This window comes from Prionailurus bengalensis, chromosome D1 (genome assembly GCF_016509475.1).
Source record: "Prionailurus bengalensis isolate Pbe53 chromosome D1, Fcat_Pben_1.1_paternal_pri, whole genome shotgun sequence".
Classification (NCBI taxonomy): Eukaryota; Metazoa; Chordata; class Mammalia; order Carnivora; family Felidae; genus Prionailurus; species Prionailurus bengalensis.
Genome location: NC_057346.1, coordinates 27,122,540 through 27,193,382, shown reverse-complemented (window position 1 = coordinate 27,193,382; position 70,843 = coordinate 27,122,540). Strand labels below are relative to the sequence as shown.

The 70,843-nt window shown below is 48.7% G+C and overlaps 2 protein-coding genes across 2 annotated transcripts in view; one reads left to right on the top strand and one right to left on the bottom strand.

The window, feature by feature from the left end:
- Positions 1-27,114, bottom strand: part of ADAMTS15 (ADAM metallopeptidase with thrombospondin type 1 motif 15) — a 27,495-nt gene extending 381 nt beyond the window's left edge. The window contains exons 1-8 of the mRNA XM_043579834.1: positions 25,787-27,114; positions 13,515-13,647; positions 12,830-12,997; positions 12,313-12,596; positions 6,659-6,836; positions 5,439-5,620; positions 5,158-5,333; positions 1-3,171 (exon numbers count right to left, since the gene is read on the bottom strand). The exon at positions 1-3,171 is cut by the window's left edge and continues 381 nt beyond it. Coding sequence (XP_043435769.1) covers positions 2,397-3,171; positions 5,158-5,333; positions 5,439-5,620; positions 6,659-6,836; positions 12,313-12,596; positions 12,830-12,997; positions 13,515-13,647; positions 25,787-26,743 — 2,853 coding nt within the window. The 5' untranslated portion in view covers positions 26,744-27,114 and the 3' untranslated portion in view covers positions 1-2,396. The remainder of the gene's footprint in view (positions 3,172-5,157; positions 5,334-5,438; positions 5,621-6,658; positions 6,837-12,312; positions 12,597-12,829; positions 12,998-13,514; positions 13,648-25,786) is intronic.
- A 16,931-nt stretch (positions 27,115-44,045) lies between these two features.
- ADAMTS8 (ADAM metallopeptidase with thrombospondin type 1 motif 8) lies at positions 44,046-65,275 on the top strand. Its single transcript, XM_043579833.1, has 9 exons — positions 44,046-45,343; positions 53,284-53,523; positions 54,331-54,466; positions 55,136-55,303; positions 56,280-56,581; positions 58,885-59,068; positions 61,480-61,652; positions 61,774-61,949; positions 64,070-65,275. Exons 1-9 carry the CDS (start codon positions 44,162-44,164, stop codon positions 64,638-64,640), a joined length of 3,132 nt encoding a protein of 1,043 aa, XP_043435768.1. The 5' UTR covers positions 44,046-44,161; the 3' UTR covers positions 64,641-65,275.
- The last annotated feature ends 5,568 nt before the right edge of the window (positions 65,276-70,843 follow it).

The following is a 70,843-nucleotide window of genomic DNA, read 5'->3' as shown; positions in this document are numbered from 1 at the left end:
CTTCCACAGACATGAGATACCACCTTAATTTTTTTTTTTTATCCCATCACCAGAAACCTATACCTTGAGGCTTGTCTCTGCTCAGCCTTGGAGAGCATGGTTGGATTAGCAAAATGGTCAAGGATAAGACAAACCTCCCAAGTTGTCTTGGTCATACTTATTTAAAAAAAAAAAAGAAAAAAGGAAGAAGAAAGACATCACAACAGAAAAAAGCACTGAGACCCAGCTTGTGTCAGGAACAAGATAGGTTGTCCCTCCTTGAAATAATTTGTAAAGCTGCTCTGCTAGGGGGCCAGTCACCCCCACTGATGGCAGCTCCCTTCCCTCCCACCCCATTACCCTGCCCATTCTGCACAGCCCCTGTGCCACCACCTCCTCACCAAGGATGGGTGCACCAAGCACAGGGTGCAGTGCTATCGTCGGCTAGTGGGGGTCCACATCTGCCCTAGAGCCCTGGGTTCCCTTTGATGCTGCAGCCCTACAGTGTTCACCCATGCAGGGGGGAAGATTCCTCCTCACTTCAGTCTTCAGAAGTGACTGCAGCCCTGCCTCAGAAATCCACATGCCCTCGGCCCCTCTGGGGGAGCGCTGTTCGAGGGCTCAGCCTGGGGTTAGGCTGGAATTTGGAAAAACATCCCAGAGGCTTGCCTGGATGGCTGGTTTGTGGGTTCTGGCTATTAGGGGATGCCAAATAAAAGGAATGAACCCCTTTCCCAGGGAAGATACTTGCTCTGATGTCACCTTGCTAAAGTCCAGTATATATTACCTGACTCAGAAGCAGAATCTCCCATGTACATGCTGGAGCAGCTGCACCTTCAAGAAATACCCTGCTTAACCAAAGACTGCTAACTCCAAAACATCTTCCCATGTGGAGCTATAGGAAACACCCTGGTATCTATATCCCCAACATGTTTCCAGGATAGACAAGAGTTCCCATTGTGGCTGCCAAGGGCTTCTGGGTCAGATTATTGATTCTTGGTGTCACCTGAAACCTGTCCCCAAGGCACTTGAGGAGAGAGATCCTGTATTCATATTTGGAACACCAGTGGGTGGTTGGCTGGGCTATGAGGAGCAGGACACAATGCACCACACAATCATCTTTGTGTCTGGGCAGCTCAATCTATGGAGGACAACAGCCAGGTCTGCTGGAAGCACCAGGGTCACCACTGCCCCTGGGGAGGGACAAATGTTGGTTCCCAGAGAGCATAGCCTGAGGTAGCAAACAGTGAACCCCACTATCCAACTGCAATGTCATGTGATGTGCCCAAAGCCAGACCATATGTAGCTGGCCAGATGAAAACCAACCTGCAGGCATGTGGATGTTCAGCACTTAGCCCTCTGTGCATTTCCCACGCCCTTCTTAGTGGGGACAAGACCATGGCCACTCTGAAGGTTCTCTGAGGCAACACAGAGCTAAGGTAGCAGCCCTATTTATACCTGCCTCTCTGGAGGAAGAAGCCATCTGAACTGGGGCCTCCTCCTCCCCATCCCAGGGTGTTGTGCACCATAAGTTCAAGCCCAGCCACCAGTGATACAGAACCCCCTACGTCACTCTTCAAACTCCGTGCTTTACCACAGAATCCATTATCCCTTGTATCTTATTTTAATGGTCATATCCCTCTTGAAGAAGGCAGTAGGCTCCCTATTGGCTTCCTATATCTATATGCAATGTGTCAGAGGGCATGTACTTGGAAGCCCTCCCACCAGCCTGATGTCATAGACAACACAGTGAGAAGAGGTGAGTGGCTCTTGAGGGAGGGCCAGGAGTAGAAAACCAATGAGAAACCTCCAGACTCCCCCTACACATATACCTCTTCCCAAACGGGGTGGTCCAGGCTCCAGTTATACCTAATCCCACTCTCCCACCAGTTTTTGCCCACCCCAGCCATTTTTCATTATTCAGTCCTTGTCAGTCAGAAAGAAAAGGTGGGCTGACAGCACCATAAAAACCTGCCTGTTCAGAAACGGCTTAGAGCCCCCCGGGGCCACCTGAGGGTGCCAAGCTGCTGGGCCATGGCTCTTCCAGCAGCCTGTGGCCTCCCTGATGGGGGCCAAGGTCCCTGAAGTTCTTCCTGGGAGGTGCCCATCCTCCAGGTCCCTTGGAAACCGGGCCCCAGCGCCTCTACCCAGTGCCCGCACCTCTCAGCCTCTCCCAGAGACTGGGCCCTGGAGGAGCCCGGCGTGAGGTAGACTGTGCATTAGTCACTTGGCTTCCCCCACCGAGGCCAGGGAGGAGGAAAGGACCTCTCACCCCTGTCCCTGGTCCTTGTCCCTGGAAGTGGGTGACGTCATGGCATGGACCCCCAGCCACTGCCCTCTGCCCACGGCTCCAGCTGGTCAGAACACAGGCAGCACCAATTGGGCAGAAAGTAAGAAGGAGAAAAGGACAGTCCTATTCAGCATGGCCTCAAGATACAGAAGTCCAGCTCCTGGGGCTTCCGGCGCAGGTTGCACTGGTCCCGAGCCAGCAGCCGCCCTCCAGGACCCAAACACTTGAGTGGACGCCTCTTAAATCCCCGGCCGCAGCTCTTGGAGCAAGGCGACCAGGCACCCAGCTCCCAGGTCGGGCAGGGCTCCCCACAGACTCTCGTTTCCACCGGCCGATAGGCTGCATCACAGGCAGACGCCACATGCAGCCCTGGGGGACCACGACAGTCGACCGCCCGCTTCTGCAGGCCACTGCCACAGCTTGCAGAGCAAGGCCCCCAGCTGCCTGCCACCCAGCGTGCAGGGGGCCTGTCGCCCTGCTGCTCCACCTGATTGGAGAGGCTGAGGACACTGTTGTGGAGCACAGAGGGGCCCCGGGGGTCCTTGGGGTGAGAGGCCTTGTCTTCCCGAGGCTCCTTGGGCAGATAGAAGGAGTAGCGGACCCGGGGTGGCGTCATCTTGCCCACAGAGAGGACCTCCACGGTCAGGGGCTCCAGGATGGGCCGGGAGGCCTGCAGGCTCTCCACCGCGGTCCCCGTGCCGCTATAGCGCAGTAGGCTGCCCTTCACCACCAGGTCCCGCTCCACGGCCGACACCACGAAGTGCCCATTGAGCAAGTACTTTCCCTGGCTATTCTTCAGGGCCAGGTAGTTGTCATCTCCAATCAGCCCCTTGTAGCCACGCTGGCGGATGTCGATACTCGAGGCACCCGCAGGGATGGCCACCACAAAATTGTAGCCATGCCTGTGGTGAGAAAGGGGATCATACATTAGACACCTGCCTGGACATAATGCCCTCATCCCCCTCTAAAGTCACAGCTGATGCCCCTTTCACAACCCCTGCAGGAGGTCACCAAGATGGCAGAGACTGCTCAACCACAGCACGGAAGGTCAGGGGGAGCACACAAACTGGAAGGCAGTACCTCAGATTGCCACCACATCATCTGAAGCTACATACACTGGCTGTACCACCCTGTGGCCTTTTTTATTCAGGATATTTATACTGTGGTGAATTCTTTTATTTTAATTTTTTTTTCATATGTCTTTATTTGGGGGGGGGGGCATAAAGAGAGAGAATCCCAAGCAGGCTCCAAACTGTCAGCACAAAGCCCAACGTGGGGCTCAATCTCACAAACCATGAGAGATCATGACCTGAGCTGAGATCAAGAGTCAGATGCTTCCCCGACTGAGCCACCCAGACACCCCTACATGGTGATGAATTCTAGGGCAGGAGTAAAGCACAGGTTTTGGAACCAGACCCATCCCTATCACTGGCTTAGCTGTTGGCCTGGGATAAGTCACTTAGCTTGTCAGTTGCCTCATCTGTGAAATGGAGATCATAATCACACATACCTCATTAAAGCACCTAGAGCCTATGGCACAGTGCCTGCCATCCAGTAAGCACTCAATATATACTGTGAGAAGGAGGAGGAGTTGGAGGAGGAACAGAAGACAAGGCTTCAGTCCCTGAGCCCAAGGCTGGGGCTAGACGTAATGAGACACACTGGCCCTGGAGTCGGGCACCCAGATGAATCCCTGGCTTGGACACCACCTCCTTGGTGGCTCAGACAAATCAGTCTCTCTGGGTTCCAGGGTCCTCACCCATACAGTGAGGGGGTCAAACTAGATGATATCTAAGGCTCCTTCCAGCTCCACTAGTCCATGAAAGGAGTGCCTGCCATTGAGCCAGTGAAGCAAGTCTGGGGGTGTTTACCTTTAATTCTCCACTTGGTCACCCCCTGCAGATCCCTGTGAACACCATCCACCTGCAGTGCCACCTGTTCCCAGAAAGCTTGCCCACCTACAGGCCCAGCAGAGGGCACTGTGTCCAGAAGAGGCAGCTGAGGCTCCTGGACAGCCATCTAGGCCTTTCTATCATAGCACCTGGCCTCCCAAGTTTTCAGAGCCAACCATAGCCTTGCTCAACTGAGACCTCAGGGACTCTGCTTGCTCCAGCTCCTTCCAGAACCTGAGGCAGGACTTTCCAAAGGAGCACATTCCCCTGAAAATAAAAGGGAACCTGCTGGACTTCAGAAAGCCGGGCTCTGGAGGTGGGAATAGAAGAGGCTTAGAGACATTTCTTCAGCTGACCCTGTACACATCTCCCAGGAAGAGGGAATCGATCAGTCCTAGCCACTCACTCTGCCGTTTATTGCCATTCTCACCTCAATCTCATCCCTGAGGCCAGGGCCTCAGGCTCCGGGAGATGGGCAGGCTGTCACATTTTGTCCCCAGGCATGTTTTGTGTTTTGTGATCATCATCATGAACATTTGGTGAGCATTTATTATGCACCAAGTACTACACTGAGCATTTTACTTAGAGTAACACCCTTAATCTTCACAATAGCACAATAGGAAATATATTCATGTCAGGCCCACTATACAAGTGAGGAAATCCAGAATTCCAGAGATGTTGTCACATGTTCAAGGTCATCCAGAAAATGGGTAACTGAGATCTGAACACTGGCCAGTCTTACTCTAGAACTCTAGATAGACTGTAATGTTTCTCTGCCATCTCCCTAAATATCATCTCCTTTTCAGTGGTGGACTCCTCAAGCATTCATCTCTGTCAATTGCCTGGCTGGCTGGCTGAATATCATACTCCCAGAAGAGTCTGAGTGGCCCCTACACCAAGGGCACAGCCCATTTACCCCAGTCTAACCCAAGTTTCCACCACCTGGGGGCAGCTCCACTCAGCCCTCCTCCCCCTGCTCCAGGACCCAGAACTCACATGGGCTTGGTGAAGAGGCCTGTCACCTTCTTACAGCTCTTATTGTCGCCCCCACACACCCCACACTTGTCGAATTTCTTCTTGGAGCCCAGGTTCCCATCACAGCCAGCCTTGATGCACTTGCCTTGGACACAGACCGAGGTGGAGTCAGGAGTACATGGTGTACCATCCACCACCTGCAGTGCCCCCAGGAAAGGGAGAAAAGGAAAGAAGGGCAGTTCAGCCAGATGCATCCCAAAGACTTTGTCTCTGCTTTGGTCTCCTGCCCCATGCTCACTCACCTTGGGTGCCAACACATAGAAGTAGCCGGTGCCATTGGCTCGGCAGATGAGCTTGCACTTGTCCCGGGGAGAAACACCTGAGTACTTGGGCACCCATGCCACGGCAAGAGTGAGCCGGTTGGTGCTATGGTTGTAGCCGTTGAAAGCCTCACACTGCTCCTCCCGGAAGCTCTTGCCAGAAGCTGAGGAGGGAGGAAGCACAGGCAGGAAGCTAAAGGGAGGAGTGATGGGGGAGAGAGAGCCCTCCTCCCCAGGGTGCTCAGCGCCTGTGGCCTTCAACACCTTTTACCCTCATCTGAGTTATCCTCATCCCTTCTCAAAGAACTAAAGCAGGCTAGGACCAAAGGATGCAGGTCACAGCCAATCACACAACCCCCAAGCAATGGGCCGCCTTCAATTCCCTCCATAACAGACACCCTAAACAGTTTGGGGCTACACAATCCTTCAGGAGTCTTCTGAAACTATTTTCAGAATGTTATGACATGAATAAAATAAATTACATCAACGACAAATAATACTAATTATACTGATATACAACTATCAATATATATCAAAACATATTTGTGATATGTGTGCTCCTTGTTAGCCCAATACATAACAAGATTCAATAATGAGTCTAATAACCACCATCATTTTCAAGTAGTGATGAGAAGAAATGGCATTCTGAGAAATGGCAATAACTGAAATGTCATATGAACATATCCAAGATCTCTACTGCGGACAAAGTCGCGTGTAGTGCCACTAGCATTGCAGTTTGCTAATTAAAAGAAATAATAATTTTAGATAGAAATATTAGTAAAAACTATACTAAACTCACTGAAGGGAATGATAAATTTTAAATTTAAAAAGGCTAGTAAAAATAGAGATGTAATTTTCTCCCCTCCAAGCTCATGGACCCTGGATAAAAAGTCCCTGCTTATGAGTGATGGGCTTGCAAGACTTAATTAACTAAGAGGACATCTAGTGTGTCACTCTCTTGGGCCACTTAGCCCCCCAGCCTAAGTAGGGGGAAGAAAACACCCCCGCCCAAGGGGAGTGGGGAAGAAATGATCCCAAGAGGAATCTGCTCCTCTGCACTTCCAGACTTTGTCCTAGGGGATAGAATCTTGACTGCTGTCAATCTGCAGCCATGAAGTATCCAGAGTGTGGAGGATGAAGGAGGGGTGCTCTCCAGCCTCGATGTCCCCGGGCACAGGCCAACACTGCCCTCCCCTCCTCACCTGAGCTGGGGCAGGGCTCCAGGTTGCAGGATCGGTATTTCACCCTCACCCCCTCGCAGTATTTGCCCCCATTGGCAGGGGTGGGGTTGCTGCACTGCCTCCGGGCCAGCTGCACGCCCCCCCCGCAGGTGCGTGAGCAGGGGCCGTAGGGCTCCCATTTGGCCCAGGAACCGTCCACCTATGAGAAAGAGTCCGTCATACTCCTGCAGCGGCCGGATGCACACCGGGAGCCTGCAGAACAGCTACACGGGTACAGCCCCCACCATTCCATCCCGTCCCACTGGAATGAAGTCCACTGTGGATCACAAGGGGAAAATGACAAGCAAATGGTCAGGGTCCACACAGCGCCCACAGAACACTTCAATCTGGTCAGTAGCAAATGCCAACTGCACCCAGTTATAAATGAGGCCACTCCGAAGACAAGCCCCTTTGGGCTATGGGGTCAGATAGCCAAGTTCTGTCATCATCTCTGCCCTCACCACATGGGTGGTCTTGAGCAAGGGGTGAAACCTCCTTAAATTTAAGGTGCTTCATTAGCAAAAATGGGACCAGTAATACTCAGGTATGAGATCAGACAGATTTAAATGATACATCGTGTGTGAAAATTCCTAGCACTGTGTTTGCCACCGAGCAAGATGGGTTTCTCCTTACCTACTCTTAGCGTATTGACAAGAGTCTCTAAATCTAAGGCAGGGGCGGGCCCCCAGTCTTTCCAGAAAACCTTGTTGCCATAGATACTTGAATATTTTTATTTATAAATGATCCATAATCCAGACTCCTCTCCAAACCAGACTTAAGCAGATCTTAAGCTCAATCGGGCTGAAATTGAGAAAGTTTCACTGCAAGAGGTTCTAACATTTGTGCTCAGAGGAAATGAAGATAGGAGACTACAAAGCAATCCCAAAACTTTGTTTGGCTTCAGGGTGAACTATGCAGTGTTGTTTCATTTTTCAAGAGGGTGGAGAGGGGAGAGAAACGGTATAGTCTTCATTATTGTTTTTCTTAGGATGCCAGTAAAGCGAGTTTTCATCCCCTGAACACACATCAGTTGGGCAACAAAGGAAGCGGCCTAGTTGTACAAGCCTGGGATTAAAATGCTCTCATACATCATCCAAAGTGACTAACCCGCATGGAGCTAATCAGGAACTGGCTGCATGTAATCTAAATACTTTAACTTAGGCATACATGCAGCATAGTTATTCTATCTGCCCTTCTGTCCGATAGCTTTTGCTTCACTGAGTCAACATGTCTCTCATCCAGTGAAAGAATTACTTGCTGTTAGCCCCACTTCCTCCTGCAACTAGCACCCCACCTCCTCCTGGCCTTTCACTTCCTAAGAGTCTCTACATTCGCTCCTTCCACCTCCTCCCTCCTCGGTGCCTTGTAATATGGGTTTTGTCCCCATCACACCTGGGAAGCTGCTCTCTCAAAGGCCTGACATGAGCACTAATAAACTGAAGAGTCTGTGTATACACCTCATTTTCTCCAGTTTTCCTTCAGTACTTAATCCTTCAGTACATTCATCTCACAGGAAAGACTCCTGCCATGTGCCATTCATTCACCAAATACCTATTGAGTTCTTACTCCATGTCAACGCTGTGTGCATCAAATCCCTGCCCTGAAAATGACTGCATCCCAGCAGGGGAAGATAGACAATAAAAACAGGCCTGGGCATATAGTATCAGAAGCGGTTAAATGCAGGCACTGGGGAGAGAGCGGTGGAGAGGGCCTTGGTGAGGTGGACTGCTCTCCATTACAGGGGGTCATGGAGACTTCACTGCAGAGGTGACAGTGGTGCAGATGCCTGAAGGAAGTACAGGAGGGAGTTGTGCAGATAGGAGGGAAAGAGCATTCTAGGCAGAGGGAGCAATGCAAAGACCCTAAGGAGGGACGGGCCTGGAGTGCTCCAGCATCACATGAGCAAGAGAAACAGGAGATGAAGGCAGATAGAGGACTCACTTGTCCAGAGCACGCGGAGTAAAGTCCCTGAAGGGTTCTGAGCATGTGGCATGACCTGACTTACATTTTAAAGGATCCCTCTGGCCGCTATGTTGGGAACAGTCTGTGAGGTGTAAGACCAGCAGCAAGGAGATCAGCTAGGGTGCCAAGAGCAAGAATCCAAGAGGGAGTTGACAGTAGCTTGGCACAGGGTGGAAGCAGATAAGGTGGGAAAAATAGTTCAATTCTGCATCTATTTTGAAGATAGAATCAACAGGAACTGCTGAAATAGTAGATGGGCGGGTGTGAGAGAACAGAGGGTTGGCATGAGCAACGGGAAGATGGAGTTGCCAAAGCAAGTTCAGGACAGATGATCAGGAGCTTGGTTTTACAGATGTTATGTTTAGGATGCTTATCTGAATGGAGAAATCAAGATTCAGTGAGGCATGTGAGTCTGTAGTTCAGGACAGAGGTCTGAGCTGGAGATACACATCTGGGAGTCTTCAATGTATCAGTGTAAATGGTACTTAAAGCCATTGGCCTAAATGAATCACCTAAGAAGTCAGTGTGGATAGTGAGGAGAGCTAAGGACTGAAAGCTGGAATGCCCAACATGGAAAAACAAGAATATGAGGAAGAGCCAGTGAAGGGGACCAGAAGGGGCAGCCAGTAGAGAGAAGGGAAACCAAGACACGAGCCTGTGTTCCCAGGGGAGAGAGTGATCCGCTGTGTCAAATGTTGCTAACAGGTCAGACAATATGAGGATGGTAATCAATCACTGCCTTAAGCAGTGTAGAGGCCATTTGGCGACCTTAGTTAGAGTTATTTTTAGAGGAATAGTGGGACTGAAAGCCAGATTGGAATGGACTCCAGAGTAAAATGGCAAGACAGGAACCGGAGAGAGAAATTTCATACCACTCTTTCCAGGAACTTTGTGGTAAAGGGAGTCAGAGAGATAGATTTTGATTTATGGAGAGGAAGTAGGATCAGGAGAAGTTTTATTTAAGATGGGAGGAACTATAGCAAGTTTGTATCCTGATAGAAATGATTCAACTCAAGAGAGGGGAAATCTGACACTGCAGGAGAGAGATGGAAGAATTTATGGAGCATTTTCCTTGAATAGAGGGGATACTATCCTAAGCACAAAGCACTGCACCGCCAGGCCCCATATGAGAATGTGGGCAGCTCATCCATAGCAAAGCAGGAAAGGTAGAGATTACAAGCACAGAAGCAGGACAGACAGTGGATGTGGTGGTGGGAGTTGGTGGAAGTTCTCTTCTGATTACTTGATTGCTTGTTTTTTTATTAATGGGATGGGAAGAAAGGCTACTGGCAAAAGTGGAAATGAAGAGAAAGGGTTGGTAATAGCAGAGAGAGGCGAAGGTGTGATATAATCGTGTAGGATGTTGGGAGGACGAATGCAGTAAAGGAAATAAAATACCATATGACTCCTAAGCAGCATTGCAGGCCCCCCTAAGTTGTCAGGCCATTAGTTTAAGCTGAACCCACTGAGCATGGTTCCATGTCTTTCTCCAGCCGCACTCACCTCCACCTGCACAGTTGAGTGACAGTTGGATTCCACCAGGACAGTGGTTTATCCTAGCGAGTACGACAGAGAGAGGCAGGGGCATGGGAGCCACGAGTGTACATGAAGGAGTGATTTTAACAATGGACCACGGAATTGCAGCTCAAGAAGGAGGCTGGTGAGGGCACAGGAAGAGCAGGTGGGACTGAAGAATTGCTGGAGTCCAAAACTAGAGGGCTGGACAACAGGGCCTTGGTAGTCAGAGTGTGATTCTTGCAAATGAGATCCCAGGGCAGCACAGGGGCTGTGTGATCAGTAAGATAAGCTTTGTGCTTTGACCTCGGCTGATTAGGGCAGTGTCCTTTGTGAAGGGCCAGGGTGGTGAAGGGAATGTCCAGAAAAGAGACTGAGGATATGGTGGATGTTGCTGTTGATGGACTGAGAATTCCAGAAAGCATGTGGAAATACTGTCTTCTCAGATCACATTTCCTATATCCAGTATCCTCTTGGGCAACATCTTTATTCTCCAGACTCCTCTTCCCAAGAGAAGGAGCTGGCCATGGCTGGCCTGTCCTCGGGACCTTCTGGTGGTCAAGGCAACCCCAGACTAGCCCCAAACCACACCCCCAAAGATGTTTCCCATATAGCTCTGGCCTGTCCACCCCTCCAGCTTGCCCCACCTCCCTGACTTTGCTCCATCTCTGCCTGTTGAGACCCTACTCATTCCTCAAGTCCCTCTCCAAATCCAACCTCCTTGTCAAAGTTTTTTCAGACCCCCCCCCCCAGTCATCATTAATCTCTCATCCCATGACACGTTTTCACACTTCTATCTTAACACTGAATACATGCCTCTTTGGGTCTTGGATTACAGTGACATTTCTAGCTTCGCCACTAGACTGTGAGCCCACTGAGACACAACCCATGTTTTATTTCTTTCACTGACCACCACACAGTACCTCACATAGTTCTCTGAATACAGTGGGATGATGCCTAATAAATGGCCAAAGGCTTAATTAAATATATGTTCCCAAAACATAGAACAAGATTTTACATAATTGTGTACCAAACCCAGCTCAGGGCAACTGATAAAGTGCTGGCAAATGCTTTTGTATTATATTGCCCCCTTGTACATAAAACCCCAAGGCAAGGCCCTCTGCATCCAAGACAAGGATGGGGAAGGGACCATCATCTCCAGGATCCAGAAAGAGGATGGACTGCTTATTCCTGTCCGACAAAGTCCCAATCCCTTTGTGACCCCGCCCCCAGACCAGAAGAATATAAAGTTTTTATTATATTCAGAGAATATGTGGGGTTTAAAATTTGTTCTTATTCAACTGTTATTCTTTTTTACCATGAAAAAAATAACTTTTGCTCAGTTATGTCTTAGCTTCAAAAAACAATCACGACAGAAACTAGGTTTGGAATGTAGCAAATTACTGAAGCTTGCCCAAAGGTCTGTTTCCTTTCAGTTCTGAGCCTGGTTCACCTCTGGCCCAGAGCTCCCTGGAAACAGAACACACTCAGAAATAGATGATAGGGGCACCTGGGTGGCTCAGTCAGTTGAGTGTCTGACTTCGGCTCAGGTCATGATCTTGCAGTTCACAGGTTCGAGCCCTGTGTTGGGCTCTGTGCTGACAGCCCAGAGCCTGGAGCCTGCTTCAGATTCTGTGTTTCCCTCTCTTTCTGCCCCTCCCCCACCCACAGTCTGTCTGTCTGTCTGTCTCTCTCCCTCTCACTCTCTCTCTCTCAAAAATAAAATAAACATTAAAAAGTTTAAATAAAGAATTTAGAGTGAGTGCTCAATAAATTTAGTCATCATTATCATAAGAAAAAGAAATAGCTGATAAGGGGAGGCTGGAAGGAGCCAACAAGTGAGGAATGCCAAATATCTAGTGATTGGCTTTGGGTTCAGTGCTCACTCCTCCCCAGGTAGGATGAGGCACAGAACTCAGGGCTGGGCCCCCTTATTCCACATGAAAGACTTTCCTCACATGTCTAAGGCCTCACCAAGTTCTCTGACCTACCATATCTCTTGCCTCCAGGCTTAGAGTCAAGAAGGGGATAGGACCACAGACAGGTAAATGGAGGCACAGTGCAGCAATGTGACACAATTATGGCTACACAGCAAACCTGTTCCCGCTGGAGGCCTCCGAGTCCACCCCCTGCCTCCCGCTCAGCTCCAGCACACTCACCCTATACTTATGGAGGTTGTGTCTCTCCACACAGGTCCCCTTGAGGCAGAACTTGCCCTCGCCACAGCTGGTGCCATCTGCCCAGGGGAAGTGGCGGGTCTGGCACACCATCTGCCCCTTCGCCTTGCCAGTGCACCACAGTTTGGTGCAGTACTGCATGTAGGGACAGGGCTTCGAGCCCACACCAAAGGCAAGCTCACACTGCTGGCTCAGGCTGTAGCTGGCACCCGGTAGGTCCTCAGGCAGGGAGATGGGCTTGCTGGGTTGATCCAGGAGGCAGTCACCTACAGGGAGCCAAGGACATTCATCAAAGATGAGTTGAGAAAGGTGAGCTCAGCTAGCCGTGAGTCTGAATGATAGGGAGACATTGAAGCAAGAGCCAGTGGAATGGACTCCCTTGAGAACCCAACTCTTTGGGCTCATGCACACCTTAGGTAACAGAGGACAGGTGCAGAGAGGTAGTGAGCAGTCACTCCAGTGACAACCCCGAAGTCCCTCCTCTGTTACCCTGGCTTACCATGCCCACTGTCCAGGAAGTCGGTGACGATGGCAGCACTGCAGGCTGACCAGGGGTTGGCACGGTCAATCTGGATGAGTGTTGGGGACATCATGTGGTTGGCTCGGAGTTTCCCAAACACCTCCTCACACACTTTCACATTGTCATGGGGCATGTTGAACACGTGGCCTGTGGGGTGAGGCAAGAGGACTCAGAGGGCAGAAGGATGTGGGCTATGCAGTTTTAAAGCAGCAGGGCGGAGGGGAGGGGAGGGCGGTTCAGCTGAGGAAGCTAGAGAGCCCATGTCAGCAATTTTCAGGCTGGTCATTTCTACCTAGTGATAGACTGACTATTTTGCAAATGTTAAGATAGTGTTCTTGTGTTCTCTGTCCTGTCCATCAGGCTGTGGGCTCAATGAGAGCAGCAGTGTTATCTAATATATTCTCCCCTTCACGCTTAATTGATGAGATACTCTGACTGCTGAGTCAGACAATATTGCTGGCCAACTGGGCTGGGGCAATCAGAAAAAATAAAACCAAGCGATTGCTAAGGCAGACTCTGACCCTAAGAAAGGATCCCTAAAGCTTCAGGACATGAGGAAGCAAAGACAGATGTCTACCCCCTGACCAAAGCACCCAGGGCAAACCCAAAAGGACCCCAGAGGGGAGCTCTCCTCCCCATACCCAAGAGTACCCTCCAACCTTACCCAGCTCATGGGCAGTGGTGAAGGCTGATGGAAGCCCATCATCCTCGATCACAGAACAACTTCTCTTGGGGTCGCACATAGTGCCCACATCAGCCATGCCCAGCGTGTCACAGGTGGTGGCCCCACACAGGTCCTGCCAGGGTGGGGGAGAAGCAAGAAGCCAGGCAGAAATTAGGATGGAGTACAGAAGGAGCCTGGAGGAAAGAAAGGTATCCTATGGGATGCTCAGCTCATCCCAACTCCCAGTCTAACGAAGTCCAGCACCTTCCTAGACAGGTCCTTTCTCTCAGAGGGTTGCAGGGCTACACATAGAATCAACCCAGACTGAGGGAGGAAGCATCAGGAAGAAAGCCCTATGGCTCACTGAGAAGATTGTGCCCAAATCCTACTCATAGAGATCCTGTGGGAGGAAATTAGGAGGTACAAAATTAAACTACAAGGTCATTGCTTTATATAGAGACAGACTTCCGAACCAGAAAATGGCGACTCCTACAGCTGGGTGAGGTTCCAGTCATGGATAACTGAGGCAGGTGGGAGTGGAAGGCAAGTGTGTTCCTCATCCAGAGTCAGCTCTGAGCAGTCTCGGTCTTTGCGGAGTGACTGGACAACCGTGAATTAAGCTCAGATTCTCAGCCAAAGTGTCATGGGCCAAGGACCCGCCCAAGCCAGAGATTTGGCTTCCTTGAATTGGGAGGAGGCAGAATGAGGCAGATACAGTCTCCTATCCAGACATAGCTCAACTGGCTACAGAAATTCAAAGGGACCACTGGCTCAGCGGCTGCTAGGAACAAAAAATAAATGAACTGCCACCGAAGACAGTCCCTCTTTTTTGTATTGAAACCTGCATCAGAATCTAGGACTTTCTGCAACAACCCTGATGGGAAGCACTTCTGGGGATGGATATCTTAATAAACTTATTGAGCCATCAATGCACCTACATATCTTAAGAGCCCAGGAGTTGGAAACAGGACAAGATACTTAATCACAATAGAGAAGACACTGTTGAATCAGTGATACCGGTATTCTTTCCATTACATCCTTGTCTTCATTCACAATTTACAAGAAACTATTACATGTATCATCTCATTTTAATCCCCCAGAGAGTGTTAGGAGGCAGATACATCATTATACCTATTTGTCAAAGGTGAAAACTGAGGCCCATGCTCACAGTTAATCATGGCGATGATTTATTAAATGCTGACATCGTGTGTGTACTTAACGTGCATGACCTTACTTAATCCTCACAACATCCCACTGGAAGAATGACTGCTATTATCACCTTCCACAGACAAGGAAGCTGACGCTCAGAGAGGCCCAGGTCACAGAGTGGAGATGTGCACTGGGGTCTGTACGACTGGTTACCAGCATTGTTTGCACCATGTCACAACTGATTGGTCAGCAGCTCCTAAGTGAATTCCCAGGAGAAAGAGTGGTGTGTGTTCTCCGTGGTAGCCAAGGCATTCACATAAACACACCCAGAGCTGTTCTCAATCTTATTTCTCTTTAGGGCTCTGTGCACGTGCGTGTGCATGCACATGCTGATGGTGGGGAACAGCTGGGCAGCAGAGTTAGTGGGGCCAGGAGGCATAGGAGGAAAAGTGGTCATAGTACAGAAAATCAGCAAAATTTAATCCAGAGCCTTCCAAAGTTTACCACCTGAGCAGTCAAACTTGGCTTCCCATGGTCAGGTGATAGTCACACCTCCTAATGAGCGTTAACTCTGGCCAAAGAACTGGGAGAGTAATCAGACTCCAGAATACACAGGTCAACCATGAGCGGTGGATGCCTGGCCTTGATCTGCTGTCCTGGGCTCACATGTGGCATGTCTGCCATTTCTTGGAACCCTTCAGGGTGAACCTCAAACTCCGTCTCTTCCAAGTACTCTTCCCTTTCCAAAGGCTCACTCTTCCAGAAAGTTCTCCTTCCTTCAGAGTTCTGAGACCTAGAAGAGAACTGCTATCAAAACCTGGGAGGGGAAGTTCACCTGACAAGCAGTTTAAGGAACACAACTGCTGAGGAACAGGGCGGGGTCACACGGATCAGCTTGAGAACAGAGGGAGAAGAAGGCAGGGGACAAAGAAGGAAAGAACAGAGGTTTGCACAGAGGCATGGAAGGGGGAGGGGGCTGGGCCCTTTCATCCCTAGACACTATAGTACAGCCTCCCCACTAAGGCAGGGGTCTCTGAAAATTCTCATCTAGTGGTCACAGCCCATAGGGAGAGCCTGTAGGACAAACATGACACCATCCTGGGGCCACCATGCACACTCCCTGCGGGCTTTGTGTAAGAGAAAAGGCATGGGAACAAGAATGGAAAAGCCTAGACTCTGGCCCTGGCCCCACCACTAAGTAGATGTGTGTTTGGGGGCAGGTCACTTCTCTCCTCAGGCCTCAGTCTCCTCTGCTCCTTCCCTGATCCCAGGGTGCTCAGCCCCTTCTGGCCCTGTAGGTTATGAAAGGAACACACACAATGATAAACTTCTAGAATGGAAAGAACCCTGAGGATGATCTTGTCTACTAATCCATGAAACGAACTCCCAGAAAAGTGAAGGTCACCCATGTGGACATTCAGAATCCCATCTGCTGCTCTGCTCAGCAGAAATGGTGAGACCAGACTGACAGCTCAGACTGGGGTCTAAGCAGCCACTGGAGCTCCACTGCCCAGCAGCCCGCCTCTGCCGCTGGAAGGTCCTTAAAGCCAAAAAAAAGGCCTCCATTCTTCTCCGGGAGGGTGGATTCTCTCTGGAGCATAGACATGCAGCTGCAGACCCTTCCTGGCCAGGAGCAACCTGTTCTTTCCATCAAGAAATCCCGGTTTCCCTGGATCAAACAAGAGGAACAAGGAAGGAGCCGGCAGATTTCCTGAGGGTCAGGGTGTAGCTGAGAGCAGCAGGCTTGCAGTAACCAGTGTCTTCATTGTGGGAAGATGCAGCTGTTTGGGGTCAGGGGCTCTGCCTGGCCCTCTTCCCCCAGCCAGGGACTCAAATGAAGAATTGCTGGATCTTAGTTCTTTGAACGCCTACAGGCGGGTGTGCAGGGCTCAGTAGTGCCTCATTTGTGGCACTGAATGTCTCCACCCTTCTGGAATGAACTCAGATGCACTCAAATTGCCTTAACCTCTTCAGCTCAGGCCCTTATCTCCAGAAATAGAAACTGTTCTGGTTCCTTCTGCCTGGAGGGTGGAGGCACTTCCCACCCAGCCCCTACCTGCCTCACTATTTCTGGTAATTTGCCATTTCTCCTTGAAGCTACAGCTGCTGTTCCAGATGACCCAAGAATCATCTTGGCCAAGACCCTGGTCTTCCCAGGTTATTGTTTTCTCACTGTACCTTTTCATAAAATAATTTAGGACTGGAGAGCCATGACTTGAAAGCAAGCACCTTGCAGTGGCCCAATCCACATTTACCATGCCCACTCCCTCCACGCCTCACCACAACTCCTCGTGGCCTTCCTTCCTACCTCCTCTCATTTCCCTAGCCACTTACTGAGATGCTCATATTTTCCAGCAGTACGGGGTGGAGGACCCACAAAAATCAAGCACATTAACTTTTTTTTAATGCAGCAGAAGATATGTGTTCTCATGCAGCCAACTTCCTACTCATTATGAACTTGTAAGCATGTGGGCCAGTGCTTATATTCATGGCCACACCGCAGCTTCCAAGTATTGTACTCACACAACTTGGGAGTCAACCTCTCACTCTGTAGATGAGGAAACTGAAGCTCCATGAACTCACCCAAAGCCATACAGCTATTAACTAAAGAATGAGCTACTGAACCCTTTTGACACCAAGGCCAGCAGGGGTCTTTGGTCTGAACCACAGCACTCTAGTTAGGATAGCATAAGTACTGTTGAAAACCACCCAGTGCTTGTATTAATATTGTGCCTTTAACTTGTTTCCCATCTGAATCTCTGGCGTGCATCTCTGTATTTCCTCATCCAACCCCAAATCTACCTCTGTTTGTAATCCCTAAGCATGGGAGGGCCTTGCTTTGCTAGAAGAAGGGGGAAAAAATAGCAATTCTGGGTGTCTGGGCAATGGGACTAGGGATGCCTGGTGAAGAAGAGAACCCACTCTGGAAACATCTATCAGCAGAGTGGGTTTCGCTAGAATATTAATTCTTCAAGATGTACAAAATGGTGTTACAGTGGGAGACCAAGGTAACTAAGACAAGAATAAGAGAAATCCAAAGCATGCAGGAAGACCAAGCTTTTTCTGGAAATCATCAGTTCAAGAGAGGATACATATCGAATACAATGTTAATAGCTGACACTGAGCTGCTACCAGGTGCCAGACACTGTTCTAAGAGCTTTCCTGTATTAGTTCTTAAATCTGTACAATAGCTTTATGAGGGAGATGCCATTGTCAGGCCCCATTTTACATATGAGGCTCAGAGAAGGTAAGTTACTAGCCCAGGATCAGTGAGCCCAAGGTCAGACAGGAAGGGAGGGGCAGAGTGAAGACTGAAATCCAGAAGTGCCGCCTGAGAGCTGAATGCTTCCCTCACATCAGTACTGCTTCCAGAGATGAAGGGGCTGGGGAATCTCAAGATGGCAAGACTTTCCAGCCCATACCCTCAGCCCCCAAAGCACAGGTTGTCCACTGAAGAGGGAGAGGCCTGGGAGAGGCCTGGGGAGAGGGGAATGACAGGATTGACTGCCAAGAGTGCTATTAGAGCAGCGCCTGCACCCCTTTCCTGGTTGAGCAAGCTCCTGGCTCCTTGCCCCATACCTGCACTGACACACTGACCCCGTCCCTCCTGTGCACCCTGTCTGCTGGCTCCCTGCTGGGGCCTCTCCTTTCTCCAGGGCAAAAGCTGATGGCAAAGAGCCAACACGAAATGCCAGAAGAACCTGACCCCTCCCAACCCTGCAGCCTGACAGCTGAAAACACTGAGTTAATGATCCCCAGGAAGGGAGGTGAGCTACCTAAGCACCCAGAGCTACACACACTCCTTTCACTAGTATCAGTGCCTTCCTCCCATGAATACATACTGAACAACGGCAGCATGCACGGCCCACTGGAGGGGCTACAAAGACACAAAAGTCTTTTTTTTTTTAGATTCATTTATTTATTTTTTATTTTTTTTTTCAACGTTTATTTATTTTTTGGGACAGAGAGAGACAGAGCATGAATGGGGGAGGGGCAGAGAGAGAGGGAGACACAGAATCAGAAACAGGCTCCAGGCTCCGAGCCATCAGCCCAGAGCCTGACGCGGGGCTCGAACTCACGGACCGCGAGATCGTGACCTCGGACCGCGAGATTGTGACCTGGCTGAAGTCGGCGCTTAACCGACTGCGCCACCCAGGCTCCCCCATTTATTTATTTTTTAGATTCATTTATTTTTTAAAATAATTCTCCATCCCTTCCCCTGGGGTCCGTTAAGTTTCTCAAATTCCACATACGAATGAAAACATAAGATATCTTTTTTTTTTAATTTTTTAATGTTTGTTTATTTTTGAGAGAGAGAGACAGAGACAGAGAATGAGGAGGACACAGAGAGGGATATACAGAATCTGAAGCAGGCCCCAGGCTCCGAGCTGTCAGCACAGAGCCCAATGCAGGCTTGAACTCACAAACTGAAGATCATGGCTTGAGCTGAAGTCAGCTGCTTAACCGACTGAGCCACCCAGGCACCCCCAATATCTGTCTTTTTCTGACTGACTTATTTCACTTAGCATAATACCCTCCAGTTCTATCCATGTCTGTTGCAAATGGTGACATTTCATTCTTTTTCATCACTGGGTAGTATTCCATTGTGTATATATACCACATCTTCTTTATCCATTCATCAGTTGATGGACATTTGGGCTCTTTCCATAATTTGGCTATTGTTGATAGTGCTGCTATAAACATTGGGGTTCATGTGCCCCTACAAATCAGCACTCCTTGCTTAAAGGAGTTTACAAGTCAGTGGGAATGTGCTGAGTCCATAGTTTTCACACAAAAACAGACATGTATTAAGTGTACTTACAAGTACAATGAGACAGAATGCTTTAAAACAGGGCCATCCCAAGTGTAAGTTCTGGCAAAGGATCTGTACATAATTATTCAACAACAACAAACATACTGACAGACCACAAAGGTAGTGATGACAACAGGTGCCTATTCTGGAATACCCAGGAACTTATCCTTGATAATGCCTTTAAGTTCAGTACCATTGTCATCATCATTATCCTTCTATGGATAAGGAAAGTGGAGTCCAGGTGGCTGATTCGTTCAATGACCATTGCTAAAAGTCAAGTGGCAGGACTGAAACTCAACTCTGCCTGACTCCAAGTCCATGTTCTTTCCATTGTGCCACACAGCCAAGACCAGGCATCAAGGCAAGGTGTGGGGAAGCACCATGTGTGGCACAAACATCTACCAAGAAGTTCAAAGACAGGATGACAGCAAGACCAAAGGAGGGAGAAAACCTCATTTGCCTTCCTGTCTAAACCAGCGTTCAAGAAAAAGAAAGAAGAAGATTCTGGTGCACATTCCTCCTGATGTTTATAGCAGCATTATCTACAAAAGCCAGATTATGGAAACAGCCCAAGTGCCCATCAACTGATGAATGGATAAAGAGGATGTGGTATATACATACAATGGAATATTACTCGGCCATCAAAAGGAATGAAATCTTGCCATTTATGACATGGTTGGAGCTAGAGAATATTATGCTAAGTGAAATAAGTCAGAAAAAGACAAATACCGTATCATTTCACTCATATGTGGAATTTAAGAAACAAAACAAACAATCAAAAAGAGAGACACAAACCAAGAAACAGACTCTTAACTATAGAGAACAAATGGATGGTTACCAGAGGGGAGATGTGTGGGGGGATGGGTTAAATAGGTGATGGTGATTAATGAGTGCACTCATGATGAGCACCAGGGGTTGTATGAAGTGCTGAATCACTAACTCATATACATGAAATTAATATTACACTCTATGTGAACAAACTGGAATTTAAATAAAAAAAAAAGATTCTGGTGCACACTCCTTCCTCCAAACTTCCTCCCCCATCCTCCATTATTAATATAGGCTTCCTTATTTGGTATAAGTAAAAGAAGGAGGGAGAAGAACAATCACCTTCCAAGTCTGGGAGCAACCATATTCCACTCCTTCCTCTCCTATTCCCCTTCCTCCCTCCTCCCTCCTCCCTCCCAGAAGTAGTGTTCAGTTTCCATTCAGTGATAAAGATTTACAAACTCTTAAATACCAAAGCTACAGGTACCCCTCTTTGCTAATATCTTCCAAGGTCCAACTTCCAAAAGATTCTGACAAAACTATAACTCTCTTTATTGTATTAGGAGATATGTGTAAAACACATGTTATCATTTTATTACTTTTTTTTTATTTATTTTTAACGTTTATTTATTTTTTGAGACAGAGAGAGACAGAGCATGAACGGGGGAGGGTCAGAGAGAGGGAGACACAGAATCTGAAACAGGCTCCAGGCTCTGAGCCGTCAGCACCGAGCCTGACGCAGGGCTTGAACTCACGAACCGCGAGATCATGACCTGAGCCGAAGTTGGACGCTTAACTGACTGAGCCACCCAGGAGCCCCTTATTACCTTTTTTTAATTGAATGCTAAATTTCACTGTCATATGGCAAGTCATTTATTATAGAAAGAACTAGCCTCTATCTCAACTGAGCCTCCAGAGTGCTGTTCCTCTCTACACAGTATAGAATACATGCATGTGCCCCCATAAAACATAGTACTACTCAAGGCCAAAACAAGGTAAGCACCAAGCTGGGGACTAAGAGGCAGAAAGGTGAGGACATGAATGAAGGAAACAGAAGAGAAGAGAACAATGGCAAGCAGCCTGCCCTGGAGAATCTCAAAAGAGGAGAAACAAGAGCATAGAAAAAATGGTGAGGGGAGAGGGGGAGGGAACGGCATACAGTCCTACTAAGTGCAACAGAATAGGGGCGCCCAGGTAGCTCAGTTGGTTGAACATACAGCTTCCACCCAGGTCATTATCTCATGGTTCATGAGTTCGAGCTCCACATGGGGCTCTGAGTTGACAGTGTGGAGTCTGCTTGGGAGTCTCTCTCTCTCTCCACCCCTCCCCCACTCGTGCACTCTTACTCTCAAAATAAATAAATTTGAAAAATAATAATAAAAATAAAATAAGTGCAACAGAATAAATAAAGTAAATGAAGGAATACTCATGCAGAAAAACCACAAATTGCAAATCCTAAAAAACAAAGTCTGTTCAAAGGAGAAAATGTTACAAATAGCAAAACAGATGGTGGAATGGAGAAGAGGGACTCCTGCAACACAGGAAACAAGTTTCCTTTCCCATCACCACCAGCTCCCAAGCCCAATACCTTCTTGCCACCTGTCCCTTGTCCCCTTCCCTCAGAGGGCCTTCCTGGCTCTAGCCACAAGAAGAACAATCCCCCACCGGACTTCCAACAGAGGGCTCATGCCTCCCCCATGGCACTTAACACACCCTTGTGTAATGAGCTATTTCCTTGTCAGGCTCGCAGATATCCAGTGAATTCCTGAGAGCTAGAGGCCACATCGTAATATCTGTACCCCCACAGCCCAGGACAGTACCTGGAAATAACAGCTGCTCAGTAAGCACTTTTGAAATGTAGAATAAATTCACGAAAGCTAGTCTGCCACAAAGTTACCCAAATTGCAGAGGCATCGGAGGTTAAGGGAGAGCAGACCGAGAGAAATGCAATCCTACTGAGCCCCAGCACCAGATACCTCATTCCCGCTGCCCAAGGCAACAAGAAGCCACTGAAACTTGTCTTCTCACAGAAATGAATGTCCACCCAGAAAGACTGGCTGTAATTCTCCACAGATCCTGGTTCCAATCCCGTGCTGACCTCACCCTGCTGTTATGAGTCTGGAGACTGATTGCTTTGCAGAATCAAATGTGCGCTCCTTCTCCAAGACCATGAACTGACTCTGAATCTTTAAGAAAACTCCTCAAATTGCCAAAATATTTGTTGTATGATCAATTCTTTTTTTCTCCTTTGCGTACAGCAAAGTCTCCTCCCTGGGTCATGTCTTTCCAGTGTTTTGATTTCAACACCCCACACCCCTCCCTCTGCCCGCCAAGAGGACAGCAGCGTCTCCCCATAGCCTGGGCCCAGACTTGTTTTCATGCACAGCAACTCTGACAGTGGGTCAACAGGGGTGCTCCGGTGCCCATCAGTCCCAATGCTCCCACTGTTCCCCCTTCAGGTACCTGGCACCTGGAGCTCTACGGGTGCTGTTCTCGCCTCTTCCTCATAGGAGGAAGTACAGTCTGATGGAGACTGACCCTTCCCTGCTTCCTTCCTGTGTGCTATCAGAGTCACTAGCCATTTTTCAGAATTTTCTGGGGGGACCAAGGAATAGGTGACTCTAAAGATGTCTGACAGTTCAAGATCCATTATAGACCAAAGGTGATTAACAAAATAAGCATATTTCTAAAAACTTGTTATCCAAACAGACCATATACAATTGACCCTTGCACAATATGAAGGTTAGAGGCACTGACCCCCATTGCAGTCGAAAATCCACACATAACTTTTGGCTCCCTAAAAACTTAACTACAAATACCCTAGCGTTGACCAAAACATACCAGTAACAGTCAATTAACACACGTTTTGTATGCTATATGTATTTTACGCTGTACTCTTACAGTAGAGTCAGCTAGAGAAAAGAAATTGTTATTAAGAAAATCATAAAAGAAAATCCATTTAGAGTCCTATACTATATTGGAAAAAGTCCACCTGTAAGTGGACCCATGCAGTTCAAACCCATGTTCAAGGGTCAACTGTAAATACAGATAGATAGATAGATAGATAGATAGATAGATAGAGATATATAGATATGCAATCCTACTGCATATCCTATATATATATAGGATATATATATATATATATATATCCTCATTTTAGTTTGAAAAAGCATTGCTTACACCAACATTACAATAATCAGGGAAGTTCATACCCGACTTAAAGGATTACTACTAAACCTTACAAAGTAAAACACAAGTTTCTCTTGCGTTGGAGTGCAGCAGGAGACTCCTCCAGGTTCCCAGAGACCACATCTGCCTTGTCTACAGAGAGCAGCTGCAGGCTCGTGTTCTCACCACATACTGTACCTTCCCCAGGGGAATTCAGGAATGAGCAGTTCCTAAGACCCTGAGAATGCTGCAGGCCCTGAAGTCTGTGCTGGCAAGGAGGCGAGGCAGAGATGTTTACTCGAAAGCATTAAGCACATACCTGGATGTTAGTCCTGCCAACACAGCTTCCCCACTTTCTGGCTTCGCCCTCTAGAAGCCTAAGAGAAAGACAGCTTCCAAAATTCACATCTTGCACATCACTGCTTCTGACCCAAGTGGCCATGCATCTTGTACCCATTATGCATGGTTAGCATAGCCCCTGGGTCTAGACACCACTGACAAACAGAAGCTGTCATGCTGCTTGATTGCTTCTTCTTTAAAACGCAAATCCTTCTGATGATGTGGCCCATACTCCCAGCAGGAGTCCTCTTTCTAGGGCTGGCTCCAAAAGTCAACCTAACCACAAAGCGGTGGAGACTGAGGTCTGTTACGTTAGAAGCACTGAGTGACCTCCACAGGGGCATCCCAGGTAGCAGATGGGCCAACAGCTGCTTTGCCCGTTAAGATATCCTGTTCTTGGCCTTTGCTTTCTCCCCCCAGCAATCTGACTGCCGAGTTGGTCTGTGTGCAGAGGTCGAAGCCACCTCCTCTGCAGTTTCCCCATGACTCAGACAGTGTGTGCAGGGGCTGGGCAGTGGCAGCTCTACAGACCTCAATTGGAAGAATGAGTGCAAGGAAACAGACTCAGGCCAAAGACCTCCCTAGAGGAACCAGGTGGTGGGAGGAGAAGGCTGGGAAAAGAGGAAGTTCAATTCCAGGAGGGGACAGGCAGTGCCAAATGGGTTAGTGTGGAAGACTTTAGCTCCAGCCCGGTGTGTGCCAGTGCAGCTCTGAGTGGCCTTTGGAAACAGTGGAGAGTGAGAGCCCCATGGGTAACCAAGGATTCTGTGCCATTCCCAGAATGACGTGGTTATGACAATAACAAAACAAGAGCATGGCACCAATTCAAGTTGCAACCCCCAAAATCAGAGGAAGCGGGTCACTTGGATGCCCCTCTTCCTCCCAGTCCCATGAATCTGAGAAATTTCAAGAATCCAAAATCTTCAACGTACCCAGTCACCACAATACCTGTGAATGTAAATTTTCATAAAGCCATAGCAAAGAGCAGAGGTGCTTCTGTGATCTGACCATCTTTCCATTCCCAACACTCAGTACCTTTCCAGTCCTGCACCTGGGGTCTCCAGATGCTCTTTACTAAGCTCACACCACCTGCACACTGCCAGGGGCAGAAACTGGAGCCCTACAGTCAAGTGTGGTCATCAGAAGTTTCAGTGAATCGGTGTCATAAGTAACCTCTGCTGCTCTGCTCCATAACACACATCAGGGCAAATGGGTCACCCTCGGCCAACAAGGAAATGGGAAAATTGAGAGATTTTTCCCAACTCGGCTCCAAGTGCAACTCCACTTGAAACTCCAACCTCCAAACAGGTGCTTGAACTAGATGGCCTGCTCTGAATGGACTGGAATCCCCTGGGCAGGCCCAGCACACAAGGGTACAGGAGAAGCAGCAAAGAAGGACGGAATGCTCCCAGTACTTGAGTCTGTCTTTTTCATTTCAACCCACAAAATATCCCAATTGATTCCCTTCGTCCCAATCCAGGTTTTCCAGGCCCAGGACAGAGGATAACTGAACATGTTACCCAGAAGAAATGTAGCCAGGCTCCGAACTGGAACGCTTGCATCACCTTCCAGTTTCACAAGAAGAGAAAAGAAGCCTCAGAAGAGCTGTCTGGAAGGATTTAGACGCCCTGGTTGAATAGGGGCGGACCTTTCCCGACCCCTCCAACACCATCCTCAGAGCGCCTCCTATCTGCCTTGGAGGCACACTGCGGCTCCGGGGCGGCAACTTCCTGGGTTCCGGCCCCTCCGCGCCTGATCTAGGAGGCGCTGATTGGCCACGCCAGGCCAACACCTTCTGAAGTAGCAGGCGCTCCTCCGACAGCCCACGTGCATCCAGATGCACGTGAGCCGAAGCTCCACGGAGCCCAGGAGCGGACTGTCCCTGTTAGAACCAAAGTGGGAGACGGGAGAGATCAACAAAATTTTAACCCGGGGTCACTTGCTTGGCACAAAGGGCATTTGGAGAGCTAAGGACGGTGACCCTAAGAAAATGGGGTTATCTGGGTCCAAAGAGGTGACAGATCATCTAACTCACCTGCCTGGTGAAGAGGATGGCTGTGTCCCAGTACTCTGGGTGTTTGTCACTCACTTTATTCAGCTTCTTCTGCCAGGCGCAGAAGTTGCGCAGCGTCAAGGCCGCGTTGCCCGTGACCTTGGGCCCGGCGTCGCGGTCTCCGAGAAGTAGCACCTTGACCACAACGATGGTGATGGGGTTGAGGATGCTGGGATGGCGGTAGAGTCGCGCCGCTGTGGCCAGCAGCGTCAGCAAGTAATGCTCCAAGTCCGCGCCGTGGAACTTCACCATTGACTCATCTGCCACCACCAGTGTCTCCACGAACCGCGGGATAGACACGAAGCGCTTGGCGCGCCCGGACCTGCGCGGGCTGCGACTCTCTCCTAAGCCGGTCCCTCGCGGCTTATAAGGGTCCAGCGCCCGCAGGATGGCGGGGTTCCAGCCTGAGGCCACCCCGCAGCGAGAGGTGGGATCTCCGGGTGGCCCGCCAGGGGCGCCCCGGCGCTGGAGGAGGTGTGCGCCCTGGCTGTTGCGCTGCACTGCCTGCGCGCTGGCGTTGGGGAGTGGGCTAATGACATACTCGGCGCCTCCGTAGCCAAAAGCTCCGCGTAGACCCCCGCACAGGCTCACAGCGGCGAAGGAGTCTGGTTCGGCGTTCACGTCCCCAGAGTAGAAGCAACGTCGCAAGTCTGCAGAGCTCCCGGTGAGTCCCGCGAGGGGGACGCCCAGATGCTCAGTGGCGAAGGCGGGCGCCAGGAACTGAGCATCTGGAGTTAAGTGTAGGTAAAAGTCCTCCTGAAATGCTGTGATCTGAAAAATGAGTCCCTGGTGCCCGGAGTCCTCGGGACCCCTCCGGTAGTAGTGGCGGCCATTGATGTCCGGGTCCAGTCGAATGGGAACCACCACCTCCTGCTCTGGTTCTGCCCCGCCAGCGGGTCCCCCGGCGAGAGCCAGGGTTAAGATGCCCAGCAGAAGCATGGCGCCGGGCAGCGCACTGCCGCACTCTCAGAAGGGCTCGGCGCGGCTCCCCGGCCGCCGGCGAGTCTCCTTGCAGCAGGCACACGGGAACCACCAACGCTCCGGGGCAGTCCGCAGCTCCCAGAAAGCAGAGCAAAGGGAGAGAGACTCCTCCCAGAGCAGTGAGCGTGCACCGAACAGCCCGCGCCTCCTACCTGTGCCTTTCCAAGCAAAGCGCGCCCTGGGAGCTTAAGTACAATCGCTGTCAAGTGCAAGGACAGAGATTTGCAGCCGAGAACTAGAGGGAGGTGCCGGACCACTTCGAACCGCAGCCACTCGCTGCGCTGAGAGCCAGGAGCTGGGCGAGCCTATTAAAGGCCCCCTCCTCTTTGGACTGCCCAGTCAGCGCCCCTCCCTCTCTCCCCTCCCAGCCTCCCAAAGCTTGCAGCCCGAACCTCCCTCCAGGGGCCACCGGAGAACTCGGTCCCGCCTCCCGAGCGAAGAGCCACTTGGCGGGGAGGGAGTGGCGTTGAGCTGAGGCAGGAGGCGTGGGCTGGCTAGAGAAACCAACGCTTACAGTCTCGGTTCGCATTTTGCCCTCGCCTTATGCCCCAGTGCCCCCACACACCAGTTACTTCCGTCCCGATCGACATCTGTCTGCTCCCTGGGTCAAGGCCTTTATCTCAAGGCAGTTAGGGTCGGGAGCTGGGAATGAAGACTCACCGTTGACCCCTCTCCTCCCCTCCCCATCCTAGGCCCCCCTTACCCCTCCCGTTGCAACGTCCCTCCTGTTTCTTCATCACAGAGTCCCCTAAAAGACCCAGAACCAAGAATTGTCCCTGTAAATGTCATATCGTCAGAAGGACGAATTCCCAGGAACACGGAGAACCCTTCTCGAACCCGTGTAGGCCTACAGTCTGCCCTGAGGCAGTGGTGTGCTGGGTGGGCTGGTTCAGAGGTTAAATTTTCAGGGATTTTGCCAGGTGGCTGTTAAACACCACCGTTACTAAAAATTACACTACATAACTTACAATTATAAATTGTTTAATAACAAACCCTATCACTTCCTAATTATTTAACTATAATCTATGCCCTTGAGCCTCCAGAACCACCAACCCTCCAGGACAGCCCACAGCTCCCAGAAAAGACAGCAAAGGAGGTGAAAGTATGATGGAAATATTAAATGCTACCTCATTCAAGGACATCACAATAAGAGCTGGAAACAGGTCCCAGGGGGAGTACCTACACCACCAAATGGGCAACTGCTATCACCTAGGGCTTGGGGAAGGGAAGAGAACCAGTGGGCCAGCACCAATGCCTGGAGGGGATGTGCAGAAAGGGGTGGTTTTCCTGCCAGAGAGGGGCTGAGGGACTGGTGGGCAATAGGAAAATCTGCCAGTACTTCCTTCGAGTTTCTCTCGTTAGATCCTTGACCAGGTACCACGTAGGGCACTTGAAGGGAAGGCTGAGTGTGGGTCAGTGGGGACAAGACCATCAAGCCATGAGTTCCCATCTAGTTCCAACATAGTCTGGGGAGCCCTGTTTCAGGGACTGGTCCCCAAGATGCTCTGTACCTCTCCAAAAAATCCCCTTCTTTCTTCTGACAAGGAAAAAATGCAAGTAGAGGAAAGAAGGTCTTTGTAGTTTCTCCTAGTATCTAGAACATCTTGTCAGAATCAAAAGGCTCCAAGTGAGTTTCCAAGAGGAGAGGACAGGACAGGGGAGGATGCAGTGATTTGAAGCATGAAGTGGGGTGGTGCAGAAGAATTTTGGAATTTTCTTAGGGACATGGCTGCTCAAGTGAACAACTCTGCTGAAGGAAAGAGAATGCCGGGACTGGTCCATCAGTTAAGAGTACTTTTTGCCCATTACCTTCTCCCCACAAAGGACTCAGTCTTCCAAGAGCCCCCTGGCACCTTGGAACAGGAAGCCTGCTCAGATACTTATATTTCTCCTGGGCCCCTCCTCAATTGAGATGCACGGGGCTGAAATTCATTATGTGAATGAGTAAGAGATGGGTGTTTATGCTCTGTAAATGCAAGGGAGCATGTGCATATGGCAGGAATGTATGTGAGAGCAAGGAGATTCAAATTTACAAAGCCCTTGTGTGTTTGAGTGTTTCAAGAGGGCCTATAATTAAAGGAACACTCAGACAGACCAAGGGCAATCATAAGTCACTTATTTAGAGCAAGCAATTGTTTTCCTACGCCCAGCAGTTTTAATGATGGGTTACAAGGTTTCCAAAGACATTTTACTTTCACTGTGGTGGATGGGGTTCCATAAGGGCTGTGCCATGTCAATCAAGATGGCAGGCTCAAGGAGGGGAAGCCCTTCTCCACCTGTGTGTCTTGCTTCCTCTTCCCCAACCATGGTCCAACTGTTCTCACCACTGGGCACAGAAACCAGCCATGTGGACTTTCTCAAAGCACTGGCATGCATTGAACACTCACTCTGTGCTGAGCACCACACCAAGAATCTCATGTGCGTTATCTTCCTTAATGCTTATCTGTCCCCTCTTGGAGGCTACAGTTCTGTCCAGTCACTTCCACCAGGTTCGTGTATCTAGGGATATGCTGAAATAGATTACAAACAGCATTTGAGTAGAAGGCAGAATTCAGCATCAACCCTCCATTTCCATCACTAATCTGATACTCTGACTCTTAATTTTCCCATCTGTCAAAAGAGGAGGGATTCCCCTAGACCAGAGGTCTTCTCTTAAAGGACCGCATTAGAAATCTCTGGTCTATATGATATCTAAGATCACTTCCAGATCAAATATTACATGACAGTTTGACACCTATGGAAGGCAACATTGCATGATGACTGAAAGTCTAGGCTCAGAGGACCCAGACGTGCAACCTTGCTCCGCCAACCTCAGTTGTGCAATCTCAGGTATGTGACTATGTGACTGGACCTCCCGAAGCCTCAGCTTCTTCATTATTAAAGTTAGGATAATAATACTACCCATCTCTATCGTTACTATGAAGATTAAATAAGTTAATGCTTAAAAAGTGTTCAGACGTGCTTGGTACATAAAAAAATGATTCTTAAATGTTATTTAATAACTAATATTCTCATTAGCCATTATTATTATTATCAAGCCTTCCTTGGCCCTCCAAGATAACTGCCATCATCACCTTTTGAAGTCTTCTGATATTCCTAACAGGGAAGGGATGGAAGCTAATGGGAACAACCTCTCCTAGCTCTGCCCAGAAACCTCCAATGTCACTTCGACCACCCCACCTCACATTAGGACACTGCTGTTGCCTCCCTCTGGCTTCTGCCTGTCCTCCACCATCTTCTTTTTTATTTAATCTTTATTTATTTTTGAGAGACATAGAGAGCGAGCTAGTGGGGGAGGGGCAGAGAGAGAGAGGGAGAGAGAGGATCTCAAGCAGGTCCCAAGCTGTCAGTGTGGAGGCTGATGCAGGGCTCGAACCCACAAACCGTGAGATCATGACCTGAGGTGAAACCAAAAGTCGGACACTTAGCCAGCTGAGCCACCCAGGAGTCCCCCTCCACCATCTTAAGATCTTTGAGAAATAAAAAGCAAAAAACAACTCCTTCCCCCCAAAGAAAGACTGGGAGTGTAGTCCATGGTGTCAAATCTAAATACTTCAGCTTGGCCAGTTATGCCTTTTGCCAACTAGGCCGACCTCTCCCTGCCCTTCAGGTCTCCAGCCAGGTGCTGCCTCCTGAGAGGGGACTTCTTAGGCCACCTGATCTAAGAAGCCCCAAATCATGACCATGATTCCATGTTTTATTTTTTCCTGGAATTTAATTCTATTTAAACCTGTTTTATTCACTTGGATCTTAACTTTCTCACCCCAACTAGAACGAAAATGGGATCTTGTCTGTTTCATTCCCTATTATATCCCCCAAGGCCTGGCACAGTACATGGCAAATAGGAGCTCTCCATTCATAGTGAGTGGATAAATCGACTCACTTCTAATCCCAGCTTGGTCACTCATAGTCTATGAAACTCTGAACAAGGTACTTCATCTCTGGGGGCACCTGGGTGATTCAGTTGAGCCTCTGACTCTTGACTCCAGCTCAGGTCATGTCTCATGGTTTGTGGGTTCAAACCACACATCAGGCAATGCAGATCCTGCTTGAGATTGTCTTTCTCTCATTCTCTGTCTGCCCCTCCCCTTCTCTCTCTCTCTCTCTCTCTCTCTCTCTCTCTCTCTCTCAAAATAAATAAATAAACTTAAAAAAAGATACTTCATCTCTAAAATGGGGATAAGACTAGCTTTTAGGAGAGTTTGGAGTGCCTGACACACTGCTCCCATGATTATTAACTCTCTTCAACTCTCTGATGGAAAGCTCAGCCCAGTAGCCTAGTCACCTAGCCCACTCATTTCCTAGTTGAGGCAGCTGAAGTCCAGAGGGATGGTTGCTTATCTAAGGCTCCCAGCCAGCTGCTTTGCTCATGTCATAAACTTGTTTCTCCCTACCCTTTACATGAAAACCTGGCTCTAACTTGGCTTCTTCTGCCCAGAAGCTGTTCTTACAACATGCATAGCTTTGTGTAAACCATTTCTTCCATATAGGATGCCCTCTCAGCCTCCTCTATGCCTATGGATTTAACTTTCACCTCCTATGTGAAAGCACTTCACTTAACTCACACAGCACAGCTTTGTTCCTTGTTTCTCAATTCCTTCAGTGTATGCTTATTCCATTTCTAACATAAGAATATTCCGTTTGTGGGTACCTGGGTGGCTCAGTCAGTTAAGCATCTGACTTTGGCTCAGGCCATGGTCTCACAGCCTGTGAGTTCAAGCCCCACATCGGGCTGTGTGCTGACAGCTCAGAACCTGGAGCTTGCTTCAGATTCTGTGTCTTTGTCTCTCTCTGCCCCTCTCCCGCTCATTCTCTCTCTCTCTCTCTCTTTCTCTCTCTCTCTCAAAAATAAATAAACATTTAAAAATTTTTTTAAATAATATTCTGTTTGAACTTGCCTTTTCTGATTAAATGTTCAACACTTTTCCTGAACTGGGCTATGGCCACAACAGACTAGACCAGAAACTCACCAAAACCAGGGCTTCCTTTTCTTTCATGTCCTCTTCCATGACAACACCCAAAGCAGGTGTTGACTGATAGGCTGAGCCAGGTGGATGCAGGAGGCTCCAGGTAGGAAATCATCCCTAAAGGAGGATGCACAGAGGACAAAAGGAGGCAGCCACAATGATTCAGTTTGGAGACTTAGACTTCATTTCTCTCAGATTGTGACTTTTTTCAACATGAGAACCAAGAATGACTTCCGCCTACCTGGAAAATCAAGCATCCTGGAGGATCTCCCCAAACAGGAAAAAAAACATTAAGGAAAAAAGAGAATGCGTAGGTGAAAAAATAAGAAATGATCTCTATGGTCTAGGCAATATTTTAATGAGGAGGGAAGTGACTGACAGAGGTCTCCCCATCGTTCAAATGGGGTCTACCCATGTTAGGACTCATTGGTCTACCATGTTAGAACTTAACTTAGGCTTAAATTAGATTCATCATTCTTTGTCACAGATCTCTAAAAGCCCCAGATGTATTCAATGTGCTCTTCATGGAAACTGCACCACAGAAATGGGCAAAGCACACGACATCTAGAAAAGGCGCGGGTTTGAGGAAGCTTCTTGGAAGATTCAAGGAGTGTTAAGCCACTGAGCTGCATCATCCACTGGCTTCCACCAGTGCTGGATTCCTTGGCCACTCTTCTCCCAGATGTGGAGACAGCTGAAGCAGCTGGAGATTCATCTGAGACCCCATGAATTATAACCCTGGGCCTGGGTCCATTCTTCTTTGCTCAGAGGAAATACTTAACTCTATTTTTTTCCCTCTCAGCCACCCACTCTGTTTGGTTCTCTGGGGCAAAGTATTTCATAGAAATCCCTCTGGCACTTAAGTCCTGTATTTGTTCTCTTGGATGCTAGGAGGTGAGAACAAAGGGTCCTGACTTGGCTTGAGGAAACTCATCAAACCATGGTTCCCTGCTGCCTCCTGCTTATACCCTGAATCTCCCCCTTACACAGTTTGAAAAACAGCTGCTACCCTTGGATCTCAGGCTTCCCAATTTAATCATTCATTTTATAGATTTACACACACACACACACACACACACACACACGTAAATTACTTTGGAGCACTTGGCTGTTCAAGAGATAACTAGCGCTCAGGCTGGTGGAGGAGAAAAAACTAGAAGGGAGAAGAAATGAATACTAAATCCTCCACTCCTGTCTGGGGATTTAGAAAGAAGTTTTTTCTGCCAAACTATTGTCTATCCCCTCTGCTCCTCCCAGTATACTCTTTTCCTGTCACCATCAGCACCCAGAATAGTAGCTTCAAACTGGGCACTTGAACTTGAGCCTCAGGCCACCAGCCACCATCAGCAGGAAAGCACCACCCCTGAACTTTAGTACGTTAGACAAGGATCCAAAACAAAATGCATCATTCCTCCCAGGTGACTATGTTTTCTTCCCTAGGCACATTTTCCTTCTTAAAAAATTTACTTGACATACACAAAAGAGTGTGTGATTTATAAAACGAGTTCCTACATATGATCGGACTTCATCTTCACAGAAACACTTGGGGAGGGAAAATGGTAGGACAGGAATTACTGGCATCTCCACTTTGGGCAATTAAAACTAAGACTTAAAGAGGTTAGGGGGATAGACAAAGGTCATCTGATTAGTAAGTAGCAAGAGGAAGACTGGAACACTCACCTGGTATTAAGTCCCAGCCCAGAATGTTTCCTCTTTACCTCACTCAGCTGCCTCTCTTCTGGCAGGACAGTGCCATTTTCCTCACTCCCAACGTGGGCACACCCCTTCTGGCCTGTCGTATACCCCCAGCACGCAGTTCTTTCCTCATCTTCCTTCCATACCCACACCCCTCACACTCTTTGAATGCTTGCTCACAAGCTAGTTTAAATAGGATTTATAAGATCACAGTTTGCTCTAATGTAGTGAATCTTCACCATTTGGAGGCTATGGAGATGTTATAAACACTGTGAAACCTCATCCCTAGAAAAGCACCAGGAATGTACACACACTTGAAACTTGGCCCATAACTTTGGCAGATTTGTACTCTCAGAAGCCCATTCCCTAGCTCCTGAACTATACCAACCAAGCCCTGCCCATGCCCAAACAGGAAGAAGCCTCTTCTCACACATGTTGTTAAAATACTTGAAAATCAGATATGGTTGCTCCAGGACCTGAGCCTAAAACACCAGCCCTTATATGACTGAGAAATCAGGAGCATGGAACAGTAAAGCTGACTGCACAAAATTGCAGATCTTCAAGCCAGGGCTTAGCCCCAGCTCTGTTTGATGTTGGGTTATTTGGGGATGCTAGTTAAATGGCCCAGTCTCCAGGAACTTTGAATTCCTTACTCATGAAAATGGAGTAATATTCTTATTATCATCAGTAAGAACACAATGAGCCCACAGAGTAAATAGCATTACGTGGGACTCTTGTAATTAGAAAGTATGATATAGGTCTCACTTCCGGAGTTTGCAATTTCTCTGATTTGTTCTGCCCAAAAAAAAAAAAAAAAACATGCAGTGAGCTGTAAGCTCTTTCTCTCTTCATGTAGGTAAAATTAGGGGGTAGGTACATAGCTTTTGGAAACCCAGGACAGCCAACCCTTCCCATCTGTGCTGTGCTCCTCCACTCTTGTCTCTTCCAAGCATTCTAGCCCCCTCCCCTCCACCTGCTACACTCCCTGTCTTCCCCACCCCACCCAGCCCCTGCTCTGCTTTCTGCCCTCTCTCTAATTCTTCTCATACATCTTCAATTCCTTTCCTCAAAATTTGCTGCTGCCTGCATCTTAATTCACACTCAGGTGAAAACAACTGATAACAGTTTCAAAGTGCTTCCCATTCACATATATTTACACCTTTAAAGTATCAAAGTCTTGTTCAAAATGCAGTTGTGATGGTGGAATTTCAGACAGGACCAACAAGGGAGGTTTCTTGAAGAGGGAACAAGAGTTCTCAAAAAGACCTTCCTAGGCAAGGTCACCACTAAGGTTGAACAAACCACCTGCACAGCAACAGATTCCATCTCTCCACCTGTCTGTCATCCATCACGCCTCTTACTGGACCCAATAGGTTGGGAGGGTTCTTACTAAATCTCCCAGGATGGAAGGATTTCCACCTCATAAGCTACTGCCCACAAATTTTTATCTGGTTTCTCATTTACAAAATCATGTGGAATGCCTACCTCATCTTTCCCTATCTCTTACTAACTTAGTCGATGTGCATTGCCTCATGTCAGGTTTCATGCCTCTGTTTCACTCTGGAAGTGAAGTGGGTGGGCAATGGGAGATGAGCAACAGATATCATCATGGACAAGGTGAGAGCAGTGAGCCCAGAGTGGCAGAAAAGATTTTCAATAGAGTGTCCACAACCGAATACGCATGAGGCTTATAGGCATGAGCTTTCTCTGATCCTCAGGAACATCAGAAATTAAAGGGCAGAAAACTCTGGAATTTAACTACAGAATAACATCAAACTAGACTTTGACCCAGATCAGTGGTAGAAGAAAAGCTGCTTCTGGCTATCCTGGCCCAGACCCACCTCCCACTTGAGTGTGGATCCCAGAGCAGAACCCAAGGCACCCAGCAGACCCCAATTGTCTCCCACCTTGGGTTCCAATGCTCTGCTGAGAAGATAGATGTTATCTCCTTCATAAAGGCTTGCTGTGTTTTCCCTGCCCTTGTTCCTGCTCCCTACAGCTCGGTGCAGCCTCCTTTGTCACCATTGAGAGCTGAGAGGTGATGGGATACAGTAACCAGTAATGTCACTTCTTAGCCAAACTGGCTGGAGCAGCCCTGCAACTTGTCCAATACTTTCAAGCTGTGGTTGATGAGACTCTAAACATCAAGTTACCCCCGGTAAAGATTTCTCCCTTTCTCCTCTCTTTCTCTCACCCGGGAATCTCCTCTTTCCCATCAGGACATCCCACCCTGACAGGGTGAATCAGCCAACAGACCAACTGGAAGACACTTGTAGACCACAGAGCTCCACTGGGTGGAAATCACTGCATTTCATAAAGGCACATAAAGGGTGCCTATTGCTTCTGGAAAGGTCCCAGAGGTGGGAAGAGAAGAGACAACAGGAGCAGTGACTGGACCGACAAATCTCACCTGTGCTCTCAAAAGTGTGAAAAGAGAAAAGTGGGGGAATGGGGAAACTGGAAAGATGAGTAGAAATTTAAAGAAAACCCCAAATTTTACATATATTCATCCAGCAGACTGCATTCTTACAACTCTAACTACACATCTTAGCATTTGGCTCTGAATTCCGCATTCGTAGTCCCTGTGACTGCTGAGCTTCCAGTGACATACCAGGGGGTCCTAAACAGGCCTAAAAACAAACTCATTAGTCCCTCTTCTGAACATACCCTCTACAACATACACACATGCGCACACCTTCTTCTTCCTGTTTTCCCCAACTTGGCCAGTGGCATCTCTGTTCACCTCAGCCCTCAACTAGTCAGCCTTGCTACCTTCGCCCCGCTGAGCCTCTGCACCCATCACCCCATGGACCCTGCGTACTCCTCTCCATCACCACCACCACATCCGTAGTCCAGGGCCCTCACCATCTCTGGAAAGCTTGTTCTAACAGGTCTCCCTTTTCCAGCCCCTCCCTTCACGTGGTCCTCAGTCTATATAATTGCTAGAGCTGTCCTTCTAAAAGACAAACGCCGTCAGTTACTTCCCTGCTTAAGTCTTTAATGAGTCTTCGTTGCCTCTGGAAGAAAGCTCCTCAGCACCCAGGGTAACAAATACATGCCCTCACATACTGGCCCAGCTTACTGGCCCAGCTAACTGTCCCAGCTTCATCGCCTGCCACACCTGGGCAAGACCTTACACTCCAAACCTGCAAGATTCACTTTCCCAAATGCAAAGGTTCTTGTATGTGTCTGTGTGTCTGTGTGTCTAGGAGAGCGACAGCATGGCTTGAAGCTTGGGCACCATCATAAACCAAACAGTAACTATCCAGACCAGGAATTCATGGCCAACTGACTACTTCACAACAGAAACAAATGGTCTTTGATGTCTGTCACCCCAGAAAGGTATTAGTACCTAAGACAGAAATTCAGGAAAAACAAGCCAAAATGTACAAGACCACACCAGGTGTCACCTTTGTATTTGAATTCAGAACCCATTTTGGTGGTGGCAAGACAATGGGCTTTGGCATGATTTAGGATTCCTTGGAGTATGCAAAGAAAAATGAACCCAAACACAGACTTGCAGGACATGGCCTGTATGAGAAGAAAAAGACTTGGGGCTCCTGGGTGGCTCAGTCGGCTAAGCATCTGACTTCAGGTCAGGTCATGATCTCACGGTTTGTGAGTTCGAGTCCCTCGTCGGGGTCTGTGCTGACAGCTCGGAGCCTGGGGCCTGCTTCAGATTCTGTGGCTCCCTCTCTCTCTGCCCCTCCCCCGCTCACACTCTATCTCTCAAAAATAAATAAATGTTAAAAGAATTTTTTAAAAAGACGCAAGAGGGGCGCCTGGGTGGCTCAGTCAGTTAAGCATCCGACTTCAGCTCAGGTCATGATCTCGCGGTCCGTGAGTTCGAGCCCCACGTCGGGCTCTGTGCTGACAGCTCAGAGCCTGGAGGCTGCTTCGGATTCTGTGTCTCCCTCTCTCTCTGCCCCTCCCTGTTCGTGCTCTCTCTCTGTCTCAAAAATAAATAAACGTTAAAAAAATTAAAAAATAAAAAAGACGCAAGAAAACAGCAAAAGGAATGCAAGAACAGAATGACAAAAGTCAGGGGCCTGCAAAAGTCAGTGCTGGCACTGGCAAAAAGTGAACTGGAGATTGGACAGCAGAAGGAGTAAAGATTCTGCAGTGACTTTATCTGTGGTGATTGTGCAGACTTTTTCGTAAGAGGATTAATAAACTAAGAACTTTAAAAAGAGAGAGAGCATGGTTGTGAGCAGGTTACACATGTCACACAAACCCTGGGTTTTGCTATAGAGCAGCAGGGGGGACAGTGGGATTAGATGTGACATGGAATGAATGCAGGGCTGGGTTCCACATTCTAGCCCTGAATCTCCTGTCAACCGGGGTGTGACTCCGGGAAAATGACCTCCTTGCAGATCTCAATTTCCCTATCTGTAAAGTGAGAAGTTAGAAAAAGGATCTCCTCCTCTAATGTCTGTGTCCCTCTTCAAAATTCTGTAGTGCCAATGAATTTGATGAGACTCCAGACAGAGCAGACTACAAAAAAGAATGTTCTTTAAAAAAAAAAGAAAGAAAGAAAGAAAGAGGGGTGCCTGGGTGGCTCAGTCGGTTAAGTATCTGACTCTTGATTTCAGCTCAGGTCATGACCTCACGGCTGGTGAGTTCAAGCCCCACATCAGGCTCTGTGCTGACAGCTTGGAGCCTGCCTGGGATTCTCTCTCTCCCTCTCTCTCTGCCTCTCTTTCCATTTCTCTCTCTCTCTTTCTCTCTTAAAATAAATAAATTTTTAAAAAATAAAGTTTTTTATTAAAAAAAAGAGAAAGAAACAAGTCCTATAACCTCAGGAAGCATCATCAGTGGACACCTGCACAATTTGCTCTAGGCCTAGATGTCTAAAAGAAAAAAAAACTGGATTTTTTTTTTAAATCCAGAATCAAAAGAATGCTCATTTCCTCTGAGAATACTTGAAAACTAGAATGGATGAGGCCTTAAAGATCTCCTCTCCCACCCAATTCAAGAACCCTCTTTCCCACTCCCACTCCCACTCCTACAGTTATTCTGCCAGGCCAGATGGGAATATATGATGGTGATGATGATGATGACAATGATGATGATGGTGATAGAAACAAACACTGATGTATGCTTACCGTTCTTAGCCCTTCAAATTCCAACTCATTGTGAACATATTTCTACACAGTGGATAGTTTTTACATCAAGTCCCTTGAAATAAAGAACTTGAATAAGCATCTTATCTGCCCTGAGAAATTACCCTGCATCGGAAGATCCTGGTTTCTTTCCTTCATCTCTCTTTCCTTCCCTCTAAAACAGGGAGAAAGGGTACAGTATTGCAAGTTAATACTATACACACACACACACACACACTCACACACACACACACACACGTGTGTGTGTGTGTGAGTGTGTGTGTGTGTGTGTGTGATCAGATGTGGTTAATTAGACCCATTGTTTACAGAGATTTTAGACCCTCTAGGAGCAGCAATAAAAGGTACATGTGACAAGACTACCATCTAGTGGTTAGAATCAATAATGAATATTTGGGGGAAACCTACCATTTACATTAATAATTAACCAGATGTTCAGAAACCCAACCACCCTCACAATTAAGGTGGTCCCAAGCCCTGGAGACATCTCAGCTCAGCCAGCTCTCCCAGACTGCCTGATGATTTGAGTTGAGAGACACTGGACTGATGACCGGGAATCAAGGTGAGAAAAGAGAAGGAAGGAGACAAGCATGCGTTATGTTAAAGACAACCACACAACACCTCCTCCAACCTTCTCTAGTGGCTGGTTGTAAGAAATGTAATAAACACTCAGATTCTTATTTGTACGATTTTGAAGAATTCCCTACTCAAACTTTTATGACATGATAGAGATTTCTAACGTTTGAAGAAGTTGCTCCGAAAGTTGTAAAAGAGGATAAATATGAAGTTCCAACAATGCCACCTGCTGGCCATAAGGTGGTAAAGCGAGCATGATCTAAGCCTCTGTTATCAACAGGGTGTCCATTGTTATGGCATGTAAAACTCAGAACGCACAAGTTACACTAGTAATCACAGATTGTAATCACAGACGCACTGCACATGAAACCTTGGGCAACCTTATATTTTGGGTGCCCAACATTGAACCCAATAACACGGCAGTTAAGTCACTGAAAATACAAACAGCAGAAACAAAAAAGCTTTATTTGTTTGCTTCTTGGTATATTAAAATCCATTAAAATCTGGCCAGCAAGCAAGTCAGTGTCAACATCACACAAAAGTTTGTGCTAGATCTGGTTCTCAGAGATAGAGATAACAGGATTGAGAGCTCATCCATTGAACCTGTGACTGTAAACACCAGAACAACCAAATGAAGGTAGGTTAAGCATTCAAAGTAGCTAGCACTTCACAGAAGTAAGGAAATTGCACTTAAAGGGGCTTCAAAAATATGAGTTAGTGGTTTCCCAAATAGCGGGTGAATTTCCAAAGGTTATGAAAGAACATTTAGGACTAAGAAAGAATTAGACAAATAAAAATACATAGGGATACTTGTGTACATACAGGTGGCAGACACAAAAACTTGCATGTCAAAGAGAATATTAGGGGAATGTCAGCACATAAGTGATGTCAAAAGTCAAACATAATCTTCCTGGGATGGATGCTCAGTAGCGTGACAGATAAAGACCAGGAAACTCTCTCTCTGTTATAGGGCAATACAGGGTCGTGGCTATTACAAAATAGCCAAAATTATAGAAAACGAACATAAATTGTGGCAAAAGGAGTATTATTTTGTTTAGAGAGAAAGAACTCTGTTTATGTTTAAGTGCTACAAACAGGCTTTTGGGGAAAGCTGTTTATTCCCTTCTGTGGGATTTTTAAAGATGAATCCTAGAATCCCTTCCAGCTCTGTAATGCCATGATTTAATCCTTGGTTCTAAACAAAGGAACATTAATTCAGCGCAGGACATTATCACCAGAAAATAATATATTTAATTGGTAGCTTATGAATGTGACCTTGGTTAAAAACACTGTCTCCACTACTTAATATTTTTTAGGTTTATTTATTTTTGGGGGGGGGGGAGAGGTTTATTTATTTGAGGGAGAAAGGAGAGAGAGAATCCCAAGCAGTCTCCACACTGTTAGTGCAGAGCCCAGCATGGGGCTCAAGATCACAAACTATGAAATCATGACCTGAGCTGAAGTCGGTGCTCAACTGACTGAGCCTCCCAGGTGCCCCAACACTGTATCCACTACTTATTAACCCAACGACCGGAAGCAAGCTAACTCACCTCTCTCATCCTATTTCTTTATCTGTAGGATGCCTTTTTCAGAGGGCTGTCATGAGGATAAAGTGGAATCATGTATGTGAGCTGTTCAGCAGAGTGCTTAGCCCATAGCAAGCACTCTCAAAAGATGGAGACTATCATTTACTGAGGAGTGAATGAAAATTAAACTAAAATGATCCTCTAGAACACTGCCTGACCCAGAATAAGCACTCAATTTTAATGAAAAGGTATGAATTGCCAGTGAAATTTGAAAGTAATACAACTTTTTTATCTTCATACAGGGGGGTATCATAGTATTTTAGGAAAAATTTAACCACTAATTATGTGTCTTTGGGCAAATCACTAAAACCTCTGCATTTCTGTTTCTTCTCTGCAAAATGGGAATGTAAGTAGATTAGATGACCACTTATGTCTCTTCCAATCTGGTTCTAGAAGGAGGTCCTAGAGAATACCAGAGCTTAGTATAGATAATAAATTGATAATATACACTCTATAAAATTCCAGTTATGAACTAAGATATAATCAGTGACCAATAGTAGAAGTTAATTAAAAACTTAAAATTCACAATAGACCTACAATATAAAATACCATAAACACAAACGTCCTTTAATTACTTAAGGACTGATTAAATAATGAGTAAGTGCTAGATAAAGAATTAAGGACAAACATAGATATTTGAATTTTAAGTTTTATATAGTTTCCTTTATAGTCACACCAAGAAATTATTTTGAGCCTCTCATTTTGTAAAAATCACAAGTGAGTTTAAATAATCCCATATTCCAAATTTTGAAGACTCCAAACTAATGCTGCTTTACTGTAATTCAGGAGTCAGCAAATGTTGCCTGCAAAGGACCAGATAGTAAATACATTTTAGGCTCACTCAACCCTGCCCTTATAGCACAAGAACAGCCATCATGTAAATGAATGGCTATGACTGCATTCCAATAAACCAGTATTTGTGGACACTGAAATTTGAATTTCAAACTGTTTTCAAGTGTCATGAATTTTTTTTTCATTTTTTTTCTATCATTTAAAAAACATTAAAATCATGCTTAGCTTGTGGACCATGTGAAAACAGCAGCGCAGGATTTAGCCAATGGGCTGGAGTTTGCCATCCTGTTGTAATTACATATTTTGGGAAAGAACGTGATAAGGTAGGGAATCCAGAATTGGCAAAATACCCCTCTGGGATTTTTGCTGGTTGGTTGGTGTTTGTTTTGTTTGGACTGTTTTCATCTACCATTCTCCTAAAGGCTTTCACCACACACCAGGGACCCTTAGTCCCAGGGGCAAGGGCACGCACTGGGTTTAAGCATAACTAAGACAAGCCTGACACCTTGAGGTTGCTCGGCAAGTGGCAGGTGCTACCCTGGAAATTAACTAGCAAGGCACATCTCCCAGTAAGTGTGAATCCAGGAGGGGGCAGCCATGCAGACTCAACCCAGCAGTGAGCCAGCCAGCAGCTGTTGTTATTGTTGAAATGGGGCAGGATAAAGTCCGCAGATCACTGTCTGACTTCTCTCTCCAAAGGGCTGTCTTTAGGGGCATTTCATTCTATTAAAAAAAAAATAACTTCCAGAGCCTTCCCAAATGAGACCAGAGGGCTCCAAGGACATTCAAGACTTTCCCTGGGCTGGTTAAATCTCCTGCCTGCAGCTATTAATACATTCCAGAGGAGAGAATGGGGAATGGAGCCCAATGGCCCCATCCTTCTCCTTTCAGAGACTTACAAAGGAAAAAGAAGGAAAACGTATAGGGACATAACTGCTATTGAAAATCAGCACTTTGACTCTGGGACTTAAAGAAGCAAAGACCAATGATCAAAAATGTTACAACAGGCTTGAAGTAAATAGGATTATTCATCACCTGTCCAGGTCAGGCTCTACCAGGGCCATTATGCCATTATGCTGGGATGCAGTTTTCCTCATTTTTGGAAAAGCATTGAAGAGGCCGTTCTTTCCATACCCCTTTCTCCAGAAGTGTTTCCCAAAACATATGAGACGCGAGCTATTCCTAGCTTGTAAATGATCTGGAAAGACAATCCTACAGCTTGCTAATGCATCCTTTTTTCTCATTCAAAGCCATCCTTCCGTGTTTCAAGGAAAATAGACAGAGGAGACACTTGGAAAGAATTTGGGGGACACCAGGGTTTACCAGAGGTTCTGTAGTCACAAAAGTACTTTTGTATTTGTGACAACCTCCTCTTTGGAGGTAACAAGCCCAGAGGGTCTCATATGCATGCTGAATGTCCATAGCCACCAGTTCAATTGGGCTAAAAAGCAGGGAGGACCTCAACTGCCAGTACCCCCAACACAGGCAGAGAACTGGGTAGCTGGGTATAGGTGAGCTGGCAGAGGATTTTAAAGGTCCTGATGCCAGTGAATCTCCCACACTGACAACTCGGAGCAAGCACAGAGAGGAGTGACTCTAGAGCCTGTACTTAGAGAACAGGACCCTGAATCCAATCCAGAGCTGTGCCATTAAGACTGGGGTGACATTAAGTGCTTCGTTTTGTGCCCCTCAGTGAAGACTGTAGATCATGCCACTCCTCTCTCTCTCTGTCTGGGCTGCAGTCCTGTCTCATCCCTGGGGGAGATGGCAGTGTGGGAAGGAATCAACTCTCACACACGTCCGTACCCACAGCTGTGGGCAGTGCCATGTGAGGGGGCTTGCCACCTTTCATCAAGGACCCAAAAAAACTGAGCAGTATTCAAATCAAGTTTTCAGGGCCCAAACTGCAGTTCTTGAAGATCTGCAGCCTTCCTAGGGAAATGCTCACCTTCCCTCTGCTTCCCTCACCTTCCCTCTGATTCCACTTTGCTGCCAACCTTACCTCTCGTAATTTACCGCTGTGCTGGGCTCTGCGCTGCAGCCCCTGGACAAGGCAAGTAACCGAGACCTTGGTTGTGTTAACCAGGTGGTATTTGTCCCCGATCCCCAGCTTGGGGTGCAAATGTGGTTTTTAGTGGGGAGCATGATTTTAGTATGACCTTTCCTACATTCTTTTTGGGCCTTACAATTGAAAACCTCTGGAACCTTCTCTGGAGACCTCTCTTCTACACATCGGATCCCCAGCAGTCGGGATACAACAGTCGGGATCCCCAGAGTGATTCTACAGGGATGGGAACACTGTCACTGGGGCCAGTGCAGGAGCCTCTTGGAGGCTGTGCCCTGGGCACTTGGCCTTGAAGGAGGTAGCAACTGGGGCCTCCCCAAAGGACTCTGTCTGAAGGGCCAGTCCAGCATTGCAGGAGTTAATGTGGGACCGCGCGTAAAGGGAAGGGGAAAAAAGTTGGAGTTGACACTTACTGAGGGGGGGGGGGGGGGGAGCGCGTCTCCCTGACTCCTGATTGGTTTTACATTTCATCCAATTTTTTTTCTCTCTCCTCTCTCGCTCCCTCTTTTCAGTTTCTCTCTCTGATCCCAGGGGAGGGGAAACGGGAATAGTGAGAGATCAAAAATAAACCTCTTATGTCAAAGCCGGGAAGGAAGTATAAATACGAAGCGCTCGGCAGCCCACTCGGTGCTTCCCGGGGTGGGGAGGAGGCAGGAGGCGGCTGCGCGGGGACGACGTGCGGGGCAGGGGCGGAGGACGGGCGCACGCGGCCCGGGGCGCCAGTTTGCTCGCGCTCTGCTCGGCGGGCGGGCGCGGGAGGAGCGGCCTGCGCCAGCCAGAGGGGCCGCTCGGGGACTGCCGTCGCCGCCGCCAGGCCCCCGCTGGCCCAGTCGGCCAGCGAGCTGATTGATTTGCTTTTTCCTGGAGAGAGCGTCCGGGCTGCGCTCGCGCCGCCAGCACCTGCCCGCGTCGGGCCGCCTTCTTCCCTCTCCTGCGCCGCTGCCGGAGCCCCCATGCCCCGCGCCGCCCCCCGGTGGCCGCCGCTCCTGCTGCTGCTACTGCTGCTGCTGCTGCCGCCGCCGCCGCTGGCCCGCGGCGCCCCGGCCCGGCCCGGCGCCCGGGGGCAGGCCTCGGAGCTGGTGGAGCCCACGCGGTTGCCGGGCAGCGCGGGCGAGCTCACGTTCCACCTGTCCGCCTTCGGCAAGGGCTTCGTGCTGCGCCTGGCGCCGGACGCCAGCTTCCTAGCGCCCAATTTCAAGATCGAGCGCCTCGGGGGCTCCGGCGGGGCGGCCGGGGGCGAGCGGGAGCTGCGCGACTGCTTCTTCTCCGGCACGGTGAATGGGGAGCCCGAGTCGCTGGCGGCCGTCAGCCTGTGCCGCGGGCTGAGCGGCTCCTTCCTGCTGGACGGCGAGGAGTTCACCATCCAGCCGCAGGGCGCGGGGGGCTCCCTGCACCAGCCTCACCGCCTGCAGCGCTGGGGGCCCGGGCCGCGCCGCGGGACCCCCGGGCTCGCCGCCGCCGCCGCCTCTGAAGCCCACCCCCTCCCTGGAGGACCCGAGTGGGAGGTGAAGGGAGAGGGTCAGAGGCAGGAGAAAGGAGACGAGGAGCAGGAGAAGGAAGAGGAGGAGGAGGAGGAGGAGGAAACGGAGGAGGAGGAGGAGCAGGAGGGCAAAGAGGATGCAGAAGGCGCCAGCGAGCAGCCACCACCCCTGGGGGCCACGAGTCGGACCAAGCGTTTTGTGTCTGAGGCTCGCTTCGTGGAAACGCTGCTGGTGGCCGATGCGTCCATGGCTGCCTTCTATGGAGCCGACCTGCAGGTAGGATTCGCTTTGCCTGGAGGCCCCCAGTCACCTCCCAGAGCCTCCAAAATCTTCCCTTTCCAGTTCCTCTGAGAAAACCCTTCACATCCCTCATCCTTCCAAGACCGACCCCAAACAAGGTTCTTTCCTTTCTGAGTAGGTGCAGGAACTCTTTTCTTAGCCTCTGACCCCTGGGCTACCTGCTGCTCTCCCCCACCCCCCGTCCTTTCTAATTTAGAGTGGAGGTCCTGGCGCCTCCTCGTCTGCTACTCACCTTCACCCCTCGCATCCTGAATCTCCTTCAGCACTTGGCAAAAACTGAACTAAAAGTGGGTTTTCAAGCACAACAGCTCCCCCCACCCCCCAACCCAGGCACCTGCCTCTCCCAACAGAGATGAAAATTGGACATTTTGGAAGAGCATCCACCCCACCCTCCATTTCCCAGCCCTCTACTGGCTCCAGACCTGACAGGTTCCCAAGGAAAGTCAGCTGGGTTGGAAAGATGTGGCTGTTTCATTCCCTTCGTGTACAGAACTGAGGTTGCCATAAGTAAAAGACATTGTTTGGAGGGAGTGGAACCTGGAAGGGGGCTGCCCAACTTCTGTGTACCCAGCTGGTTCTGATCAAGGGGCGTGGACTACCTTGCCAACCTGGCACTCAGCCCCGGGCAGAACTTCGCAGTGCCAGCATCAGCACAGAAGGGAGGGGAACAGAATTTCTGCCTGGGGGTTAGCCTGGGAGACTGAAGCTTCAGTGGAAAAGGGAGGGGAGAAAGCAGTGGGGATATGAACTCTTTCAGTGAGCGCTCCTTGTGGAGCCAGAACTCTCCTTGGTCCACCCCAGCTGTTCCCAGCCCAGACACAGCTCTCTACTGAGCTTGGCTGGGCAGGAACATGGAGTTCAGGGGACAGCTCCTGTAGCCAGACCGCATCTAACTAGATTCAGAGGTGGTGCAGACTCAGCAAGAGGTATCTGTGTCACCCTGTGTCCCAACACCTCCCCAAGCACCAGGTGAAGTACAAGGGTTCCAGGAGAGGGCCGTACTTTCTCTTCCCCTGAGGAGCACAAAACCAGGGGCGTGCTAGGTAGAGAAGACCTGCCCTCCCAGCGGTCATAGATCCCTGCAGCAGGGATCCTGGCCACTGCCGCAGTTTAGTTGATACTTTTCCAGTAATGGCAATCTTGGCCAGTGATCCTATTCTAGGATCAGCCCATGCCCAACTGTTGGGGGCACCGAGTGCTTCAGCATCACCTGTGCCAAACAGTCTAGATGATGCACCCCATCTTTCTCACTCTGCAATCACGGGGAAATGCATCTAGATGGAAGGATGGGAAGAGATAGGGGTGAGTGGCCCATGTGGCTGCTTCTCTGGTTACTGTAGAAGCAGGCTCCTTTGCACACTGTTGTACTGCCATGTGCTGGTAAGGCAGTTTTGAGCCATCAGTGTGGTCTTTCCAATGGGCTTTAGGTCTATGATGACTGCATATCTGCTTCCCTGCCCACCCTGAAAGCAAAAGGAGGCACCAGCCAACTCCCCTGACTCCTTTCCTCAAGCAAGTCCTCAAAAGGGTGGTTAATGGGCCTTCTCCCATCACAGGTTAGGGCCACCACACCTGGCTATTAGGGAGCTCTACCAGAGAAAGGCTGAAAGCACAATCATTGCAAACCCTGAGCTGAGGTGCTGAGCCACTTCCCATGCATGGACCAGTTTCTGACATCTGCCTGAGAACCAGGAGGTAGGAAAGACAAGAGCACAAGGAAGCATCAGATAAAGTAATTACTTTTCAGGCTTCAGAGCCAAAATGTTTTCCCTACTGTCTTCCTACCATCTCACTCAGCCCATCACCTAGTAACTTAAGATACTGAGTATTTACCTCAAGTATATACTTGGCTGGGCTGGGCTGGGTCTGCCTCGGGTTCTCTTCACAGAGGCACCCAGGAAAACTTCTACCCTTACAGATTTCTGACCGGATGACCCAGTACATGCTTGTCCCATCCCCTCTCCCTCCCCATATGCTGTTTCTGGACCACCCACAGACACACACCTTGCACCCAGCCAGCCTCCATGGGTCAGAAAAGCATATCAGAATAGGCATCAGGCACCTGTGTAGGCTGAGGGCCTCTCCCTAGGGGATCTGCTTCCAGGTCTTATACCTGAAGGAAAAGCCCTGTCTCAGCTGTACCAACTCCATCACCTCCCCTTTGGTCTCATTATGTCACAGCCCACTTACACCCCTGCCTGCTGTCACCACTCTGGGGTGGGGCAGGGGCTGAGGCACAGCTGCTTCTGTGACCTCCCAGTGACCCCTCTGCTTTGACTGCTTACCAGCTGTGGAGATGCCACAGGATAGACTTGAACTTCTCAGCTCAATCCCCTGGACTTCCTAAACATGTCCATGAGCTCAGCTAAGACAAGAATGAATGTCATGTTCTAGTTCCCCAAGACCTTGCCTGCCCAGATCCATATCCCCAAAATAGAATCCAGTTCTTTATAAGTAACTCTCCGAGGCATCTCCTAGAGACTTCATTTGCACAGATGGAAGGCACTTTGGGGTATCTTAGCAGGCAGTGGTGTAAGGTAAGGGTGAAGGAATTTTACCCCCTTGAGGGCTTACATTTCCTCGTCTGTGAGGCCAGACACCTGGACTAGGTCATCACTGCTAATGTAAGCATCAGTGAGGCCGCTTTTCATGATGAGTCTTCTAGAAAATTCAGCACTATGTGGGGAAACCATGCTCTGGGTGCGTTCAATTTGCATAATGGTTTGTATGCATCACCTCAGCGGAAATACCTGTGAGGGAGGCAGAGGAAAAAGGTTCAGCTCACAGGGAATCTGTGACTTTCTCAAGGTCACACAACTAGTAAGCAGCAGGTCTGGGTCACAATCCAAGTGTCCTGAACCTGAGTGCAGTGCTCTTTTTCTCTTGTGCCATGAGGTTGCGTTAGCATGAGAAGGGTGTGTGGCTCTATGGCCCTACACTTGTCCATATTGTGGGAATAGGTCATTGAATCCAGCAGTCCAAAGATGCCCAGCCAAAGTGGGAGGCCCTATCCTGGGAAGAAACCACCTCAAGGCCAAGGGAAAGAATTAGCCATGCTAGAAGCTGGTCACACTGTTAAGCGACAATGAAGTTTTCCAGAACTCTGTACACTTGAGTTCACTTAATCCCTTGACAGAAGGGCCCCCCCTCCACCTCCCACCTTCTTATCTGGTTTCAGAGTTAATGAGCTCAGACAAAGGGGGCTTTCTGAAAGCAGGGACCACCTCGGAAGAGGCCATTAACTCTGTCTGCATCCGGCTGCTGCTGATTGTTCCCTGGATGAATCTGGAGCAGCAACGCAGTGAGGGGCAGGCTGAGCCGTGCCCCACACTCAGTCTGAGAAATCCATCCTGCCGGTGGATCAGCTGCCAGCTGAGCTCTGAATTCTTTGCTTAGCTGGGAGAGTCCTAGAAGTGGTAATCATCATCCCCAGAGAAGACCAGAGGACTCCCAAGATGTCAGGCTACCAGCAAGGGATTTCAGGAAAGGGTTAAGTCCTAGCGATTCCATCTCCCCTTTACCCATATCCTCTGGGAAAATGTCTCCCACAAGCCCACATATCCCAGTGTGTCCAGCACAATCCCCACTTAGGCCTGTTCTGGCATAATTATTAGTAGCATCATCTTCACTCTCAAAAGTGTCCTGGTTTGGATAAAAACAGAAGCAGACACACACCCCCACTGGCTCTATATCCCCCATGAGGATGGGGGAAAGACAAGTGTTACGTCCCAGGTGAATTATGTTCTCCTTCCAAGAGGAGTCTCTTCCAAGAATGATCAACAATACACAGTTTTTCCCAAAGAAAATGCCTTGATATTCAAAGGTCTTTGATTTGCCACTTCTGCCTCCCCAGGTGTAGACAATGCCAGGGGTAAGCTTGCTTACTGGCTTGATCTGGGTTTGTTTTGGCTATGCTGTCGCTGTCCTTGCAGCATCCAGGATAGGCAGCAGTGTGGTGAGTAAAAGCATATGCTTCGAAGGATAATCAGAATGACTGAGTGTCCTTGAGTAAGCTACCAATTTCTCTGGGCCTCGATTTCTTCGCCAGCAAAATAGGAACGGTTATACCAATGTCCTAGCATTGTCTTGAGGATACAAGACAATATAGAGAGCACCTGACCCAGTGCCCAGCACATAGTAGGTGCTCAACAAAGAGGAATTAATACCAGAGTTGCCTTCGGTGATGACATTTGTCAGAGGAGTAGGATAGTGTGGTCATATACCTTCATAGCCAGCCCACTGCTGTGTTGGCTCCGCTGTCCCATGCAGCAGGGAGGCCTTCCTTTCCAGCTTGCTCAGCTCAGAGTGTTTAAGCTTGACTCACTGTGGTTCCAGTAAGTGCGTATACCTTTGGAGAGGGACATTGCCCCTTGCTGGTTTTTTTAATGTTTTATTTATTTTCGAGAGACAGAGAGAGAGAGAGAGAGAGCACTAGTGGGGAGGGGAACAGAGAGTGAGACACAGAATAGGAAACAGGTTCCAGGCTCTGAGCTGTCAGCACAGAGCCGAACACAGGGCTCTAACTCACAAACCGCAAATCATGACCTGAGCCGAAGTGGGAAGCTTAACTGACTGAGCCACCCAGGTGCCCCGCCCCTTGCTGCTTTGAGAATGAGGAGCGATGAAGGACATCAGTGCAGGACCCTCTCTCTTCTCCAATTGCTTCTTTACTCTCTTTGGCCTCTCCCCCACCTCCTCAGTAGTCTGGGGCCCTAGGGAGACCCCCAGTAGGAAAAGTATGGCACTGGTTGCTGAGCTCAGAGTGTTTCCATGTTGCCGTGCTCCCCTGCCTTGCCTCTCCCAGGTGTGCAGCAAGGAAGCGGTGGGACCCACAGTGTGAAGAGCAAGTGAGCCAAGCATAAGGATAACAGAGCAGAAGAAGCCGCTGGAAATGCATTTGGCCCAGGCCCAGCCTTCTCCTGGACTCCCACTGCACTTGGCTTTGGCTGCCATGGGAGCTCTGGGGGAGGAATCTCCTTGTTTGTATTGCTAAGAATCAGAGTGCTATGTCTCAGCCTAGCTGGCTCAGGCATTTCTTTCTCTTTTTCAGGTCCTAGGGGCACTAGTGGAGGAGACTCCCTAGAAAGTGCCCCGCCTTTTCCCAGTGAGAATTAAGGGCATGAGGTCCCCAGGTCATTCAAGAGCAGGGATGTTGGACCAGCCCTGGCCAGGCTGGTCATGGGCTCCCACTTACCTGACATGGTTGCTGGAGGTCATCTGCTGTGCTGGGGCCCCCACACCACCAGGGGCACCATCTTGTTCACATTCTTTAGCAAGTAGCCCACACTTGTGTGGTGCACAGAGAGGTATATATGGACACCAGGTGGTGGAGTGAGCCATCTGACCTTCTCCTTCACTGGCTCCTGAGCCCTCTCTCTGTGGGACTGTAAGTCGGGTCTAGCCTTTTGCCTAGGGTACCGACTGAGAATCGGAGGCTCACAGACTGACAGCCAACCCCACCTCCCCAGGTCCTTGCCCCTAGGTAACTGCAAGAGGCACTGCAAACGTCAGGCTTTCCTGCCATAGTTTCTTAGAGGAGCTAGCAGTGGGGATAGCAGTGCCTCCCATCTCCAGAAGCTCAGCAAGACAAGAGAGAAGGGGAGGACCAGGATTTGGGATTTTAACAGACACACTGAACCACATAGTTCTTGTAGCTCTCTATAAGAATTTGTAGCAATGGAAATTATCTTCTGAAATAGCAACCAGAAGGACATCCAAATGCTCTCAAGTCTAATCCACTGCCTTGAAAAAAAAAAAAAAATGGCTCTCAAGCCTGCTCAGCCCTACAGTTATTTAGTATCTGGAGAAGATGCTGTGAGCTCCCTGAACTGCAAAGGAGGAGACTCCCTGAAAATCTTAGTTTCGGGAAGCCTCCGCTGATGCCTCAGCCCCTCCTTTATACACAAATGTACACCCCTGTGCCTTTGGTTTTCCCTGGGGATATGGCTGGTGCATGGTCCCCACTCAGCTGCATTGCCCGAGAGCCCCAGTCCGATCTGGTCAGCTTGGGAACACAGATCCTTCTTAAACCTCAAGCCTTCCAGGACCAATGCTGAGCAGCTGGCATCTTGTGTTAACGCCTTTTTTGTAAGACATCATCTCCCCAATTTTGAGATTGTGAAATTGGGACTCAAAAGGAAGAAATCTTGTAAAGAGAGTTGCAGGTTGCCTCTGAAGAAACCCTAGGGCTTGGTCCCTGGCCCATCAGATTTGACCCTTCCTAGGGCAAGAGCGCAGGAGACTCTGCCCCCTGGAAACAGGGAAGCCTGGCCAGGAAGCAGCCTCAGCGAGCTCCCATTCCTCAGCCCTCACCCCCAGTTGCATAATGATGTGATTGCTTTTTTTCCCTCAGGAATCCAGCTCCAGGAGCAAGTGCCAAGTTTCAGCTTTGCTGATAAGATGTTTACATCAGCCTAAACATAGCTGGAGTGCTTGACACGCTAAGGAACCTGCCAACCCCTGTTTGTAGGGCTTACAAAATACCTGGCTCGTTGCCTGCGAGGTGAACAGACAGATCCCATTCACAAATAATGGGATTCGTCTGGAACTCCCACACATGGCCTCAACCGACAGAGCCTTTCACCTCTGTCCCTCTTTAGCCTTTCACCCTCCTCTCCCCTCCTTCCACTCCTACCTTCCAGACCACAGGAAAGAAAAAAAGAAAGGCTTATGGGAGACAGTGCCCTAGGAAACAGGGAGCAGGGCACATGAATGGCAGGCTCAGCTGGCCACACTCCTGGCTGAAAGCACGCGTGCCTTTTCCCCCTTTTCTTCTGCACAATAGTCCAAGAGGACTCACTTCTAGAGGTCCCTGAAGCAGGAGAGTGAGCTCCATCTGGCTGCTTCCAAAGCCTTGGGAACAACCCAGGGGTAGGACAGAGGCCAAGCAATGATGTGGACTCCTTCAGCTGGCCTGGGCAGAACTGGAGGCAGGTGTGATCCTAAGCGCCTGGGTCTCATTAGGTCCACTGACTTCTCTCAAGGCCCTGGCAGAAGGGAATAGACCTTCTGGGATTGTCTAGAAACCAGCAGTCAAGCACTGGGAAACTTAACGCAAAGGGTGTAGACCTCAGAGACAGACGTGCTTGGGCTGGTGTCCCGGCTTTAAGAGCTGTGTGACCTTAGGCAGCTTGTTTGACTTGTGTGAACCTCTACTCCCTAATTCATAAAATGGGGGTGACAGCGTCTACTGCACAGAGTTAGCATGAGCATCGAGTAAGGTGTGGGTCTGGTGACTGGTGCAGGCTGGCTACTGTTAGTAGTGATTATCGGAGCAATCTGCGGGCTAACAGTGCCCATCCTGAAGAGTAGAAGTTACCCAACAGGCACCAGGAAAATGCTCAACTAGATTCTAAGGGGCACATTCTACTAACCTCGAAAACTCAAACAATTGCTTCTGGGCTGAGAACAGAGAGGGGATGGGGGTGGCTGGCACAGAGGCTGTTGATGTCAACGTTAAGGTAGAATAATCAGTGCAATCCAATAGGACTTTCTGTGATGATGGAAATGTTCTGTCTGCTGAGTTTAATACAGAAGCCTTGAGCCATAGATGGCTACTGATGTGCTTGAACTGTAGCCAGTGTGACAGAGGAACTGTAACTTTAATTTTATTGCATTTAAACTTTAGATTTACGGAGTCACCTGCGGCTGGTCAAGATGTTAAATGCACAAGTTTTGGAGCCAGGCCATCTGGGTTCAAATGCTGGCAGTATACTCATTAGCTTTGTGTTCTGGGTCAGTTACTGAGCCTCAATTTTCTTACAGGTAAAATGAAGGAATATAACGCCAGGGCCTCAAATCCAGTGCTCAGCACAGAGCCTGGCACACAGGACGCATATCAAGGGGTGGTGGCAGTGGGCAGGCAACAGGCCAGGAGATGTAACCCTCCCCTCGACCTGCCCCCTTCTTCCCAACAGAACCACGTTCTGACACTAATGTCTGTGGCAGCCCGAATCTACAAGCACCCCAGCATTAGAAACTCCATCAACCTGATGGTGGTAAAAGTGCTGATCGTGGAAGATGAAAAGTGGGGCCCAGAAGTGTCTGACAACGGTGGCCTTACCCTGCGTAACTTCTGCAACTGGCAGCGGCGTTTCAACCAGCCCAGCGACCGGCACCCGGAACACTTTGACACAGCCATTCTGCTCACCAGACAGGTTTGTGGGCTGGCTCCAGAAACCCCAGGGAGGAAGGGAGGCGGGATGGGCGGATCAAAAGGGAGGGCCACTAAGGCCTGCCCAAACATGGGAAATGTCTCCCTGCTGGCCCCAGCTGGACGCCAGGAGCCTCAAGTGCCGAACGACGACGAGGGGGAGGTCATGAGGACAAGTGTGAGGTATTTGCAGGGGAAGGACAGGAATCTTGCAAGGGCCCTTTTCCAAAAGTTTGTGACCAGCTGTCTGCTGAGGTCATAACAAGAGGAAATGTGCTCACACTGCCCAGTAAGAGATCGGGAGTTGGAACGAAGAGAGGAGAGCCATCTGCAGTGGTTGTTAAACACAGAGGCAGCTAACCGGAGATTTGGTAACCTCCAAACCAGGAGGCAGGCCTGCCCTCCTATCTGGTAAATTGAAACAGAGCTTCCCAAAGGCTGAAGACTCTAATAACATGTATCAGGCGCTCTTGATGTCTTCAGTCCTCACAGCAGCCCCACAAAGCCCCATTTCACAACTGAGGAAACTGAGGCACAGATCGGCCACACAGTGGTAACACTCATAGTCAAGCCTACACAGTCTTGCTGCAGGTCAGTACTCATAACCCCTGTGCTACCCTGTCTTCCAAACCAAGCTGGCCCCAGGACACACCAACACAGAAAAAGAAATGGTTTTCCTCACACGAGTGGCCTTTGTGAAGAAACAGGGCCTTTGGCTTAAAAATTTTCCTTCAACTAAGGAAGAGCAGAAACAGGAAGATGTTCTGTTCGATGTCTGTTCTCATGCCCTCTCTCTCTCTCTGCCAAACAGAACTTTTGTGGGAAGGAGGGGATGTGTGACACCCTGGGTGTGGCGGACATTGGCACAATCTGTGACCCTAACAAGAGCTGCTCCGTGATCGAGGATGAGGGGCTCCAGGCAGCCTACACTCTGGCCCACGAGCTAGGTAAGACTTGCCATGCCACGTCTACTGTACTGTGTCAGAGGGATCTGCCTCTTCCAAATCCAGGCAAGCCTAGGGTCTAAGGAGTGCAGATCTCACACACGGCCAGGTTCTACCCAGAATTAGGACAGATTGATTATATGCAAATAGGTACTGTGCTTTCTCCATTGCCACCCTGCGCATGAGGCCATAATATTAAAATAGGGTCTTGGACCATCAGCAGAGGTCACCAGCAAAATGCCAAATGAAACAAATGTTCAGGTCAAGTTGCGATGCTTTGCCAGAGCTAAGTGGTAAGAACTCTGGGAAGATCCATTGGCACTGCATAAGCAAGCAAATCATTGAGGTGCATGTGAATTTAGGACGGGCTGAGGCAGAAAACAAAGGGAAATCAATGTTCCTCAGTATTCTGAGAAAGCTTCCCGAGAGAGAAAAGCCCAGAGTGAAGCCTGAAACAAAAATCTTTAAGGAACAGGGGCATGGCTGTTCCCATGAGGAGCCGGTGACTGGTTAGCCCTTGAGATGCCTTCTTCTGTCAGCAGAGGGTAACTGTCTTACAAGAGGGGGTGGGTTGGTGCTGGGCCTTGTGAGGAGCCCTCAGGGAGGGGCAGGGCAGAGTGGAGGGCAGTGGAGGCCAGTTAGGGTTGGACTTCAGGTCTCTCTTTACCCCAGGGCACGTCCTCAGCATGCCCCACGACGACTCCAAGCCCTGTGCACGGCTCTTTGGGCCCATGGGCAAACACCACATGATGGCACCCCTCTTCGTCCACCTAAACAAGACACTGCCCTGGTCTCCCTGCAGTGCCATGTACCTCACGGAGCTCCTGGACGGCGGGCACGGTAGGTGTCCCTCCAGCTTCTCCCTGCTTCTTTCTGGCCAGCTGCTGGTGGTTGAGGTCTGCCCAGCCCACCTCCTGGATTGCTAGATTGCCGTTGGCACCTGCGCTGTTTCTGGCTGAGCTCCTTCACAAAGCATCAGAGACGTTTAGGATAGAAGACACCAGAGATGTGTTCCTCACCCAACCTCCCGTGCTGTGGCAGGCTAACCATCCTCACAAGGCATGCTCTTCCTTGCCCTATCTTCTAGCGGCCAGTGTGCTGGGCTAATTTAGATGATTAGTCACAGAGCAGGTAGAATTAGTCTGAGAAGGTTTACCTGGAAGAGGTGGGCTTGAACAGAGCTCGAAGGGATGGAAGAATGTAGTACAGAGGAGAGAATAGAGCATCCGGACTGGAGACATAGATCATGCGGCAGCTTAGAAATGGCAAAGAGGCAGGGAATGAGTGGTGTGAGAGCAAGGGCAAGGGGGATGGGGGAGAGGGGTGGCCTGGTCGAAACAGTTTGACTTATTGGGCAAAGCACTGAAAACATAATTTATTTGTGGTTGTTCTCATTGAAGAAGATAGGGACACCTATGATACAAAAATAGTAGATTATCCAAACACCAATTCTTTGACTTTATTTTGCATGCCATGGTTTTTGAGAGCACATTTACATCCCCAATTATATGTGATGTAAATTAGTATGTCAGCTAGCTGGCCTTCCCTAGGTGAACACTGAATGTATTCAAGATGTTCTGGATGACAACAAAAAAAATTCAATCCTAGTAAAATGTTTACTACTGATAGTCAAAAATGGGATAGGCTCATATAGATGATTGAGTGTTGACAGTTTTTAGCTTGTCAAATAAACTACGATGGCTGGGCCTTCAACCCCAGCAATAATGTGGGAGTGTAATGTGGGAGGCTACGGAGAGCTGAGAGCGGGAAACTCCTGCTTCTCATTCTTCTTCTTCTGCTTTCCTCCATTTCTCAGGAGACTGTCTCCTGGATGCTCCCACCTCAGCCCTGCCCCTCCCGACAGACCTCCCAGGCCGCAGGGCCCTGTATGAGCTGGACCAACAGTGCAAGCAGATCTTTGGGCTGGGTTTCCGCCACTGCCCCAACACCTCTGCGCAGGACATCTGCGCCCAGCTGTGGTGCCACATGGATGGTGCTGAGCCCCTTTGCCACACGAAGAACGGCAGCCTGCCATGGGCTGATGGAACGCCCTGTGGGCCTGGGCACCTCTGCTGGGATGGCAGCTGTCTGCCTGAGGAGGAAGTGGACAGGCCCAAGGTGAGGGACAGCCACTTGGGGGTGTGGAAGGAGAGGGAGGGGGAGGCTGTTTTCAAGGAGGAAACCACACTTGAGGGCCATGAACTGAGAGACTTTGGGCTCGGCTGCAACCATGACCTCTAAGTAAAATCACTCATCTTTTAGCAAACAAAGCAAAGCATATTTACCCAAACTCAAGAGGAACTCTTCGAGGCTGTACTCTCCAATGACAGATGGTGGCAGATGGATGACACCACCAGTGCTCAAGGCATTTTGGGAACTCCCCCTTGGTAATTGCTTTGGGGTTGACTTGAAGGCTTGTGAGGATTGGTGATAGGTATGAAGCATTCCAGCACAAAGGCCAGAACTTCACCATTCAATAGAGGGAGGCCATCATGAATTCCATTACAAACAGATAGAGTGATAACAGAAGAGGAACATTCAAGAACTGAGGGAAAGGTATCCATATCCTTCCTGTGTCTGAGCTGCATTCATAATCAGAGGTCAGGAGAATGCGATTAATTGTGAGAATTCCATAATCAAGAGGGGAGAAGGAATCAAAGCTGTTTCTGACCAGGCAGAGAAAACTTGGCCTGGGACAGAGTAAACTTACAAGAAAAACCAAGGCTATGCCAGCAAGAGTTTTTAAATGATTCGCTTCTTTGCCCTGCTTTTAATACTTCCAAACCGTGAGGCTGATCACATTTCTCTTACTGCGAGTCACGGAGCCTGCCTATGAAACAGCATCCGCTGAGTTTTGCAGCCTGGTCCCGGTCCAGCACTGAATCACCGGGGTGGCCTGAGCACTCTCTGTCCAGAGGACTATCCTCAGTGGCATGTCCTTTGCACTGAGGCTCAGGAGCGGGCTCAGGCCAGGTAAGCCACACTCTATCTAAGCTCGAACCAGGGCAGGATTCACGGATTCATCCTCAGCCACTTGTCCACCCCATTCAAACACTAAGCTTCTCTTCTAGGTACTGACCCCCACCCCCATCCCCCATAGCATGTGCTTCATGCATTACTGAGGAAAGGGGAGGGGGTCTGTCCAACGTTCCCCAGCACCAGAGCCAAACTCAATGCAGGGAGACTTTGACAAGGAATGATCATGGGATGATGTTTACCATCTATTTTTAAGGACAGAAAACAGTTCATAAAACACTATATGACAGAATCAAAAGTATGTAAAGTAAAAACATCGCATCTTTATTATTATCCAGAGCAAAAGTATAAGGAGTTATCAATGAAAATTACATCAGTGGTTTTATTTGGGCAGTGGTATTTTTTTTTAATTTTTTAAATTAATGTTTATTTTTTTAAAGAGAGAGAGCAGGGGAGAGGCAGAGAGAGAAGGAGACACAGAATCCGAAGCAGGCTCCAGGCTCTGAGCTGTCAGCACAGAGCCCAACGCAGGGCTCAAACTGAACGAACCAAGAAATCATGACCTGACCCAAAGTCGGACACTTAACCAACTAAGCCACCCAGGCGCCCTGGGTAGTGTTTGTTTGTTGTTGTTTTTTTTTAAGTGTTATTTTCTCTTTTATACTTTTCTGGGTTTTTCTTTTTTTACATAAGTAAATAATACTTTTGTCATTTTAAAAAATTATTTTGCTTTTGAAAACTCTATGAACCTATCAAGGGCAAAGCTCTGTTCTCCCAGGTTGATTGTAAAGATAGAAGCAACTCTATTTCCCGGACATTATCCTACCACTGGAACTGGTAGCTGGTAGACAGATAGCAACAGTTCCCAGCAATTATTACTTTAAACCAGGACTTCTCAACCTCGGCCCTAGAGACATTTGGAGCTGCATAAGTCTTGGTTGGGGGGTGGAAGGGGAGGATGTCTTCGTCATTGTTAGATGTTCATTGTTGGATATTTAGCAGCACCCCATCCTCTATCCACTAGAGGCCAGCAGCATATGCCCTCCCCAGTTGTGACAACTGAAATGTCTTCAAACATTGCCAAATGTCTCCAGAGGATAAAATTGGCCCAGATGGAGAACTGCTGCATTAGACACAACCTTATTCCCATAAAATGTTGTTTCATTCAACAACTAATACCAAGCACCTTACTAACAGCAAGACACTGTTTTAGACACAGGGGAGTCAGCAGTGAACAAGTCCCACACAGCCTCCATGTTCAAGAAGACGATAACCAAGCAAATCACACAGTCATTAAACAAATGATTAGGGAAGCTTACTGAACAACACCCACCATTATTATGAACATAGCTAGGTGAGGAGGTCAGGGCCATGCCCCCTGTTACACTGACAGCTGAGGCCTCCTCACCTCTTCTCCTGATTTAGTGCGGCCTTGTGTGTTTCAGGCTGTAGTGGATGGAGGCTGGGCCCCATGGGGACCCTGGGGAGAATGTTCCCGGACCTGTGGAGGAGGAGTACAGTTTTCACATCGTGAATGCAAGGACCCTGAGCCTCAGAATGGAGGAAGATACTGCCTGGGTCGGAGAGCTAAGTATCAGTCCTGCCACACAGAGGAATGCCCCCCTGATGGTAATGACCACTGATGGCCACGACTGTTGTCACTGCAGCAAATCCCCAGACAAGAAGTAGGGTGGGTCTCCTGGGGATGCAGAGCTTTCCTGAGATCCAGATATGAATGGACTCTGCAAGACACCAAATTTTAGGGCAAAGCTTAGTGGCCCCTAGACAGCTCTCACTTGGGCTGGGAGAGCATAGCAAAGTCAAGGAAAGAAATTTCCCTTGTCTTCTAAGATGTGTAAATAGAGGATGTCATTCCCAACCAAACTCATTCAGGGGGTTGGGGGGAGCTCTGCAGAAAGGCGAGAGTCTAGGATACTAATCCTCCTGGAGGCATCTGAACCCTCGTCTGTGTGCAGAATAGAAGTGTTTTCCAAAGCAACTGTCAGAGCCAAACCTCCACTGTCTTTCCAGCCAACATTCAGCCTAGGGCGGAGGGAGGGTTTCTGAATCTGATTCTAGTGCACATTCCTTCTGAGAAGAGTTGCCCATCTTCCCTTGGGGCCATGGCAACTGCCTAATGGAACCTTACCAGGGAGCAGCACCACCTCTAGTTGGCATATATTCCTACCCCCTAGTTCCCGCTAGAAAGCACACATGTTAACTCAGAGGCAGCAGGGGTAGCAGCAGAACTGGTGAGAGGGAGTCATTAGACATTTTTCCCCACCATCCCATCCAACTCCCCCTTGTGCAGCTCCAGGAAATTTTGGCAGGCAGCAAAAGACAAGCAGAGTTTTAAGGGAGATTCATCCAAGTGCAAAGACACACTGACATTGGGTTGGTGTCTAATGAGGGAATCTGTAGGCTTTGCAGTTTTGCAATGGCATGAGGGATCAACAGTGGCATGAGGCTCTAGAAATTTTGCCCTGGAATCATGAGAATTTGCCTGGCATATGGGGTAAAGAGAAGGAGAGACAAAGGAGAAGGGATGACTATAAGGCACAAGGTAGACATGGTGATAGTATGATCTCAGGATGCACCAGGGTCCATCCTCTCAATCAAGTGGTGTTTAGTGCCTCTTGTGTGGCTCAAACTATAATAGGTGTTATAAATGACCTTATAAAAATGCACAAGACATGTCCTCAAAGGACTTGCAGTCTAGTTAGAGATCCACCTGCATTTTACAAAGCAATTAAAGCCTAATCTACGAGGTCTAGACCCCTAGACTTATGAAGAATTCGGAGCAAGGAAAAGCCTGAGCTAGTCTGAACCTTCACAGGGAGTTAGGGCTGAGCAGGGCCTGTACAATGGAGATAGGAATGAGGTGTAGGAGGATGTGTGCCAGGGAGGAGATGGGAAAGGTTTGAGAGGGGCTAGGATTCACTCAGGTGGAGTCAAGCAGCATACTAGCCCTTCAAAGCTACACAACAAAGGTTTGTGAAAGCTAAAAATGGTATCTGGAGATTCTCTGCACTGGCTGTCCGTCAGGGAAGGTTTTTGAAACACAGAGGCCCAGACTGCTCAGGTGCATTGAGTCATAATCTCAGGAGTAGGGCATGGCCATCTGTGTTATGAAAAGTGTCCACAGGCCATGCAGATGTACAACTAGGGTGGAGAACCTCGGTATTAAGAGCAGGTTTAATTTCAGGATTGTGGGGTAAAAACAACAACAACAACAACAACAACAACATATGTTACTCCTGACAGATTGTTCTGGAAGCAGCATGTAGCAGGATGGGAGAGGAGGCTGGGAATTAGGTCTCACATGAAACCACAATGCCTCTGCTCGTGGGAGGTGGACTCAGATGGTGAGAGTGGGAAGGAGACACTTAAAATCACAGATTGTCCTGAATAGAGTGTAGGACTTAACAACAGGTTGGAAATAGTGGATGTAGACGCTCAAATGTTCAGCAGAAACCTGACTCCAGTGTCACAGCAGAATGTGGCAGTATCCCCAAGTGCAAACTAAACCAGTTAATGGAGAAGCCACATGGAGTTGGGCTTTTGCTGAGCTGGAGGTAATCTCACTACTACAAATGGAGGTCCCTCCAGAGACAGCCAGAATTATAGCCGGTGAGGAATAGGGGCAAGATCAGAACCAGAGATAGATCTAAGAGTTCTTGGATACATGTCCAATGTCACCAAGGAAGTCAAAATAGAGCACAATTAGCAGGGTCCCAAAAATATACTCCATGGAGCATTCAAGCTTACTGAGTTGTCCCCTGTAACTACTAAGTTTATTCATTTATAAGATAAAATTGGTATCTTCCCCAAATGGAAAGGACATTTATCCTTACCTTGCCACATGGACCTAGATTGGGGGAGTCTAGGAATGTTGAGCCCAGATGACACTGGACCTGTGTCCTGGGATTGGGTCAAAACCAGGAGGAATAAAGCGGCTCTGAATCCTGGCATTTCTGGTGCTGGGTCGTCCCTGCTCTAGCAAGCCATGTTACCTCCATGTAATTTCTTACTCTTTGTAGGGAAAAGCTTCAGAGAGCAGCAGTGTGAGAAGTACAATGCCTACAATTACACGGACATGGATGGGAACCTCCTACAGTGGGTCCCCAAGTACGCAGGGGTGTCCCCCCGGGACCGCTGCAAGTTATTCTGCCGAGCCCGGGGAAGGAGTGAGTTCAAAGTGTTTGAGGCCAAGGTGAGAATCCTGCTGGAGCTCAGAACTACGGGTGGGGAGCAAGGCCACCTGGTTCGACCCCACCTGTGGGCTCCCTCTGTGCACACCATGCCCTCTGTTGCCCTCCCTCTCCCCACTGCAGGTGATCGATGGCACCCTTTGTGGGCCTGAGACTCTGGCCATCTGTGTCCGTGGCCAGTGCGTCAAGGCTGGCTGTGACCATGTAGTGGACTCACCTAGGAAGTTGGACAAATGTGGTGTGTGTGGGGGCAAAGGCAATTCCTGCAGGAAGGTGTCTGGTTCCCTCAACCCCTCCAGGTGAGTATCACCCACAGTCCTGTGTCTGGGTTCTAGAAGAGCTGGACAGGCTTTAGAATCACATCGGCCTAAGTGTGGACTGTAGCGGCCATGCAGCACTGAGCTGTAGTTTTTCTGTAAAGCATTGGGAGGCCCCCCTATCTCAGAATCATTATAACAAGTCATGAGATGGGCGGAACCCTTGGCATAGTGTCTGACCCATAGAGAGGACGGTGCACAGGGCAGCCAGAGGCCCCGGGGATAGGGGTGTATCAGCTCTGAGTCAACCAGCAATACAGCTATGCTGACTAACCAGGGCCTTGGCCAGAAAGCAGCTCTCCCAGGCCTGTTTTGGGAAGGACATCTCACCCTACACCTGGTGAGTCCCACCCTTTCTTCAGGTGGATCTTTCAGAAAGGAGTACAAAGAGGGGGCGGGTCTTGGTGGCCTTAGGGCTTTCATGAATCTGACAACTCTGGATGCTTTGTCACGTCTTAAAGCCATAAGTTCATAAAACTAGTATTTAAGTGCTTTTATCCCTGTAGCCTCATTTGATTCCTAAAATAAGATCAGATGGCCAATACTATTATTCCCCATTTACAGATAAAGAAACTAAGGCATGAAAAGATCACATGATGCTCCTAAGGTCACACTGATAGTTAATGACAGCTGGGAAGAGAACCCAGGTGTCTTAATCCTGCGCTATTTTTTTCCTGCCGTGGCATACAATTCCGGAGAGGAATGGCAAGGGCATATGTTACACGGCCACACTGTGCCCCTGTCTGTCTCTCACTATCTCTCACCTTATCGGGCTCAGAGAACAAAACCAGCCTACAGCAGACAACTTGGCAGTCTTCAAATTTAAACTCAAAGGATATAGAAAAAAGAAGCATGTGGTGTGAGATATTCAGATACTGGGTCCGTTAGCTGGTTTTCTCTTAGGCATTAGACATATGGGGCTGTGGATTCTTTCAGAGCTGCCCTAAACTAAGTGGCTAGCCTGAGTGGATAGAAAGGCAAGAGTAGCACAGAACTGACCGCCTGTCCTCAACCTTCTTTGCTTTCTTCCCAGCCTATGTAACACGAGCACTTTTGTCCCAGAAGAGAAGACTAAAAACTAAGGTTTTTCCAACCCACATAAAGCCCTAGACCTACAGTAGAGTTGAAACATGTTCCCCGGGGTGCCTGGGTGGCTCAGTTGGTTAAGCATCTAACCCTTGATTTTGGCTCAGGTCATGATCTCATGGTTTGTGAGTTTGAGCCCCATGTCAGGCTTCATGCTGCCAGTGCAAAGCCTTCCTGGGAATCTCTTTCTCTCACTCTCTTTCTGCCCCTTACCCTCACACACTCATGCTTGCTCTCTCTCTCTCTCTCTCTCTCTCTCAAAATAAACTTGAAAGAAGAAAGAAAGAAAGAAAGAAAGAAAGAAAGAAAGAAAGAAAGAAAGAAGAAAGAAAGAGAAAGAGAGAAAGAGAAAGAGAAAGAGGAAGAGAGAGAGAAAGAGAAAGAGAAAGATAAAGAAACACATTCCCTATCTTCTCAGAAGCACACAGCTCATGCTGTCTGGACACACCGGAGGAAGGCAACTAGAAGCAGCATTTATCACTCCGGCTCCTGCCCTGGGGCCCTTTTAACTAAATACTAGGGACTGATTGGCTCTAAGAGGTAGAGTGAGATGTCCACCCTGGTTGGATTCTGGAACGGGTGTGTGGAACAGATTTTTCCACATGGGTTTGAGCTTTGAGTATGAAAGTTGCCAAGCAAAGTTATATACCAATGCAAGGAGCTAAAAGTGTTTCGAGATCTCACTTGAGCCAAGAGCGGCCAGGTTTGGCAGCACTGATGCAGCCTTGCAAACCCTTCTGGGATATCTTCCTCTGTGCTGATGTCCAGATCCACACATCTAAACTCCAAGCATTTGAAACAGAGTTACCAGGCAAAGCAAAAACGCTTGAATATCCCAATGCACAGAACATTCCTATTGGCCTCAGCAGCTAATTTATCAGGAACTTTGGGGCAATTACTTGGATGATTTGCTGGTGGTTTGTGTCTGTCCACCCTGGTCACCAGCGTGCTAACTTCCTGAGGCACTGGGCTGGGTAGCCACTGGTCCTAAGGGTGTCTTTCTGTTCCTATCATAGTTACGGCTATAATGACATTGTCACCATCCCAGCTGGTGCCACTAACATTGATGTGAAACAACGGAGCCATCCAGGGGTCCAGAACGATGGCAACTACCTGGCATTGAAGACTGCCGATGGGCAGTACCTGCTCAATGGAAACCTGGCCATCTCTGCCATAGAACAGGACATCTTGGTGAAGGGGACCATCCTTAAATATAGTGGTTCTATTGCCACCCTGGAACGGCTGCAGAGCTTCCGGCCCCTGCCTGAGCCTCTGACCGTGCAGCTCCTGACTGTCCCTGGTGAGGTCTTTCCCCCCAAAGTCAAATATACCTTCTTTGTTCCTAATGACGTGAACTTCAGCATACAGAACAGTAAAGAGAGAGCAACCACCAACATCATTCAGCCCCTGCTCAACGCGCAGTGGGTGCTAGGGGACTGGTCTGAATGCTCCAGCAGCTGTGGAGCTGGCCGGCAGCGGCGGACTGTGGAGTGTCGGGACCCCCACGGCCAGGCCTCCGCCGCCTGCAACGAGGCCCTGAAACCTGAGGATGTCAAGCCCTGTGGAAGCCAGCCGTGCCCACTGTGATCCAGCGGGGTGAGGCCAGTCTCGTGTTCATGGACTTGGGGTGCTGGAGTGCAGACAAAGGTACCCACTGTGGCAACCCTACCTATGGAGGTGGTGTGGCCTACCTAGGGCTGCCATTGCCATGGCCACTCCAATTCGGCATGAATTCACAATGCGGAGAAGAGAACGGGGACAACAGATCCTAAAGTCTACTATCTGGTGGGTTGAACCTAGTATGGGTTCAGGTAGAGGACATAGGTTAAAAGGTAAAAAAAAAAAAAAAAAAAAAAAAATGCACTTATTGACCCAAACAGGAGACTCAGCCTGTTTGCAAAGGACTAGTAGAGTTAAATGAAAAAAAGTTTTTCCTATTTGGTTTCCCCGATAAATAATCTACCTCAGGGGGAAAAAATTAGTAAAACAGAGACTCGGAGTATGGGGTTGATGGCTAATGTCAAAGCTCCACAGCTGCGCCCCCGAGCCACCTTCAGAAATGACCTTAACTGTCTTCAGTATTAAAATCCATTGCCTAAAGGGCTGCAGAGTTGCAGGACTGTGGAGAGCCGTGCAGGGTCTCAGGCTGCACCTGCAGGGGCGGGTCCATTTCAAGTATTTATGCAAATGTGTCTCTGAACTAAAGTGTGATCTTATGCCAATGCAGTGGTCTGATCTGGTTCACTATTTCTTTGGAAAAGGCAGAGGACCCAGAGCCCAAGGACGGAGGCTAAAACTAGGTCAGCTGACCTTGAACGCACACAGGGAAGCTGGCACCTTGCCTGGGTCTCTCAGGCCTTCCTCTTGCTGAATCCAGCTCATTCAGGCAACTCTTCATCATAATCTAGACCAGTCATTCTCAAATTCGAGCAGGCATCCAGAGGGATTCTTAAAATACAGATTTCTGGGCCCTACCCCAAGTGTTACTGATTCAGTGGGTTAGAGAGGGAACCTGAGAATCTGCATTTCCAGCAAGTTCCCAGGTGATGTGGAGACTGCTGGTTTGAGAACCACTGTTCTGGTGGAAATAGCCAACTCTGAGGTAACAGTGGCTGTGAGATGCCTCTGGGTTCATTATTCTTGAGAAAGACTATCCCATTCCATTCTGCATACACAGCCTCCCTTTGATATACTGACCAGCCAGAGATACCAGATTCTCTGTGGACCTGAGGAAAGCTGAACCCATATCTAAGCACTGTCATCCCAACGACCTCAGTGCCTTCTCTCCACATCAGACTTTATCTCCACCTCACCACTCTCCTGGCCCCAACAACTTCCAATGGTCCCAATCAGCCCTTTCTACATGGAACTGCATCCCCCACCTGCTACCTAAACCCTACCTGAGAGCCCCAGAATCCCACCTTCCACTCTGTATCTCCTCACCTCTTCCTGGTTCAGTCTTCCATATGGTCTAGTGTAGAGGGAACTCAGTCCTTGCTCATTAATGGGTACAATGAAACAGACGACATCAAGAAGTGACATTGTAGTGAAAAGAAGGAACACATATAAATTCGCATCTTATATTTTTCATCACTTTGACCCCTTTGTCCCTCCCTTTTGCTTTCTCTCAAGCCTCACTCAAATAACTAGTGACATGGGCAGAGAGGATGCTATAGGGAGCCCTGGTGTGAGGAAACGGTGCCCTCTGGGAGGACTCGCCCTGGGAGCAGGAAACGAAATAAATTGGATTCTGGCCCCTACAGTGCCCTCAGCAGGTCGCTGCTGGTCAGCTCCGTGTGGTGCACAGCTCCACATGGAGTTAACCACTTCCTCCCTATCTGCTGCCTCTAGTGAGGGGGAGGCCAGGCTTACCTAAACATAAACAAGCACACACACAGGCATGTCGATGACGGCTAGTAAAACCAGATTCTTCCTTGCCATGCACCAGTTTTGTTGAGACTGATGTATGTTTCTGCAACTCCTCATCTCCTTCCATTTCTCACCCTCCCTAGAATAAGCAAAGCCAAGCGTGTCCCCCATGCGCTGCCCAGAGCAGTCCAGCTGTGCCAACCCTACGCAGCAGGGACTGCGTTTGCCCTGGAGTTCAGCTGGCAGCAGAGCTGCCGATGTGCAAAGCAGAATGGAATCCAGCTTGGCTCTTCCTTGCTGTGTGGGCTCGGCCAGGCTCACAGAATACATACTTGTTTGTGTCTGGAAACTCAACAGCTGCAGTGCAGGGACTCAGAAAATAGATCTGCAGTGAGAGACCACACCATTATTTCCCCTGGCCAACCTCAACCACCCTTGGAGCCCCGAGAAGGGAAGACTACATTTCCTCTGCTGAGAGTTTGCGTTTTCCTGCTAGTGCTCCTGATGGAAACTGGTACTAGTGTTTGCTAAAGTCCCTAAGGCCCTGACGCGGCAGGTAGCTTGGTCATTCATCTGGATCCTCTGAACACCTGCCAGAAATATTTCAGAGGTGGTACATTAGCATCAAAGTTCATTTCTTTCATCTTTAATGTAAGTGAATCCTTGCCTGGGGTTTATTCTCTGCCCTTTATTCCCCTGTAGCTGACCAGAGGGATTTGTGAATTTATAAAACTATGCAACATTATTGTTCCCCAGCCCACTTTAGCAAACCATCCCCCTCCCAGAAACACTGTCCAGGGACAATGGGACCATCTTCCCACTAACCCCACATCTTGTCCCTCTGATATGTTCACTAGGTTCTTTGTGTTTGGGGTTTTTAACCAGTGGGCCCTCATAATAAGGACTGTTCTTTCCACGCATCCAAACATATAGTTCTTCTTGCTTTCCTCTGGATCCTTCTTCATTTTTTCCAGGCCTCCCCACCGACAACCAAAAAAAAAAAAAAAGACATGAACAATAGGAAAATTTTTAAGCATATGTTGGCTTTTGCTTGGTCTTGATATTTTCAACTTCTGGTCCAGGGCAATTAGAGAGGCTTTGTCACCACTGCATTCTTGAGACTGTAAAGTGGTAAGGCGATATGCTTTCACACATAGCCCAGGACTCCCAGGGTCTGAGTCTCCCCTGGTCGTAGGAAAAGAGGCTTGTGAGCCCACAGCAATCTCTGCTCTCTACATGCTCTGCCTCAGATCACCAAGCCCCTCCAATAAGCAGCCATGTCCCTTTCACTGTTGGAAATGAGGAGTTGTTTGTAAGAGTGAAAGAAATATGGAATCTACCAAAGAGAATCAAATGTAGTATCACCCTCAGGTTTCCAGATTTCAGCTACCACAGCCTTATCACTTCCTTGTGCCTCTTCAGTCCATCGAAGCCAGATTACTGAACATGCAGCCAAAACAAAACATGAGGTGGGATAAGCATGAGGAAGGAAGACGAGGAAGGCAACATCTTAGGCAAGATTAAGCTACTGCCCCTGACACCTGTCCTTCTCCACCCTGATTCTGCTCTGTGTAGAGTGGGAGGGGATGCCCTAAGTAAAGGGAAGTGTATCCATCCAGCATGCTGCACCCCAAGGCACTGCCCATGGGTGCAGTTCAGTCAGGAGACAGAGGAAGAGAGGGACACAGCTGTTACTCCTGCCCTTGAGAAATACAAATGGGTTTGCTCTCTTTTAGTGGCCCTTGGCTGCAGGACAGTATGTCTATGAGAAGCTGCCTTCTGGCACAGCGTGTTTTCCTGTGGTCCTTCAAGAAAGCTGCCTATGGACTGTGAGAGACAGAAGCCACTCACCTAAGCTGACATTTTTGCTGGTTCACTCAATAATCACTCAAGTGATATATTGTGGGCATATTTGCCTTACATCTGAAAAAATTCTAGATGGCACAAAATAACACGTTTCAGGGGAGCTAAATGTTGGAGCGCTGAGTGAGCAGAGTGCTGGTGTTGTGACCTCCATGCTTTCCTTGCCTCACTGGCACTCCATCAGCCTTTCCCAGGCACCTGTCTGCTTTCTAGGCTAACGCTTGCCAACAACCTGGGCAGACTTATCACAATAGACGTGCCCCTTCACAGTCTGGTTCATTCTTCTTCAGATGGAGAGTTTCTCTGAGATCCCACTGAAGATACAGTTGGCCTTTCTCACTTAAAATTGAGTGCCAGCCAGCCCACACCCCTCAAAAACTAGATTGAAAAGCTCCTCAAAGACACTGTCCAAGTGTTGGGAAGAGAAAGGTGAGAACCAACATCCAAGTATATTCTGAACAGTAGATGCCAGTGCAGGGAGAGAGAAATATAGGAGCATACAAAGCCACCTGTCTCTTTTAGAACATGCTTTCCCTCAGGTCTTGGGCTCAGTGGGAAGAGACAGGAAAGTTATGGCTAGTCTTCCATCCCCATGAGCTGCCCAGGCTACCACAGACAGATACACCCTTGCCCCAGGAAAGGAGAGAATAAAGAAGCCTTCCCCAGACCTCACCGTTCCTCATTCCCAAACATCTTGTAAGTCCCAAGGGCACTGGAAGACTTTGTCCTCAGCCAAACACAACTTCCTGTTTCTAAGAAAGGGCAGGGGAAAAAACAGTTGAAAGAGTTTTTGGACACTGGAGATTTTGAGTTTCAGTAAACGCAAATGAATCAGACACATGTGGAATGAATTTCTCCGGAAGAAAAGATGCTGTGAGTTCCTCTTGCTGGACCAGAAAGTGGGAAAGGGGTAGGCTGAGGTAGGAGGCACATCAGAGGCTGAAAGGAGGGAGAAAAGCCATGTGAACATGGGATCAGGGAGAGGGTCCAGTGATGACAAGGGTCAATGTGGGCCCTCCCAAGGCCACATCCTGAACATGCTTATTACTCAGAACTTCTCCACCTCTGAAGTCATAAACTTAAATATCCTACTACCGACCACAATTTCCTATCCTTCTAGATCTCTCACCAGCTCCCATTAAATTTATTCAAGGGACCCCCAGATCTTTGACTACCTCCTTATATACACATTCCTGTGTCTTTATTTCTCCTCTGTCTCCACTTTGTCTTTCCTTGTGCTGCTTTAGATTCCATGTTCCCTCACCTCCACTTCAGTCTTGCCTAACAGTCCCAACTTCCTTGTCCCATTGACATTCCGTGGAGCTCAACAAGCAGAGCCTCACTCCAGAACCCCTCAACTGTCTGCTTCATGCCCATCATCATCATGTTAACAACCAGGCTCCACAACACGGAGGGAAATCACACAGGTACCACTGAAGAGTTTGGGGCCCCAGTGGAAATTCTGACCAGCAACCTAAGCAGGCTTCTTGTACACTCTCTCCACTGTCCTAAAACTCATGATCCTACCACATTTCCCCTTACTATGAGTATATGACCTTACCTCCTACTACCAAGTGGTACCCAAAACTGCATCTCCCATGATAGGAGGGAGAGAGAGGACAGTCTCACAATTAACAGGTCAAGGTACAGACATGAATCTAAAGGAACATTAGAATTCTACCTTATTTTGGATTCAGAAGCTATATTCCAATTGCTGTCAAGTCTACAGGAAGGTGAAGATACAGAAGATAATCTCTCTACCTTATTAAATTAATCTCTCAACTCTTCCAAAGGTCATAGCATATCAAGTCTAGACATCCAGGACTCACATATGGCTCAATTTCCCCATCCCATCATCCTTGTTGACCCCTCTGTTCTCCACAGAGTAGGTGCCTTTTCTATGCAGAGAAATGCCTTTTCTTGGGCTTGGCCCCTGGCGGGATTTATCAGTCATTCCATTCCATGTAGAGTCACCGCTACATGGAGCTTCAGATCTCAAGGGTGGAGGAGGTGAAGAAGGAAAAAGCCCTCACAGGGATAGGTCCAAGGATAATATATCTTAAAGACAATAGACTCCACCACACTAACTTTGGCCTCCTGCTAGCCTATCTCTGATGTGCTGTAATGCTGAAAGAATGTCCCCCTCTTCTCCACCTGGAGTTATTTACCAAAGGCCCCTTCTGTTTCCTCAGCCTCAAAATATGCTAGATCTCAAGAAAGGGGATGGGTGGGAGGGGAGAAAAACATACCCTACAAAAAAATGAAAGCCATCATACAAGAATGCTCAATTTCTTGCCACCAATCCTAAGCCCTTACCTATGGCTATACCTGTTCTTTTAAAACTCATCCTTTCTTCCTGTTTCTGTTACATGACAAGGTATTTCCCTACTATCAGAATTAATTCTTTCTGGAAACCACAGCTCTCCATCTTTTCAAGCCCTCTCCTGTAGATTTAGCTTCTACCTCTCTGCTGCTTCCTTCCCATGAGAGTCTGAAGGCACTGCCTCATCTTGCTGCTGCCATGTTGCAGCCCTATCTCTTCACACTCCCCTCGCTCA

Bases quoted from the DNA above. Each gene is read 5' to 3' on its own strand.
- ADAMTS8 (XM_043579833.1), top strand. From the start codon at position 44,162: ATGTCAAAGCCGGGAAGGAAGTATAAATACGAAGCGCTCGGCAGCCCA. The intron at 55,304-56,279 runs GTAGGTGTCCCT...TCCATTTCTCAG, and splicing joins GCTCCTGGACGGCGGGCACG to GAGACTGTCTCCTGGATGCT. The intron at 61,950-64,069 runs GTGAGTATCACC...TTCCTATCATAG, and splicing joins GGTTCCCTCAACCCCTCCAG to TTACGGCTATAATGACATTG.